Genomic DNA, 64,726 nt, shown 5'->3' with positions numbered 1-64,726 from the left:
TAGGATTCATGTTTAGGCTCCGGGTATAAATACCAAGCTCCGGCTATTGTAAAAAGACATCAATCAATCAAATACAAGTCAATTATTTTTTTCGGCTCCGGCCACCCCTTAGGTGTAGGAGTATAGTAGATCTCGGCGAGTTCTTCGGCAAGTACGGCTGCATCGATCCGGTCGACCTCCACTACTTGTTGTAAGTACCGTCATGGTTTATACCTCTGTTCGTATGGCTGCATCGATCCGGTCGACCCCCACTGCGGCTCTGGTATAAGCTAGTTATCGACTCTTGCCTAATTCAACTATGGCCTGTGTGATTCTGCCTCACACCCCACTGCTTGAATTAGATCAAGGTCAAGTTATTGGCTCTATCTTAGAGTGACAGTCTTTGGTAGATTCATTAAGTTACCGATATTGCTTATTGCTTTCATTGTTTATCTAATTACAACAATATCACTCTGCCCGATTGAGATTGATCTGGATCGGCCTTATATCTTGTTTAACTCATCGTTTGCTAATCTATCCTCCACCGAATTGACCGCAGGAGGTGATCGACATCGAACCATAGCCAGGGCCGATTCTGCGAGGGATAGACACTCAATGAGACTCTGGCCATGTCGATCAATGGAGGCAAGCAGATCGTCATTATCAATCCACCTCATCTGATGGCAAGGGGGCTGGCAGCAAGCCGTCGATGAGGAAGGCCCTAAAGGCCGAACGGAGTCAGCCCGGTTCCCCGAGGCAGCGGAGGCATCACGGGATATACCCTCCTAACGACGAAGGCGCTGACGTGATGATGCAGATCCGATGAAGACCTTCTCAGGAAACCTCTTGCTATTCTCCATGATCTCTGACCTACGAAAAAGCAGGAACTATGCTAAGGGTGCAGAAGGTTTGAGGCAAAGTGAGTTATCCTTAGATCAACTGCCGAGGCCCGTTTATATAGCCTAGGAAGGCGAGAAGATAGATTTCACCAGGGGTGTGAGTTTGTAATAAAAAACGGAAGCGGAACGGCACTCCAGAAGTTTAGGAGACGGATAACAAAGAAATAACAGATTCAGACTTATTGCTTCCTCAAATTACAAAAGATCTGAAAAAGATTCGGAGATTTTACCAGAGATCAGCCTATCCAGTTTATTTTGGATTGAAGGGAGTCCGGGCCCCAACAAGGCCAAAGTCCATCGCGAGGCGAGTTGGCGTTGGCCCATTGCTAACATTATGCCCAAGGAGAGAGGAAATCGCCCGCCTAAACATAAATTCAACCGATTTTTCGATAAATCAGAAAACTATGGGGAAGAAGCCTGTGGCTTTCCTAGTGGGCATTCAGTGGAATAAACAAGGGGAAGGTGTCCACATATTTTAGCCCTTGCAAACACTAGGACAACTTTGCGAGCATGGAGAGAAGACTCAGGTGATATCACAAGAATTCTCCTAATTGCAATAGCTGATCCTCTTGCTCGACTGGACGCTAGAATGAGCGACACAATCACCCTATGCACAAGAATTCTCCTAACCACTCAAGATCTGCATAGCAAAAGGATAAACCACAGAGGATCCAGCGGCATCGGAAACACCCGAGGAGGCAGATAGAAGTGGAACATGGCTGAATCATTGAGTTTGCTCTCACCAAGGTCGGATAGCCATTTTTATAGCCGGCTTGGAAGGATAAATCCAAAACGCCCGTGAAGCAATAATGCTCTGAAAACGTTTTGAAGCATGGGCTCATGAGTTGATATGGACGGCGACGAATAGTAGACCCCAGATCAAGATTCCTTGCCCGTGGCTACGGGCCTATCGGGAGCACGGACATGGTAATTTTAGAACAAAATTTCTTTGTCCCAAAATTGGGGGGCATGTGTTTACACCAAAATTTGGAAGGAGAGTCACAGGGACCAAAAAGCTCCCAGGATCATATCATCAAGGGATCAGTTACGGGCGGATCAGAAACAACTGATTCAGATGCAAAATCTAGGAATTGGCTTTCTTCGGACAGTACCAGCAGATAACGACAGAGGCTATGCTCGACGCCAAGATGAAAACGTGTTGGACTCTACAAAAAGGGAAAGATTAGAGTCCAAGTTATCTTAAATTAGGAATGTTTTTATTTTCTGCCAAAGGTTGTAACAAATCGTGCTCGAGTAGGATTCATGTTTAGGCTCCGGGTATAAATACCAAGCTCCGGCTATTGTAAAAAGACATCAATCAATCAAATACAAGTTAATTACTTTTTTTGGCTCTTGCCACCCCTTAGGAGTAGGAGTAGAGTAGATCTCGGTGAGTTCTTCGGCAAGTATGGCTGCATCGATCCGGTCGACCTCCACTGCTTGTTGTAAGTACTGTTATGGTTTATACCTCTGTTCGTATGGCTGCATCGATTCGGTCGACCCCTACTACGGCTCTGGTATAAGCTAGTTATCACTCTTGCCTAATTCAACTATGGCCCGTGTGATTCTGCCTCACACTCCACTGCTTGAATTAGATCAAGGTCAAGTTATTGGCTCTATCTTAGAGTGTCAGTCTTTGGTAGATTCATTAAGTTACCGATATTGCTTATTGCTTTCATTGTTTATCTAATTACAGCAATATCACTCTGCCCGATTGAGATTGATATGGATCGGCCTTATATCTTGTTTAACTCATCGTTTGCTAATCTAAAACTAATTTAATCCACATCTTAAGCGATGAGTTATGTTTTTATCGGCTGTTTTGCGTCAATCTTAATCGTGCATAGCGTGCGGTTAAGGCATGTTCGATCTTGAGTAAATCTATCGGTTAGCGAGAACGTTTCATGGCCCGTCATCACGGCCTGTGGGATTCTGCCTCTCACCCCACTGTTGGCACCGTGGAGTGGGGATCGTTGGTTGGTAGACCCGTTCCTGAGAAGACATGACCTTAACTGTGCGCTATGCCTGAATCGGTTGTTTAGCCGATATCGAATGCTTTCACGAACAGTTCACATCATGAGATCGTTCAAGTAGAGATAAGTTGAAAGATGTGTTAGCCCCATGATCTTGTTATTGTATTACGGCCTGCATGATTCTGCCTCATGCCCCACTGATATTAGTAATGAGTTAGGGTCGTCGAGTCTATTGTTGTTTCTACGGCCTGCATGATTCTGCCTCATGCCCCACTGGTCATGACGATAGATGAGATCTAACATGTTCATTAGATTTATCTTTATTAAATGGTTAAGTGATGTTGAATTGTTTCTTTATATAAAAAGGAGTTCGGTTACTCGTAATCATTGGCTCAGTATGGACCGATCATCGTTGATATCTTATTGCCATTGATTAATATTTGTTTAAATGATGTTTATCCTAAATGATAATCGATTCTCTTCACACGACCCCATGAGCTCTAACTGAATCATTCTCATGAATATACTGGAATCGGCTATTTAGCCGATTTCCTTTCATATCGGCTCTCACAGCCGTACATTCTGGACTGTCTGGCAACACCGGCAAGTTCTGCCCTTAATTACTGATGAACTTTCTCTCCTTGTCAATTGCAGGGTCAAATTGACTGACATGCCTCGGGAGGATTGCGCAGGATCGACCACCCCTGCGCTGAAGCTAAGCGGATGTGCTCCATCGAGCGGACCCTTCCGGCTTGCTGCGTGTGTCCTCGGCACGGGATGAAATTCTGTGTCGACAGCTTTTAAGTATCTGCGTGTAGTGAGTTATCTTGGGTTGTTTAGTTAACTGCTGAGTAACAAATGTTCAAGCAAACATTAATTTCTCAATTAGTTGATTCTCTCTGTTTTTTTTATAAAAAAAATGTCTATGTTTCTGCAGCACTAGGATGTGCCTCCAGGGGTGAGAAACCTAGGGCTGGTTCAGCAAATGCATCGAAGACTCAAGTTGTGGGCACACGGTCTTCAAAATTGAAATCAAATCTTGGAGTGACTATGATTCCCCTTGCCTGAAATTACTGGTGCTCAAGAAAGTGAGCATATTGAATTGCCGTAATTTTCATATATGTCATTTTACGGTTGATATACTCCGATAGTTTGGTTAAGTTCTGTGGCTGAAAATGACTGTATTACTGCTAAACTTATTTACTGAATCAATACAATACTGCATTGTTGATTTTTATATTTTGTTGTTCTTTTACCATGGAAAATTTGTATCCATAGTGGAAAGAAAGTCCATAGAAATATGGTTCTTGCCAGCTCTAGTCAATGTGTCATATGACTTGAGTATATCGCCACTTAGGTTATCAGATTGATTCTACAACTCTGTTAACTAATTGATGAGTTAACTAGTTGATTCTACAACTTTGTTAAGTAGTTATATGATTCATATAATAAGATTTCACGATTCTAGTAGTTATCATTCTAGTTTTGATGCGATTTCAAGTAACAACTTTGTTTGGTTTGAGGTCATTGTTGCCGAAGACACCAATAACAAATTGCCAGCTCATGATCCATGTTGGTTTGATCCAATGATCTGCAAGATGATGTTAAACGTGAAGTCCAAGCTGGAAAACTATTTTCACCATTGTACACCTCTGTCCTGCTTTTGAAACCAGAAAATTCCCGAATTTCATGCGGAGACGTGCTCTCATGCTCTGAAAAACAGAAAATGCCGATATTCACACGCATGCAACCGCACAAACATGAATCCAAGGATCTGGCTCATCGATGCGATGAAACACAAACACCCATACACTACTTACGCCACAGAACTGATTATTACAGTAGCGTTGCTGATAACATAGCAGATGCTATGCCGCTGCTCGCTGGTGGTTACATCGAGGCCATAACAAGCTGTGCGAGGCTTACAACTCCAAGTAGAAACGTAACTGTCGCAGCTCAGGATACGGGAATGGTCATTAGCCCATTACATCAGGAAGAACGGCGAGGCATAACGAGAGGCCAAGTTGCTTCGGTGCGTGTTGAAGCCCCGGAGGCGCTCCAGATTCATCACGTCAGAGTGGTCGACAAAGAGATTTACCTACATAAGCCCGACACTTGTCAAAACTTTGGGATCAAATGAACCACGAGAAACAATGGTATCAGCATTGCTCAGCTTGAGTTTATTCAGGGGGGAGAGGAGTCAGTACCCTTGGGCCATATCGTCTGACAAACCACTCTGAGGTGTTGGGGTTGGAAGCTTCAAACATGGTTTTATCAAGCCCGAGCTGGCCTACAATCTTGGCGACGATGTCTGTCCTCAGAGATTCAGCACGCTGGCAAACATCATCGGCGTCGATCATGATCATATCTGCGCCTGCTTCCAAGCATCTCTCTGCCCTCCTAATCAGCAGGTCAACATCTTCAACTCTTTCTGCAAGAGTGGACACCAAACACACATGTTCTGAGTAAAAAAAAGGAATTTGATTTTGCCATACTATAGCTTAGAAAAAATGGCGTAGCATAGTGTGCAAGGCTGTGAACTGTGATAACAAAAGACAATGGTGGCAAAAACGGCTAAATTATGAATGTTGAATGAAAAAACGCAACACATTCAAGCAGTTAGTTAAACGAACCGTCTAACTGACCATTGTTCAGTATAAGAACTGTTGCTTTGTGCAAACATTATTCAGTACTCAGTATGATAGGAGGTAACTAGGGTCATACCAATCACAGTGTGTATAATAAATGTTGAAAAGACACCCCTGTTTGGTTTACCTGAGGTCTTCTCCTTGACCGGAGCTATGTACGCCCCAAAGGCCCTATCACGAGATGCTGGAAACAAGATTGATTGTGAAATGTGAAGGGATGGCGGCGGCCCTGCTGCGCCAATCCTCCGACGCTGCATGGCGTGGCAGGAACTTGTCTAGTCAACATGCCTCGCCAACATGTTAGATTTGCCCAACAAATGTGGTGTGGCAACGTTGTTTGTCGCACCATGTGGGCTACACAGGCAAAAGGGTTAGATATGGGAATGCTTTTTTAGGGTAGGTTAATTTTAATTTTTTTTAAAAAGGTTTAAAACTGAAAAATAATCTGCCAAATTTTAAGATTGACAAAGTCACCATATCTGATGACGGTCATGTCATTTACCACTAAAAAAGTGGGACTAAACGAAAAAAAAATATGAACACCCATACTAAGGAATTTGAACATAGGTTGACAAAATTTACCACCAAAAAAACCTATTAATTAATAACCATTCCTATGTGATATTATTTTGATCACATTTGAAAGCTGCCTTCATGCTTGCCTAGTTTCCTGTGTGATCGATCAATCCTATAACTAAAAGAAAAACACACTATGCCTCTAAATGCATCGGCGTCACTGTATATTTCCTATTCCATGGTTAAACTCATTGGGAACCCCTAATAAGCATCCACTAAACAGATCACACCCTCTTGTTTGTGCATGTGTATAGCTTGAGTTAGTTTTCTATATATTGATAATGATAGAACTGAATTATTTACAAGCATATTGGAGTACTTGGGTAAGTTTTTTTTATAGTGGTAGACATTAGGTAACTCAGATGTAAATTTTGATATTTCTCTAGATTATTCTTAATAATGATGAAAATGGATAATTTACATGCAAATGGAGATTATTTTTACTTTAGACCATTTTCCATAATGGCACAAGAGTACGATTAGGGGGTTACTATAGATTATTTTCACAATAGCTGAGGTTGATTATTTAAAAATAAATTAATGTGGTTATTTTAGAATATTTTTATAACAGTAGAGGTGGATAATTTCTTAGAAAATAGAATAGAGCTAACTACAATTATTGATACAATACCGAACTAATAATAGCATATGGCATAATGTTTCTATATTTTATGAGTTTTTAAGGATTTTTTCCTTGTAGTGTGCCTCGTAGGGATCCAGGGGGCTAAAGTTTAGCCCACTTCTTTTAGTCATCTTTCAGCCCTCATGGATCCAAATAGGAGGGCTAAAAGTGGGGGTTAAACTTTAGCCCACCCCTTTTCCATTAACCCCTCCGCTAAAGAGGGCTAAAAGTGGTTCTATGGGGCAAAAGACGCATATTACCCCACTCATCCCTATGCATGGTTGTGCATGTGTATTAATTAGGGGCAAATGGGTCATGGTATGGTACATGAGGCTAATCTTTAGCCCCTGGATCCAAACAGCCCCATGAGCTAAACTTTAGCCCAGGGCTAAAGTTTAGCTCCATGGATCCAAACAAGGCCTAAGGTCTCGAATCCTCCGGATTTTGAGAATCTAGATAGGAGAAATCTCACAATCCTAGCATCTCATCCAAACGGTCTAGATTTTAGAGGGATTTTAACTCATAGATTTTTAGAACATAGAAATCCAATAAAACTGTTAGGATTCTTTTTATCCGGATTCTCAGAATCTCTTGGGATTCAAACGACGGCTCTGCAAGGACCTCCTCTTAGTAAGAAGTGAGGGCATATTTGGCATAGCTTTATCTTCGAGATCCATTTTAGATGTAGTTTGTAGATTTAATTAGTGTGTGTATACGCGTACATTAGCAAACGTTCTTATGCGTTGCTTTGGGAACCCAATACGTATAGGAATCAGACTCTATATCATCACTAGACGCTAGTTGTTCTAACTCGTATGAGCATGGATCATAAGTCCGGGTCACATATAAGATAAGGAGAGCATGACCCAATATGTTTTAGAACCGAACTCTGTCTCGATCATCGCTAAACGCGAGTTGTTCTAATTTATATGATCAGGGGTCATGAATCCAAGTCACATACGAGACACAGATGACATGAGTGCAGTTTGAGGACTAAAAGAAGGGAGGGCGTGAGTGCAGTTTGAGGACTAAAAGAAGTGGGACGGAAGAAACTTTACACCATCCGAATAGTTAGGGGAAGATGGACAAAAAAAATAGGGATGAAATTTTGGCTCTTTAATATTACTAGCAAAAATATCCGTGTGTTGCAACGAGAGAAAAGAAAGGTATAACGTTATCTAAAGCCTTGACTCTATGTGTTTTTTTGTCTTGAAAGCTATATTTTTTATATTTATTTACATCATTATATTTTTATGGCAATCGACATTGTGCTAAAATATACCTAAATAATTTTAAGTCAATTTATTTTCTTCTACTTAAGTAATCAATTGCATTTATGACATAGCGCAGAGACTCTCTTACGAACACGGAGGTCAGGGGCACACGTCACTCTCAATTATAGCATCAAAGAATCAACAAATGCATTTGAGCATACCGCATACCAGGAATTTACATAGGGTATAAACACTTCATCATACAACTTTTGTTAAAAAAGCCAAGACCAATAGCACACAATTAATTAATGAAGAATATCACCAGTGAAGCAGTTTTTTTTAACTTCAACTCTACAAGCAGCTCCAGTGATGGAGATGAAGCTGTTTTGGTAAAACATTTGGTCAAACAACTCCTTATGGTAGGTAAAAACTGTAAAATGTTCATAATACCCTTTCTTTTCCTTTCTTTCTTTTTTATCTACTTTTTCTTTTTTTCTCTTCTTTCCTATCATTATCTGCTAGCTCGGAGTCATGAGGCGACATCTACTTGCTCCCAAGGCCTCCAACTTCGTTCGCCTGAAGCCTTGCCAAGGCGTCCACAGAGCCTTGACGGGATGATGGTCATAGCACCCCGGCGGCCACGGAGCCTCCAACTTCCACGTGACGGTGCCCCCACAGCTTGACAACTCCATGCGACGGAGCCTCGATGGCCGCACGCCCTAACGTCTCAGCAACCTCATCCGCATCCCCGTCTCTCCGCCCCGCGTCATCGCCGTCATCCTCGCCTCGGTCTTGCTCACGTTGCCGTCTCGTCAGGTAGCGCCGCCGTTGCCTAACCTCGTCGTCATCTCCGTGCCTTGCGCCACCGTTGTTCCGACCTCAGCATCTTTTCGCGCTGCCTCGCCTGCAGATATGATGCCTTGTGTATATGGGTTAATTGGTGTCTAGTTTAACCCAATTTGTATTAATTCATTGAGTCGTTGTACTGTATTTGTCCTATTAAATTGGTATCAGAGTCCATCACGTTGGAGGTGGGGCCCTTGGTATATCATCACTAACAGAACTAGAAAAAAAGACGAACTTAGAAAAGAGAAATCTAAAAAAGAAGACATCCAAACAGGCTCTAAGTGAAATTAAAAAAAAACAGAAATAAAAAAGAAATCAAAACATGAAAAGGATTCTAACCAGTACTAAAAACAGAAATCGACAAAATACATTGAAAAAGAAAAGGCCTGATGCCCTCTCGTTCGTGACAGAGAAGGTCTCCACGGCAGAAATCAGAAATGTCCGAACGTTTTTGGAAAAAAACAGTACTAAAAAACAGAAATCAACAAAATACATTGAAAAAGAAAAGGGCCTGACGTCCTCTCGTTCTGTGACAGAGAAGGTCTCCACGGCAGAAATCAGAAAAGTCCCAACGTTTTTGAAAAAAAATAGGAAAGATAATAAAGATTTAGGTAAAGATAGAAGGGGAGAGAAATAGAGATATCCTTTCCTATTTGGATAAGGAGATAAAAAATCTCGCATGATCGAAGGAGTCTATTTCGATTAGGATTCCTATTTAGGTTCATATCGGTCTAGATGTGAGTTATTCTAACTCGTATGAGCACGAGTTATATATATGTCCAGATGGATGAAACTCTCCATTGTCCGGTAGTTAGAGAGAAATGGACTAAAAAATGGATGACGAAAAAATAAGCTGAAATTTTGCCTCGTTATTATTAGGTATATATATATATATATATATATATATATATATATATATATATATATATATATATATATATGTGTGTGTGTGTGTGTGTAACTGTGTATCTTATTCATTCACAGGCAATGCATTTAGTTGATTTAGGCCTTCTCCATCAAAATAGAGACATTGGAATCACGGAGCTATGTCTTTCAAACCTTCATCTCGTGAAGAAAGCCAATGAAGTTGACCCTGGAGAGTTGTGCAGATATGACCAGCTCCGCAGGTTGAATTTGAGATGGTCCGGCGGACGACCTAATAAGGCTAATACTAGTGACGATTCTGCTGTTCTCCAAAGACTCCAGCCTCATGCGAACCTTTCAGCGCTCGAGATAAGGGGTTATCAGGGTGCCACATTTTGTGCATGGATGAGGAATGCCAATCTCTCCGTTCCAAATCTTGTGAAGATTGAGCTGGTTGATATGCCAAGATGTGAATGTCTACCGTCACTAGGTCAGCTAGCAAATCTGGAAGAACTGCACATTTCAGATATGCCTAATATCCGAGAAGTGGATACTAGTTTTTATGGAGGCAAGCACCCATTCAGGAAGTTAAGGAAACTTCATGTTCATGGGATGGGAAATTTGAAGGTGTGGTCCACGAACTTGGAGCTGTCTGAGGGAGAGAATTCTTGGAATGACGGTGAACAGCAGTTGCAACGAGACGAAATATTTCCTTCCCTTAAACACCTCATCATAAAGGGATGCCCAAGGTTGTTGCTTGACTCATCAGGTTTTCGAGGACCCATAAAGCGTATAATTGAATCATGCAGTAAGCTATCAGTATCATTTGAAGAAATTACTGCATATTCACAGGATATTGCCATACTTCAAGTGGAATAAAAAATCCAAGGCATCTCCGAAGAACTTCTCCAATACCTGATAGTTGAGGGTGCCACATTTGGTGCACAGATGAGCATTGCCAATCTCTATCTTCCAAATCTTGTGAAGATTGAGCTGGTTGACATTCCAACATGTGAACGTCTCCCTTCACTAGGGCAGCTAGCAAATCTAGAAGAACTGCACATTTCAGATATGCCTAATATCCAAAAAGTGGATACTGGTTTTTATGGAGGCAAGCACCCATTCAGGAAACTAAGGGAACTTCAATTTGATTGGATGGAAAATTTGGAGATGTGGTCCACGAACTTGGAGCCGTCTGCTGGACAGATGCCTCAGAATGGAGATATTTGGTGAGAGACCATTATGGGAAGTGGGCTTCGACGGAATGCCATCCCGCAACGGGGCTTCGCCAGGATGCCATTATCAAGTGCGACACAACCGCTAGGATGCCATCCGAGGGAATTTAGAGCCTTTTATTCCCCTTCTACCCCTCCCTTCTCTCTTTTCCTTTCACGGTCGCGATTGGGACGGACAGAACGGGAGCCACGAACGGATCGAGCTCTTGGGCTCTTCTCCTCCGTCGCCGAGGTACCCCACGGCCGCCCGCTTGATCCGCCTTCCCACGCCCGGCCAACCCCCCGCAACCGCGCGCCGCAACCGCGCGCTCCCCCACGCCCGCCCGTGCTCCGCGAGCTCCCCCACGCCCGCCTGGCCAAGCTTCGCCTGCGCGGCCTGCACGCCATGGCCGGCTCCAGCTCTCCTTGGTGCGGCAGCAGCGCCTCCATGCCGGCCATGGACCACACCACGGCAACGACGCCCACAAGGACGAACAAGTACACAATACCGCGAAGCCGAAGGATTTCAAACAATGAAATCCCTCTTATTCATTGCCCAGACTGTATGTGTCGGTTTCTGAAGGTCTGTACATCGAAGACAGAGAAGAACTACGATCGCCAGTTCTATGTTTGTCCAACTCGAACGGTGAGAATGGTTAGCTGCAAATTCTTTATGTAGTCCTTGCTGTGTGATTTGATGACTGAATCAATTTGATTGATTTCCATTCATGTGGCGACAGAGAGAAGGTGCTGGCTGTCCATTTTGGGAGTGGGAAGAGGGATATGAGCAATACTTGGTTGACCAAAAATTGGTGCCTCCAGATTATCAACCTGTTTTCGAGTCTACTAAGTTGCGGCCAATTGTCGAAGACAAGCCAAATTCTGGAGAATCAAACTATGATGAACAAGTAAAGCAGCTTAGGGAGATAGCAATGTTGCTGAAGTATTTGATTCTTGTCTGTGGACTAGTGTTAGTTAGCAATTTGTATGCAATTGTGAGGAGTGGATGAATCTTGTGTACTTAGTACCAAAATGTATCAGCTGTGCCAATGAATCAATGAAATGTTATGTTCTCAAGTGACAAATTATTTTCTCTGTTGCTGCAATGTTATGTATAGCCAGCCTAATCTCTGTATAGAGGTTGGCCAGGGCTGTGGAGTTGTATTTGGACTCCAAGTTTGGGTCTCTAGTTGTTTGGGTTGTATTAGGCAAGGATCTTGTGTATTTTGTAGCAACTGATAATCTATTGAAAACAGTTAAAGGTGGTAACCTCCTTTTGAAGACTTCATCAAAATATATCCTACATTGATGGACAGAGGGAGTAGTGTGTAGTGACATGGAAATATAGTTCCTGTCTTACTTGGAGTCCACCAAGGAGAAATAATTTACAGTAATGCAGGTTTTACAGCATGTTGCAAGCAGAACAATCCATGTCCAAGCAACATACAATGGCACCTTAAGATGGAAAAATGTAAGACTGAAAAATTGAAAGTGAAGGTGACAATTTGCAACATACAATGGCACCAACTCGAAGGGAATGTGGTGGTGGAAGCTGCTGATCATCAATCAGCAGCCATGCAGTGTTATCCAGCTCGACCATCAGACCCTGCGAATAAATTCCAGTGATAACCCCAGCATACTTCTCAGGGAAGCTATCCAATGGCAGACTTGGTACCAAAATGTATCAGCTGTGCCAATGGCACTGGGTTCATAAGAAAGCATTCAACATATAATTAAGTTTCACAAACACACAAGTCTAGTAGCACATATGTTTTAAAATGGAAAAGGTTCACAAACCACACTAACTCATACAATTAAGTTCATACAGGACACAGGTTCATCAAACATATGTTTTGAAAATGACACATGTTCTCAGATATTTTTCATTCTCCTTGGGACCAACTTCTTGGCTGTCGTTTTCTTCTTTCTTGGTGTTCCTTGAGTGGTGCTGGGCGACCCATCGGTATCAGTAGGCTGGACTTCTGTGCCTTCTCTATGTTCTGTGCCTTCTCCCATCAAGAATGCCAATCGGCTGAAAAAAAGGAATAAATCAATTTAGTAACTGAACATTGTAATTCTCAGGAAGAATAGATGGATGTCATCACTATAGTTTACCCTCTTGTTAGTCTAATTGGGCTCTCTTGCAAGATTGTTTTCTTGGTTGGTCTGATGGGGCTAGTGAATACTATTGAAGTTTCCTGAACAAATGGCACTATAGCTGTTGCCTGAACAAATGGCACTATAGCTGTATCATTTTCAGCTTGCACAGATGCATTTTCATCTTGCACAGTTGCATGGTCAGATTGTACAGTAGGATTTTCAGGCTCCTTATCTTGCCTCTTTGTCCTTTTTGTTGGGATTTTAGCATTTGGACCCATATTTAGTAGTATTTTTCCTGGGCTTCCTTTTCCTGTAGAGGAAAATAATAAACAAATATTTAAAATAGCATGGTGCAATCAGTCAATAAATAAAATGAAGAACAAAAGATGCTACCTTTTCTTTGTCCCATTAAGTTTGCACTTGTAGCTAGTTTCTCCATGACCCAACTCACCGCACCCCTTGCACTTCCTTTTTCCCATAATCAGTTGCCTCTTTCCCATAGCAGCTTCCTGGGCTTCCAATTCTGCATCTTTATCGGCCTGATTGGCAGCATCCTTTGCATCTTTTTTGCTCATTCCACCTTTTCCCCCTTCCAAACATCCTTTGATTCGCAATTTTCTGGGCTTTCCAGCAGGTCTTTTAGCTAATGGTGCGTTAACAGCAAAGTCAAGCTCAACATCAGGCCACTGGGTCTTATCTGGAAGAGGCTCTATCAGTCTCTTATAAGCATTCTTGAACCTCTCCAGAGAGTAATAATCATGAACGAAGTCTTCCATCCTGACATCAATACTTTGTTGTGCTGTTATGAGGCACAAGGCATGCTCACAAGGTTTTCCAGTGTGCTGCCACTGAAGACATGTACATTCATGCAAATGTGACTTCACAACATGCCTATTATGTGTGCTGGTTGTGTCATGTATCTCTGCAGCAAAAGGACCTGCCTTCACAACTGTTAGGTGTCCTAAACCCCTAGTCCTTGCTCTCAATTGTCGAAGTACTGCTGGTAGGATCCTACCATGAAGCCTCTCTGAAATTGCACGTCTCTTGTGAAACAGTGTCATTATCATCTCTCTAATCTTGTCAGCAAGCTCAACTATAGGTAGGTCTTTCCAATCTCTGATCCAATTATTGAAGCTCTCTGCAAGGTTGTTGGTAACATAATCACACTTGATTTCAGGGTTGAAGGCACTTCTCATCCATAACAATTTGTGATGGTTTTCAAGCCATTCCAATATTTGAGGGTTAGCTGAAACAACTTGGTTGAAAAAATATTTGAAAACTCTAGGTCTATATGTTCTTGCTGCAGGATACATCTTTGAATATGTATCTCCCCCAAATCTTTTAATAAAATTCTGCATTAGATGCCTAAAGCATTCTCTATGTTCAGCTTGAGGGAACACATCTTTAACGGCTTTTTCTAGCCCTTTGCATGCATCAGTGCAGATAGCAAGTACTGGTAGGTGTCCTATGGCCTTATGCAGCTGAGTCATAAACCAAGTCCAGTTATCTATTGTCTCACCATCTATGAAACCAAAAGCAAGTGGATACATCCAATTATGACCATCTATAGCAGTAGCCGCAGCCATATGCCCATTCCATCTACCATTAAGTGCTGTTGAGTCTATGCTAACATAAGGCCTACAACCCTCTAAAAAACCCTCAATGCAAGGACTTAATGCACAAAAAAATCTGTGGAAGTACAATTCCCCATCTACCTGTTTTACGCCAATTTCAATGATACTTCCAGGTGATCGCTGCAGTACCTCTACCCTCCAATTGAACAACATTTGGAAGCTTTGTTTCCAGGTGCCAAACAACTCGTCACAGGCCATTTGTCTTCCCTTCCATACGGTGTCATAGGTAATCTTACATTTGTGCTCTTTTTCTAGTATTGCCCTCATTTGTTTGGCGCCTATGGTGGGATCGTCCTTTAGGTGCTGAATGGCCTTTGATTTCACCCAGATACTTGTTGGAGTGGTGGTATACCGCCTTGAGCTAGCAGTACAGTCGTGTTTCACAATCAAAGCTGTAACCTGCAACAAGCAAATAGCAAAAATATAAGATATATACAAACAAAAAATGGTGACATATAGTTAGGAAATAGTAAATAGTTATACACCTTCACGGTTGAAAGGTCCTAATGGCTAGAGGGGGGGGGGTGAATAGCCTAATAAAAATTTCTACAACAACACTTAACCAAATGGTTAGATAATTATAAGGCGAGGCGAGTGTTGCGCTAGCCTACTCAAAATGCAAGCCACCTACCACAATTCTAGTTTAGATAGTGTCAATTCACACAAGAGCAATGACACTACCCTATGTTAGTGTGCTCTCAAAGGCTAACTAAAGAGCCACACCAACCAAGCATGCAAGCTCCCACAACTAGCTACACTAAAGAGCTTGTCAACTAGTTTGCGGTAAAGTAAAGAGAGTGATCAAGAGGGTTATACCGCCGTGTAGATGAATGAACCAATCAATCACGAAGATGAATAACAATGATGACCAATCACCTCGGAATCAATGATGAACACAATGATTTTTTACCAAGGTTCACTTGCTTGCCGGCAAGCTAGTCCTCGTTGTGACGATTCACTCACTTGGAGGTTCACGCGCTAATTGGCTTCACACGCCAAACCCTCAATAGGGTGCCGCACAACCAACACAAGATGAGGATCGCACAAGCTACGAGCAATCCACTAGAGTACCTTTTGGCGCTCCACTGGGGAAAGGTCAAGAACCCCTCACAATCACCACGATCGAAGCCGGAGACAATCACCACCTCTGCTCGACGATCCTCGCTACTCCAAGCCATTTAGGTGGTGGCAACCACCAAGAGTAACAAGCGAAATCCGCAGCGAAACACGAACACCAAGTGCCTCTAGATGTAATCACTCAAGCAATGCACTTGGATCACTCCCAATCTCACTATGATGATGAATCAATGATATAGATGAGTGGGAGGGCTTTGGCTTAGCTCACAAGGTTGCTATGTCAATAAAAATGGCCAAAGATGTGAGCCACAGCCGGCCATGGGGCTTAAATAGAAGCCTCCACGAAATAGAGCCGTTGTACCCCTTCACTGGGTACTCTGCGCTCTGACCGGACGCTCCGGTCCACTTGACCGGACCCTGGGCTCAGCGTCCGGTCCACAGATGGACGCCACGTGTCATCGCCTTCAAACGCTGTTCGTCAGATTCCAACGGCTATGACGCTGACCGGACGCAGCAGCTTCAACTGACCGGATGCTGAACCTCCAGCGTCATTTACAGTAAGGTACCGACCTCGACCGGACGTGTCCGGTTAAAACTGACCGGACGCTGGAACCTCAGCATCCGGTCGAGTACAGTAAGGGTCGAAACCTGGTTTTCCTCGACCGGACGCGTCCGGTCCACCTCGACCGGACACAGCCAGCGTCCGGTGGTAAACCCTAGCCACTGTACCGACAGTCAACGCGACCGGACACAGGCAGACAGCGTCCGGTGCTTCTAGATTCAGCGTCCGGTCACTGGACCGACGCTGGCATCAGCTCTGTTCTCACTTCTATCTTCTCCACCCTTGCTCCAATGTGCCAACCACCAAGAATTTGTATCCGGCGCAATAGAAAATAGGCATTCCATTTTCCTGAAAGCGCAATAGAAAAGAGGGACCCAAACCCATCTCAACCCTGCACACACCTTGTGCACATGTGTTAGCATATTTTCACAAATATTATCAAGGGTGTTAGCACTCCACTAGATCTTAAATGCATATGCAATGAGTTAGAGCATCTAGTGGCACTTTGATAACCGTATTCTGATACGGGTTTCACCCCTCTTAATAGTACGGCTATCAAACCTAAATGTGATCACACTCTCTAAGTGTCTTGATCACCAAAACAAAATAGCTCCTACAAGTTATACCTTTGCCTTGAGCTTTTTGTTTTTCTCTTTCTTCTCTTCAAGTTTAAGCCCTTGATCATCTCCATGCTATCACCATTGTCATGTTATGATCTTCATTTTCTTCTCTACTTGAAGTGTGCTACCTATGTCATGATCACTTGATAAACTAGGTTAACACTTAGGGTTTCATCAATTCACCAAAACCAAACTAGAGCTTTCAACGGTGGACCCATCGGGTTGTCTACGCCCATTAATATGCCATGAGCAAGCATCATCTATGCAATTGGCAATGTACCTCGTCGGATCTGTTTTAACTATGCGGTATTCAAACTCCTTATTTATTGCAAATTGTTTCATGGCCAGTCTAAACTCCTGCATGTTTGGATACACGGTGCCAATATCCATGGAAGGGTTGTTAGGATCATAAGCATAGAGTCCTTCCCCAGGCACATGATCATCAACTGGAATTGCAGCACCAGTTGTGTCAATATCAATGTCAGTAGTTCTATTTTCAGCTATACTGTCCCTCTCAGCTGCAGCTTGAGCATCAGCCTCACTAGGCTTATCATGCTCATCACCCTCGTCTCTCAAACCCAAAAGACGAAACAACTGATCCTCATCAATTATATCTAGCATACCCTCACCCTCTCTATCAAATGTGTTTTCAATCTGTAGTTCCTCCCAATTAACAGCTCCAGAATGCCCTGCAGCCCGTGAACTACCAAGAAAATCACATGCTTCCTGTGAATTGCCAACATCTGGAGTTTCATCTACAAGCTGAGGCGGATCATTGCTACCAATATCTGGAGTTTCTTCTACTGCATCTACACTATCGTCAGGCTCCGGATCGAGCCTGGACAAATTGTAAAAATTATACCGTGTTAGAAACCTATTGGACGAGGTGACTGTATTGGCTTCCCAAACTGAGTTAGAGAAATACAAGAGGAAAGAGGAATCTTATAGAACGAGGTTACTCCATCTGCATTCCATGGGGAAGGTCACTGGCACTGCATCAGAGCTTGGAGAAGCTTGGCCGGGCGGGCATGGGGAGCGGGCGGGCGTGGGGGAGCGCGCGGTTGCGGGGGGTTAGCCGGGCGTGGGAAGGCGGATCGAGCGGGCGGCCGTGGGGTACCTCGGCGACGGAGGAGAAGAGCCCAAGAGCTCGATCCGTTCGTGGCTCCCGTTCTGTCCGTCCCAATCGCGACCGTGAAAGGAAAAGAGAGAAGGGAGGGGTAGAAGGGGAATAAAAGGCTCTAAATTCCCTCGGATGGCATCCTAGCGGTTGTGTCGCACTTGATAATGGCATCCTAGCGAAGCCCCGTTGCGGGATGGCATTCCGTCGAAGCCCACTTCCCATAATGGTCTCTCACCAAATATCTCCTCAGAATGACGATGAAAAGAAGTTGCAAGGAGACGAAATATTTCCTTGCCTTAAAGACCTCAAAGTAAAGGAATGCCCAAGGTTGACGCTTGACTTAGGTTTTCAAGGATGCATAAGGCGTATAATTGGATCATGCAGTGAGGTAGAACTATCACCCGGAATATTTGTTGGGTCTTCACGGTTTTCTAGACTTGAAGCGGAAACAAATATCTTTGGCTTCTCTGGTGGTTTAGAGCTTCTCCGATACAGCAGCATCAACCTGAATAATTTGACTATTAAATCCAACAGCGATCTGATCACCTTGCCAGGGACCATAAAGAACTGCCGGACCCTTAGGAGCTTGCAGATATTGGACTGTTGGAATTTTTCTGTGCTTCCCGATTGGTTGGGGGATCTGACATCTCTCGAGGAGCTAGAAGTTCATGCTCCCAAACTGCAGTGCTTGCCTCATTCCATCAAGGGTCTGACTTCGTTGAAGACATTGACCCTTAAGAAATGCAATTATAAACTGCGTGAGCGATGCAGCATTTCAGGAGAGGACTACGACAAGATTGAACACATCAAATATCATGTACAGGTAATATGCCCTGTTTTTAGTTACCAGTTACCACTATTTCCTCAATCCATGCAATTGCATAATAAACCAGTAACTTAAATAAAGAGAGATAAACATTGGAAATTTTGTTATGAGAGACAGAAGTGATGAATGGGAGACAATAAAACTTGTTCGCAAGAACTTAGGCCTATACCACAATTACTACCCAACGTACATCTTTTCTAATTGTCAAAGTTGTCACACGTGTCAACTTGTCACATGTTTTATTCACTCCACTGAACCTAGCAGATTCAGTCCCCCGACAAAATGGAGTGAGCTTTGTTGACTGGTGGCGCACGATGATGAGCAGAGTTAGCAAGGAGCATAGGAAAGGAGTGAACACTTTAATTATTTTAGGGGCCTGGATTATTTGGAAGCATATGAATGCATGTGTTTTTTAGGAGGCTTCTCATTCACTTAACATGATTTGGAGTGAGGTGAAGAATGAACACAGCCTCTGGTGCATGGCTGGGGCGAGAAAATTCAGGGGTTAGGTCTTGCGCTTGCAGACTAGGTCTTTTTGAGCTAAGGTCGAGTCGTATTGTCCAATATGTGTCTAGACCATAAGGCTGTGTGATTGCCCCACTCATATTTGGTCCCCGTATGAGTGATGATCCTGTTAGGAACCCCTTTTGTCATCTCTATAATACAATGAAACGCAGTTCTCCTGAGTTTTCAAAAAAAAAAAACTTGTCACATGTTAACTGTATGTTGGAATAAAACATTTTGGAAGCAAAACACTTATTACTTGTCTGTATTTTGTACCATCGGCAAGTAAAACTCATGTCACGCGCAGGGCTTCGATGAGGTAACACACGAGACACTGTCGTTTATACTGGTTTGGGCAACCGAGCGCTATGAGAAGGGAGAGTCCTGTATTACTGCATCCCAGAGTGTTGAGAATTCAAACAGGGGATGTGTTACAAAGAGTTGGCAGTGGTGACAGCGAGGTTGGTAGCGATGTTGTCATGCTAAGTAAGGTCTTGTTTGACTAGTCACGGTTGGATTCGAGGGGACGGTGATGATGTCCCAGCTATACGAGCATGTGGGAATAGCGCCCTCCCTTGCCGGCTAGGTGGAATCACGTCAGCAGACGTGCTGATGTGTTGCCCACTTCGTGTCGTCTGGCGCTGTGCTGCACAAAGCTGGGAGTAGGCAGCACCCACCCTCCAGTTTGACCTCTAGACTCTCTAGAGAACTGGTCGTTGAGCCTGCACAACATGGGACATGATTCGTTTTCTCAGTCGGACTGCCATCAGACGGCCACTCGGGAGCCGGCCACCTGGGGAGCCCCTGGTGAGGGTCTTTGCCTGGGCCCTGGGCCAGCGATCATCTAGGTCAGAGTCGTCCCTAGCCGGTCTGGCCCATTCTGCGCTTAGGTGATTCTTTGGGCCAGTTTGGTACAGGTCCCCTTCGCAATTCTTGAGATGGAGTGTGGGATAGCTTTGGGCCAGTTTGGTACAGGTCCCCTTCGCAATTCTTGAGATGGAGTGTGGGATAGCAGGTGAGAATCAATTATTAAGTGATTCTAGTGAGGATTGAACGGGGAGTACTAGAAAGCGGTGGAGAGCAATATTTTTTTCTAACTCTTAGCTGCTCGTAGTGTAAATAGAGAAGTGATTTTCGTTATCTCACCAGAATTCAGTTGTACTTTAAGCATTCGGTAGAGATGCTCCAAAGTGGAGCTCTGCTAAACTAGTCCTTAGTGCCTTTGCTAACTATAACTGGATACCCGTGGTACAACTACTCGTCACTAGTGTTGCTTATTGTATTAATTAAATAGACCAAAATACTAGATATATGCAAGCTTGCAGAATAGATAAGTTGCATCATATTGTACCGAGAGAACTGATCTGAATCTCAAAAGACCAATACTGAACCACAGAGCTGCAACAGGACTACTGCTAACCAGTGGCCAAACAACCAAAGCTAAAAAGGAATTAAACTAATAATTAATAAAAGAAGCTGTCAACCATGGAATAAATAAGTACTAGATGCATGCAAACAACAATTACTTAAGGGGAATTTTGCTCACGGACATTGCACAAACGTCTAATATGCTGTTGGACACCGTCAACGTCGAAATTTGCTGGCGGACATTACAAATTTCTGGTTCTTTGTCCAAAGACACTGTACCGATTATTTTATACATTTTCAGTTTTGGAGAGAGAGAATGTGGGGGAAATGTCTAAACTGTCCTCGTCTTCAACCTCTGGCACCTCCTTCCCCGAGCTCTTCATCACGCCGTCCCGAGTCTGACTGTGCGCCGCCGCCACCATGTCCAATGCCGCGCCGCGCCCTCATCCCCGGTGAGGCCGCGTGCCCCTGGCCAGGTCCCTGTCCCCCGGTCGCGCCCTTGCGCCCCTGTCCCCACCGTCCGCCATGGTCGCACCCCGTCCCCGGCGGCCGCATACCCCCGACCATGTCCCCGTCCCTGTCCGCGCCCCCATCCCCCTCAAGAAGAGAAGACCGGTCGCCGCCGGAGTCACGCTGTCCCTGCAGGAGAAGGCGGGCCTGGGTCTCTGACCGACGAGGACCGCGTCGAGCTTTTCCGAGCTCCGACGTTGGCCGCGGCGAGCGCACGACTGATGCCGTCCGAAAGAGCCCCACCGCATCCACCTACGCCTGCACCGCCGGATCTGTAGGAGACGGACGAGGACGAGCTTGTCTGGGCTCCGGCGAGCCCGCCCTCGGCGAGGCCCTGCCCGCCCCCGGCACGACGTCGGCAAGGCCAAGGATCAGAGGGAGCAGGCCACGGGCGGGCGGCTTGCAGTTCCACAGGCTAGCGAGTGCCTGGCCGGAGCGCCTCCCACCCCCACCCCCACCCCCACCCCCCACCCAAACGTGCACAGCATTGAGCCATGGCAGACAGACAGAGGTGGAAGATGACTAGTAGGGGCAATTTCGTCTATTCAGCGCCCTTTCTCTCTCAAACCATGAAAAATGAATATTTTAATGAGTGCGGTGTCCAGCAGCCAAGAATCACGATTTCATAATGGTACTGGGCATATTTTAGATTTGGCGGTATCCAACAGCATATTAGACCTTTTTGCAATGTCCCTGAGCAAAATTCCCCATTACTTAATGATTAGCTACTGTAGCTAGACAGGGAAATAACACAGTTCCGAGAGAATAAATTGCCCGAGATGCAGCACTTACTCTGAAGCTAATGTCGACCTGCTTACCTGCTATTTGTGAGACAGTTGCAGTTGTCGCATAGGACTAAAATTACATAACAGAAATCTGAAAGTAGAGCAAAGAAATAGAGCAGCAGAACAAGGTCTTACACAATGCAGAGTTGCCGAGAAACTGAAAGAACAAACAAAAGTTCAGGCTACAGACCCTGCAGAAACCAAAGAACAAACTGCAATCTGCACTGAGCTGAGGCTTCTGTTTAAATTGGCAAGGCAAATAATAGCCCGATGAAACACAGCTGAGTAAACTGCAGATCTGAAGAAACGTTTTGTTGTTGCCACTTTCTGAATTTCATTTCAGAAATGATACAGGACATATACTACAAACCTAAAGAGCTATACAAGACTGACTCAAACTGAATTATTATTTTGTCGCATGTAATTTTCCATCCTAATTTATAGTAGTCCACTTTGCATCGCATGCACCATCTGTGCACATATGTTTAGTTGTGTTTATATTCTAATACAATACCAACAAAGGCTTTAGTCACCTATTATCTTTATTCCTTACATGATGTTAAACCGGTTTCATGTGCTACTAGCCCAGCATCAATTGCCCGATGGTTTACATCATCAAAGCTGCATTTGCACCTAGAGATGGGCATGTTATGCACCCCAGCTTGACAATTGCAGCATGTTTCACTTATTTTTGGCTTTGTTTAACTGAAACAGGAGGGCCTAGAGATTTCCATTGATTCCGATTCATCAAGTGATGTCGACCTTTTAGAAAAAACTACGAGTCACCAGCTTATTGAACTAAACATTAAGGATCTTCAACATCTATCAAGCTCAGAAGCAGAGAAAATCAATTTGGTGTGCAAAGAGGACCTACAGTTGTTAAGGCTGGAGTGGAGTTTAAAACGTGGTGTGGTCGATAATGTTGCGCTAGAAAAGCTCCAGCCTCATCAAAACCTTAGAAGGCTTGCCATAAAGAACTACCCCACCCATGCTGGTTTTCCTCATTGGATGCAGTCGCTCCCAAATCTTGTGAGCATGGAGCTTTCTAACGTTCAAAATGGACATCTCCATCTAGATCATTTACAAAATCTTGAAGATCTGCATGTTTCGTCATTCTCTTCTTGTGTAGAGCTTCTTGAATCACCATTCAATACTTTGGACGGGCGTATTATAAGTCAGGGATTCGACTATGCCAGATCGTTGTTACGCATCTCTAGCACGCAAGTGCATAAAAAACTCAGAAGAGCGACCATGGCAAGGGTAGGGAGGTTAGTGTGGGGATTTTTTAAAAAAATTTTAACACTTTTTGTGAACTAATTTTAAATCTAACACTATTTTTTTTCTTCAAAACTAACATTTTTTGCCGCGCCTATTTCGATGGCGCGGCGAAAAGTCTGTGCCGCGCCATGCATGGTGGCGCGGTGGGTGGCTGACATGGCGACGACCGGAAAGGCTGACCGATGATGTGGCACGGTCTGCGGCGCCACCGATCTTGGCGCGGCAGTGCCGCGCCATGATCCGTGGCACGGCAGAGCCGAATAAAAGCCCCGCGGCTAGTCCCGCCTGCCCGAGCAGCAAGCTCGCCTGGCCGCGCCCGCCCGAGCCTGGCCGCCGCGCCCGCATCCGCCCACGCCAGCCCGTCGCCGAGCACGCCGGCCCTGCCCACCGCCGAGCACGAACGCCGGCACGCCACGGCCACCGGCCACCCGGTGCGGCCGTCGCGCCTGCACTCCGGCGCGCCACCCCCTCCGGCCCGGTCTAGCGCGCCACAGCCGTGAGGACGAGCGTCACTGTCACGAGGTACTCTCCTAGTGTATTTGTTGATTGAATCGACATTGTTAGTATAGTAAGTTAGTAAAATAAATAATGTTAGTATAATTAGTAAAGTATAGTTAGTATAGTTAGTAAAATTAGTTAGTATAGGTAATATAGTAAGTTAGTATAGATAGTAAAGTTAGATAGTTTAGTTAGTACAGTTAGTGAGTTTAGTTATACATTGGATTTAGTCTAATTAGTTGTTGTAGTTAGTCTTGTATAGATGTTAATATTAGATTAGTTAGTATAGTTATCGTTAGAATATGTATTAATATTACTATGGACATTACGTACGACGATTTCGACGACTTGATGAAGTTTCTTGAAATGCTTTTACAGATGGATTGTTGTGTTAGAGTTTTATACGGAGGAAGTGTTAGGAGAGAAGATGGTATGTTTGAGGACATGGAAGAAGAATTGGAATGGTTTGATGAACCTCCTAGCTTCAATGACCTTTGTGTCCGTTTGAATGCAAAGTTTGACGGTGATTTCACACTGAAGGAGAGGTTTGATACTGGAAAGACTAGGGCACACTATGTCCTCATGTCCTTGCGTGACCCTGCTCACTGGTCCCGCTACACTAGGGTGCTCCAAGGTTCCAATATGCCCATGATTGAGGTGGTGGTGGAGAATGGGTACATGATGCAGAGTGTTCAGGACGGCCCGTCCATTGATGGTTTTGAAGGCAATGAACAAGAATTAAGGGTCGAAGGGGAAGCAACTCAGGATAATATGGATTTGGACGGTTAGTTGATGCAGGAGCAGTTTCATTCAACTGCAGTAGACTGTATAAGCAATGACTTCGATGTGAATGAGTTCAAACGGGAAGAGGAGGAGCAGGAGGAGGAGGACATGATCGGTGATGTAGTTAGCAGTGATTCAGACGATTCTAATGATGACCAAGGAGGTATAGATGCTATGTCAACATCGGTTGATGCCATGTCAGTACCGGTTCATACTATGCCATTACCAGTATTAACTGAGGTTTTGCATGGTATCCAGGCTTAGGGTAGACTAGTCACAGATTTAGCAACAGATGATACCCCTATGATTCATGGGCCAGAATTAGAGAAGCGCAGCAGTATGTTCCACCACCACCTTACACAGCGACTGAGCTTGAGCAACTAAGGTCGATGAACATACCTTTCAGGGGCGTTCTGAACTATAGGGATGTCAGCATGACGGATATGGCAGTTTGTGACACCGGTCTCCAGATGTGTAGGAAATCGTTGTATGACCATGAGAAAGAAACCCTTAGGAAGGGGATGATATTCAATACAATGTCAGAGATGAAGCTCTTCCTTCAGAATTATGATGTGTATCACCATAGGCCATACACAGTCACTCATTCGGACCAGGAGTTGAGGTACCACGTGATATGCAAAAACGGTTGTATGTGGAGGTTAAATGCACGAAAGAGACAGAGTGATGACAAGTGGAGGATAAGTAAAGTTGTCGAGCCCCACACTTGCCTATCAAATAGGGGAAAGGAAAATCATCAACTCACTGCACGTTACCTTGCCCGTCGTATATTGGGGCTTGTTGATGACAATAACGACATTTCGATGTCTTCTTTACAATAGTCCATATCTAGATTCGTTAAGTACGATGTGAAGTACGAAAAAGCTTGACGTGCTAAGCAAATTGCCCTGGTGATTCGATGGGGTAGTTGGGAGGAAGTGTACAACAGGGTGCCCCACATCTTATGTGCAATGCATTACTACAACCCTGGCTTGAAATAGTTTGTGGACACCGGAGGGATGTGTTTTCGGGACCCATTGAGGCATGTCCTCTATCATGTGTTCTGGTCATTCGCGCAAACGGAACATGCATTCCAGTTTTATCGGCAAGTCGTACTTGTTGATGGCACTTTCCTAACAGGAAAATGTAGGGGCACCTTGATGATGGCTGCTGCTATTGATCCTGAGGACCAGATAGTACCCATGGCTTTTGCTTTGGTAGAGGGAGAGAACAATGAATCATGGTCATGGTTCATGCGGCTTCAACATGTACAAATGCTTGGCCCATCTCGCACTATATGTTTGATCTCAGACCGTCACCTAGGGCTTCTTAATGCTGCAGCTAAGCATATAGATGGGTTCCTGCCTCTAGTGCATAGATGGTGCATGAGACACTTTGCCACTAATTTCTAGCGGCGTCAGCAGAAGAAGGGGGTATGTGACAAGTTAAAGGCTCTATGTTGTGTACGTACAGAGCACCAGTTCAAGGAGATAAAGAGAGAACTAGACAAGATGGTAAATGAAGCCAGAAAGGTCTAGTTAGAGGCGCAGATGGAACAGAAGACTCAGTGGGTGTTAGCATATGACGAGAGGGGTTTCAGGTATGGCATCATGACCACTAACTCCTCGGAGTCCTTCAACCATGTATTCACCAGAGTTCGATCGTTGCCTATGTCTAGAATTGTTGAGTTCTCCTTTCATAAGTGCAACAAATATTTTGTAAAGAGGTGGGAACTTGCGCAGAGGAATATAGCTAAGTAGGGGCATTTTGGAAAGACCGGAGCTGAACATTTGAAGGAGGCCGAGGAATTGGCCAAGCAACACACCGCCGAGCCATATGGACCCCACCGCCATATCTTTAGTGTACGGGGCAAGGGTGGCACAAGCTTGGGCGGCGAACGTTATGGTGGACGAAACTACCGAGTTGATCTTGAAAAGGTAGAGTACAGTTGCAACGTCCCTCAGATCATGCATGCCCCTTGCTCTCATATGATCATGGCCTACAGGGTTCACGGGTATAGCTATGAGGATCTACCATATATGTCACCCTTGTATCTTCGTTCGAACACCGTTAGTATTTGGGAGATGAGCTTCGAGCCATACCTTGACCTGACACAGTGGCCACCTTATAATGGTTATGACTACGTGCCGTATCCAGATCTAATAAAGGTAGGGAAGGGTAGGAGGAAGAAGAAGCAACTCAAGGGGGACATCGACGCTATGAGAGGGTACGACGAAGACATGTACGGCGGGGGAGACTTCAACGAGACCTGTGACAGGAATCTTTGCTCTGTTTGCAAAGAATCTGGTCACAAGGCTTGCAGGCATAGAAGACAAGGGCAGCAGGTGCTTTCATATTATGTTCGTACTGCATAACAAGTAGTTCAAATTTTGCAATGCTACATAATGTTAATTTGAATATTGTTAATTTGAATACTCTAACCCTTTGTTTATCAATTTGTAACAGGATGGCCCCTCCCACGCCGCACCAGATGTACCCCCTTCTTGAGGTAGAGTACGACGATCCCCTTCTTCCACCAGACGATGAGGTTTCCAAGAGGCGTTCGAGGGGTCCTTACATTCCTGAGACTTAGTTCGTTACGTCGAACGAATATTATCGTCCGAAACTTGCAGACTCATGAACCAATGCAAATGATATGTGGCAACTTGTCGTCCATTTATTTGCTTCATATTCATTTCAACTTGCGCACGGTCGCGGCAGCACTTGTAGTTGTTTACAGCACCGACAACAGCTCAATTGAGGCTGGTCGATTTTTGTCCGCGTCACTGCCACTCCATGGGATATGGCACGTCACTGCGGCGCCATGGACCATGGCGCGGCAGAACCTGGGCTATGGCGCGGCAGAACCAGTGGGCTATGGCACTGTACTCAAAATAATTTCACTCGATTATGTTTGTTTTAGAAATTCTCAACACATGATACAAACAGATGGGATCACTAAAGATCGACCATGGGTAATCTGAGTACATGATACATGGATATAATACATCAATAGTTCAAATGGAATATAAGACAACACAATGGAATTTCTAGTACATAGCTACATTGATAATTAATAAAGCATGGAACTAATAGATGATGCAATCAAAAACCCTCAATCAGAAACATAATGAGTAAGCAACTCGTCGTCCGAGTACCAATCCTCAACCACAACCCTGTTGCCATGGCTAGGCTCACCTGCATTGCCCTGATCTACCTTTCACCTATAGTAAGCGGCCTCTGCTTCATCTACGGCCTCTGCGGCCTGAGTGAAGAACGCATCGTCATCCTCCTCCGCCTGCAAGCCCGCCTCTGCTAGAGCGATGAGCTCGCTCAGTCTGCTAGTGTCGTCCTCAGCCTCCTCCACCTGTAAGCCCACCTCTGCTAGAGCGATGAGCTTGCTGAGTCTGGCAGTGTCGTCCTCATCCTTGTCCCCCTCAGCAGACAACACAATCGGTGATTCAACAGTGCGACTAACTCGCTTTTTGTGCTCATCTAACTTGTTTTCCTCGTACCTTGCACGAGCCACCTCTACAACATGTTCCTCGCTGCATCCAATCCCTTTATGTATAAAATGCAATCAGTTAGCAACGTGATTATATTACATTTAAAATTAGGCAACAAAAAAAGGCTTTCAAGCACTCACTGGCACATAATGCAACAACATGCTCGTTCAAGACCTGCATCTGTACTCTTGTCTCCTCCTTTGCCTCCTTCCTTGCCCTCTCCTCCTCTAATGTCATCCATCTCTCCAATCCCCATTTGTCAAGCCCAACATCGACCGGGTTACAAATACCGCGTTGTCTAGTAAACTCACGCATCTTGTCTTTATGATGTTTAACGAAAAGGTTGACATAGTCAGGTCCTTATCCCCTCTTTCGTGCAATTACTTGCTTCCCCTTCAGTTCATCCAAGAACTTAGCTTGACCATCGTAATATTTCCACCTGCATTTCCTAGTGCTCAGTTCAAACAAAAAATTATATCATATATGTCTTAGCAAAAGAAACAAAATACGATTTCATGGTTACCACAAAAATAACCAACCTTATTATAGTCAACCATATGGCCGCAATAATGGTCTATTCCAAGCTCCGAAGGGACTAGACCGTAGTTGGATTTAACACCACATTCGCACATGACTGGAGGTGCTTTGTAAATTAACCTTTCTTTCTTCTTTTGCTTTGCCTTTGGAGGTTCTTTTGGCCATTGGTTCTTAGGACCATACAACCACTCCTTGAAACGACACTTCGCCATTGAATACACCTAAATAAAGTGATATTAGTACATGAACACATATAGCTCAACATTTCAACACATATACTTTACACTTACTTCATGCTTGTTTGGACACACAAACTCCAACGTATTCTCAGGGTTTATCACAGCTCGATCTCCGCAATCGCACAAAGGAGGTTCCTTAAGTCGTCTAACTATGGCTAAGTGCTTCTTCTTAGCCGTCATTGGATGGGGGTTAGGGGGAGGTGGAACCCACCGCTCGAAGTGCTCTCGTGGATGTCGTCCTCTCCATCAATCGTCGAAAAGGAGGTACCTAGGGTCAAACTTGTCTGCACCGTCGATCCACTGAAAGAAAAAAACACCTCTCATGGGCCTACACAATAAAATTCCAACAAAATATTAGTAACCTAGTAATACAAATGAAGGAAAAAAACATACATAAACAATTACTTACATTAAAACGACTGCATGTGTGAAGCAACGAGCCGCTGTATCCGGATGTCTCGATTGAAATACGTCGGCAATCTATTTGCTGGACTTGAATATTTGGAGATAGACTGTTGTTTGGACGTGAAATTCGAGCCATCAATTCCCAGGAGCGCCAGATATATAAATAATATCAGGAAGTGAACATTGCCCATGGGTATTTAGGTGTCCATCATTCAAGCAAGTAATGGGACTATCAACTTCTGCTTCATCATCCAAGATGGAAATTAAGTACAGTGAAGAACTATCTGAAAAATTATTATCTTCTGGACTATTGGATTCTCTTCGACATCTTGACAGTGAAGAATTGACTGTTGACACCTGCACTGATCCTGTCCCGCTACCAGAGAGCATCCGGGGCTGGAAGTCCCTCCGAAAGAACTGCCAGAATGGTTAGAAGACATGGCCTCTCTCCGTGAGCTCAAAGTAGAGACCTACTGGATGAGAGAACTTTGCCCCCGTGCATCGAGAGGCTTACTTCTTTGCAGACCTTGACACTATTGAAATGCACAAAGAGGTTTAAGCAAAGATGTAGTAAGGAAGGAGATGATTGGAGCAAGATCAAGCCCATTAAGGATCCAATCATAGAAGAGATGTACCCATGAAAATTATTGGCATTGCTGCGCTCTAAGATTGTTGAGGAAGTCCAGAGGCTTAATCAAAGATGTAGCGAGGCAGGATATGATTGGAGGAAGATGAAGCACATTGAGAATCTAGACATAAAAGAGATGAAACCATGAAAATTATCAGCTTCGCTGTGTTCTAAGATTGTCGAGGAAGTCTACAGGCAATTTAACCCCATCATTGGGGATTTTTTAACACTTTTTTTTAACTAATTTTAAATCTAACATTGTTTTTTTTTCTTCAAAACTAACATTTTTTGCCACGCCTATTGCCATGGCGCGGCGAAACGCCTGTGCCGCACCATGCATGGTGGCGCGGCAGGAGGCTGACGTGGCAGGGTCTGCCGCGCCACCGATCTTGGCGCGGCACTGACGTGCCACGGTGCATGGCGCGGCAGTACCTGGGCGGTTTAATCGGAACTTTCCGCGTCGATCCTTTTTTATTACGTCTTGTTTTTACTCCTATATTGGGAGTTACTCTACGCATTGCTTGATGTAAAATCAATAGTAGATTTGTTTGTCTTTTGTTGAATTTTTTTCACGGCTCGATAGAGAATTTGATAAGCCAATGATTTTTTTCGTCTTTCATAATACGGTTAACCACCATGTTAACTAATCGATTACGAAAAATTGGATTGGATTTTGCGGTTCTTTTTTCTGCAGTACCTCGACGTGACATGAGCGTGAAAGAGGTTCAAGAATCCGTTTTACTTTTATAAGGGCTAAAAACAAATCACTTATTTTTTTTTGGCTTTTTGGCCCCATATTGTAGGATCGACAGTGACGCGACCATGGACCCCCGGCTTCCTCGACCCCTCGCGCAGCACGGTCGACTACTATGCGTCTAACCAGCGTCTAACCAGGGTGCCTTCTTCGGCGATTTCGTGGCGACGATGACCAAGCTCGAGAGGATCGGGGTCAAGACGCCGGCCACTGGCGTCAAGATATGCCGGGAGTGCCGGTTCCCGAACTAGTTGCTACTTAATCTCGCCGGCAGTGCTGCCGCGACGCATTGAAACGAAGTCCGTGCGCAAGTTGACAAGCTGCCACGTAACATTTTCATTGGTTTGACATAAGTTCGACATAACATAACCAACTAAGCCTGCAAGTTTCGGACACCAATATTCGTTCGACCTAACAAACTAAGACCCGGGAGTGTAAGGATCCATCGGATGCCTCTATCTCTTCGGATTTGTTGGCAACACATTGGGAGTGTAGCCAACGTCGGTGTAGCCGCGTCGCTGGTGCGTACGGCTCGTACTCTGCAAGTATATGATATGCACGATTACTTGTAATCTTTATGATCGTTAGTTCATGGACCCTACATATTTAAAGAAACTACCTTTGTTAGTACCTGAGAGGCTCCTTAGGTACCAAGCGGGGCACCACCTAGCTAAGATATGTCAATCTCGTCCTGCGGCCAATCGTCCCACTGGTCGTGCTGTCTGCGGAAGCCCGAAGGGTCATCATCGTCATCGTCGTCCTCGCTTGCATGGTCCTTCCCAGCGCTACGATGTGGTGGTGTACGCACTGCGGAAGTGGCACCTGTCACCGACTGAGAAGAGCCGGCTGGTGTCCTCAAAGAGGCTGAAGACGTGCCACCCGACCACGCCGGGGGTGGCGGTTTCACCCAAGGAGTGTACATGCATCTCAGCTTCTGAGCTAGCTTCCTGCAGCTCTTCTTCACCTTCTGCATAAATAGACGTTAAAGTTAATGCATTTCCCAAACGCATATACACTAAAGAAACATTTTCGGAACGGACAAGTTTATGTTTACCTCCACAAAAGTCTTGAGAATGCCTGACCTCTACCCTCTAGACTCGTGAAGCCGGAACGCTGCTTCGTTGGACACCCTTGACAATTGTGTCGCCTGGGTACGGAAACGTAATTGGACAGTTTTAGTACACATACTTAATATCAAATGGATAACAAATTATACCATTCAAGTATCTTACCACGTATCTTTGAAGCGGGGCTCTTTGTAGCTGTGTGTCCTCCCTAGTGGCAACGTCGTACACATCTTCCTCTGAGTCCTCGTCAATCGCCTCCTCAATATACGGGGGCTTGATATGTGTCCTCGTAGACATGTGAAGCCACCGTAGGTACTTGTCGAAGGTGTGCTGGTCATGTGGAGGACCCGCATGGACTGGCTGTTGTTCCCTATTATGCCACAAGTGGATGTGCGAGTTGTGTGTCACACGCCAATCCTTGGTCTTGTACCTCTTCCTGCTGTCATACCTGCAACAAAACGATGTTAGTTGTACCACACACACACCTCTAAATTGTAGCTTTGTTATTAATAGATAATGTACCCGTGCAATTCTTAGTTGGTGGAGTAAAGCGGTGGTGGACAGCCTGTCATTCTTCCAAACTGTCTGCAGACCCTGATGGGCAAGTGAATCTCGACTACATGGAAGAAAATAAGAGGGACGTTGCAGCGATACTCGTCCGACTCGTCCCTAGTGACAGGACTGAGATAGTACTGGAGCTCTAGAGCATCCCAAGGACACCAATGCATCTGAACATTTTGTAATTGAGTTAGGTTGTGATATAGTGTACATCGAACAAGACACATGTATGATAGTAAAGAGAGCGTAACCTGGTGCTGTGTTAGGACATCGAGACCATCCTGTACTCCCTGTACTTGCGCCTCGCATTTCCTCTAACTAAGTCTACTTCCATCCAGATATACAGAGCTGTAGGGAGTGTATCCTGCCCGTTCCATTGCTGCATTGAACACGATAATAAATTAGCCATTAATAATCTCATCATATGTAACTGCCTCGAAGAATATAGTGAACCGAAGTACTTACCGGTAAACCAGTATTAAGGGGCCTCCCAACAGGCCATCGTTCCTAACACCAAACCTGGAGTAGGTAGGAGCAACCCCCAAGGTTCGCATACCTTGAGGTGCGACGGCAGGCAACGCATAGCTGTCGATACGTCCATGCCAGGACTACATTGCCCCAGCTGTACGCCGCTATGTTCTCCCACGACTGGTGTAGTATGTCAAGGAAGATCCAGCTGATGATGTTGCCCGAGGCGTCTAGGAAGAGGAAAGCACCAAAGAAGTGCCAGAGCCACACTCTAGCGAACCTATCGATCTAAGCCTCTTCATCCTGTTGGTCTAAGTAATCAAAGCGCTCTGTGATCCAGGACGACGAAACACCGGAACTTTTCCTGAAATTTACCAAAGAAAATGAGACCCGATGGCTGCAGGAAAGCAATGCAAGTATTAAATAGGCTTGAATTGCTCACTTATTTTTCTTTGAAACCTCGTTGTCCGGTGGAAGAAAGCCAGTGAACCGAGCCAACAGCTCCCTCCATTGATCGTTGTCAACTATACTCGTCACTGGAAGTCCTCCCAACCGAAGGCCAAAGATAGCCTTCACGTCCTGCGTGGTCAAGGTCATGTCGCCGTAAGGTAGGTGGAACGTGTGGGTCTCAAGCCTCCACCTATTATAAGAATAGAACAACTATTAGTTGACTCAAATTTGTTATAAGAATGTTTACGTACTAAGAAGGCACTCGCACCTGTCTATAGCTGCAGTAAGTAGTGCTGAGTCAAGGGACAGAAGACCGTAGTTGACAACACGGATAAGCTCGAGGAAGCCGACATGACGTATATACGGCGCGTAACACTCGTCCCACTGGTGCGCCCGGGTGTGTGTGCGGGGCCTCAAAGGAGGCAAGGCCACCTCTGCGTCGGTGTCACTCAAGATGTGTGCTCGGTGTTGGTCGTCGTACTCCACCCCAAGAATCGGATATAACGGGTGCTGCGTGGGAGGAGCCATCCTATTATAAATTGATAAACAAAGGGTTAGCATATTTAAATTAACAATATTCAAATTAACATCATGTAGCATTACAAAATTTGAACTACTTGTTATGCAATACGAACACAATATAAAAGCACATGTATATAATCAAAGTAACATTAACAGACATATTAAACAACTTCACTAGGAAAATAAGCATTTGACGAAACTTCATCAAGTCATCCAAATCGACGTATCACGCACTACTAAGTACCGACACTTGAAAACTAGTATCTATACCCAAAATCCCTAACTAACTAACTGACTATAAACTAAATAATAAATACATAATCAATCCCTAAACCTAAAATCCTAACTAACAGTAACCTAAACCCTAACTACCTAACCAAACCTTAACTATACTACAACACACAACCTCAAACCTAAAAACTACCTACCTAAATCACAAACAAATTCACTAACCTAACTATCCTAAATCACTAACCCAAACTATCCTAAATCACTAACTATCCTAAATCAATAATAATCATAAAACCCTAACTATCCTAAATCACTAACCTAACTATCCTAAATCACTAACTATCCTAAATCAATAACAAGCATAATAACATGAAATTGAGAGGGAGGTACCTTGAGTGGGCGGCCGTGACGCGCCGGTGTTCGTGGCACAGCCGGTGCGGGCGCTGCGCGGCGGGAGTGGGCGGGCGCGGCCGGAGCGGGCGGGCGGCCGTCCGGGCGGGTGCGGGCGCTGGCGGCGGGGCGCTGCGTGGCAGCAGGCGGGCATGCGTGCGGGCGGGCGGGCTCGCTCGCGATATTTATCTGGTCCTGCCACGACATGCACCATGGCGCGTCAGTGCCACGCCAAGATTGGTGGCGCAGCAGACCCTGCGATGCCACCGGTTAGCAGCGCCGGTCGTCGCCACGTCAGTCTTCTGCCGTGCCATCATGCATGGCGCGACATAGGCGTTTCGCCGCGCCATGACAATAGGCACAGCCAAAAGTGTTAGTTTTGAAGAAAAAAACAAACAGTGTTAGATTTAAAATTAGTTTACAAAAAAGTGTTAAAAAATCTCACTGGGAGGACACCGCCAAGCGTGACTATGTGACGTGGGTCAAAATCTCCACTGATCAGGGAGAGGATTGTTAGCTTCATTCAGTCAATTCAGTCCAGGTTTAGTGGTTCAGTTAGCTAGTTTGTTTTATCCTTGGTCAATAAAAGGAACCCGTCGTGGGTGCGTCATGTACGCTGGAATCGCGCTCTGTTCGCGGTGAGGCAAGTCACGTAGGTGTGTTCTCCGTTGTTTTTGTCGAGTCTTAGCTGAAGCTTCGCACTCCACTTGTTCGGTCGTGGGATGGCGCGGCCAAGTAGGAAGAAGTGGCGTGCATGGCGTTGAGTACTGAGTGGCCACGAGCTGCTTGCTGCATGGCGTCTACGTCGATGATTTGATCATTACTGGAGCAAAGGAAGGCGGAGTCGACGCTTTCAAGGCTGAGATGCAGCGGCTGTTCAGGATGAGCGACCTTGGGTTGCTGTCCTACTACCTGGGGATAGAGGTGAGACAGAGCAAGGCTGCATATGCTCGCAAGCTGCTTCAGAGGGCGAACATGGCAGGGTGCAACCCGTGTCATGCTCCGATGGAGGCAAGATTGAAGTTATCCAAGGATGAGACAACAGCGAAGGTTGACGCCACGGAGTATCGCAGCTTGGTGGGAAGCCTGCGCTACTTGGTCCACAATCGCCCGGACATCTCGTTCGCGGTGGGGATGGTGAGCCGTTTTATGGAGAAGCCCAGGCAGGAGCACATGGCTGCAGTGAAACATCTGCTTCGTTACATTGCTGGGACAGTGGAGTTCGGGCTGGTCTACCCCAAGCTTTCAGGCGTCGACAACAGCCTTACTGGCTACAGTGACAGTGATTTGGGGGGAGACAGTGATGACAGGAAAAGCACAACAGGCATCATCTTCTTCCTGGGAACAAAGGCAGTGGCCTGGCAATCTCAGAAATAGAAGGTCGTGGCGCTCTCCTCCTGCGAGGCGGAGTACATCGCTGGTGCTGGTGCAGCGTGCCAGGCGGTGTGGCTTACGAGGTTGCTGAAGGAGGTCACAGGCAACGAGCCTCCGGCGCCTCATCTCAAGATGGACAACATGTCGGCCATCGCACTCAGCAAGAACCCTGTGCTACATGATCGAAGTAAGCACATTGATACTAAATTTCATTTCATTCGTGAATGTGTCGACAAGGGAATTATCTTGCTGGAGTATGCGAGCACTCAAGATCAGCTCGCCGATCTGATGACGAAGGCGCTTGGGCGATCAAGGTTCTGTGAACTTCGTGAGAAGATCGGTGTTATCAACCTGGGCTAAAATTGCTTCTTTCAGGGGGAGATTGTTAGCTTCATTCAGTCAATTCAGTCCAGGTTTAGTGGTTCAGTTAGCTAGTTTGTTTTATCCTTGGTCAATAAAAGGAACCCGTCGTGGGTGCGTCATGTGCGCTGGAATCGCGCTCTGTTCGCGGTGAGGCAAGTCACGTAGGTGTGTTCTCCGTTGTTTTCGTCGAGTCTTAGCTGAAGCTTCGCACTCCACTTGTTCGGTCGTGGGATGGCGCGGCCAAGTAGGAAGAAGTGGCGTGCATGGCGTTGAGTACTGAGTGGCCACGAGCTGCTTGTTGCATGTATATATATATATATATATATATATATATATATATATATATATATATATATATATATATATATATATATATATCAATCAATAGAGTCTGAAAAAGCCGAGTAGTTGTGCGGCACCAATTCTCTGTGTTCCTCTGTGATCGTGTGTGTTTGTAGTTGAGTTTCCACCAAGCAGTGTTCATCTTCCTCGTATCCGGCGTCGAGGGACAGCCGGTGGGAGACTACATTTGGTACCAGAGATAGGTTCCGTCGGTGGACACGCGACCGTGTGATCGCTGCTGCTCTCGGTATGGATCGACGGAGGAACCGTTCCTCCTTGCCGCGACGGGGTTCCGGCGGGGGCGGTTCGAGCAACGGCGGCATGAGTCAACGCGGCCTGGTGATTCACCGGACCGTGCATGAGGAGGGCAGGAAACACAAGTACCCCCCTCCTCACCAAGTCCAACTACTACTCATGGGCGGTGCTCATGAAACTGAAGCTCCAGGCGCGGAGCTTGTGGGAGACGGTGCAAGTCGGCGCCATCGACTACATCGACGATCGGAACGCCTTGGAGGCCATCGCTCTGGGCGTTCCCGAGGAGATGCACAGAAGCATCGCCAGGAAGGCCACTGCCAAGGAGGCGTGGGACTCCCTGAAGAAGATGCATCTCAGGGTGGATCGTGTGCGCCAGGTGAAGGCGAACACGCTGCGTCGGGAGTTCGACGCGCTGCGCTTCAAGGATGGGGAGTCGGTGGATGACTTCGCCATCCGGATCACCGACGTGGCGAGCCAGCTGGAGGTACTCGATGCTGGGTACACGGAGCCGGAGGTCGTGAGGAAGTTCCTGCAGGCCACGCCACCGAGGTATGAGCAGATCATAATGGCAATCGAGACTCTCCTTGATCTCAATGACATGTCAGTGGATGAGCTCATGGGGAGACTCAAGGTAGCCAAGGAACGCTACGGCCTCAGTGGCAATGGTGTTTCCTCTGCGGCGTGGCTCAACCTCACCGAAGAAGAACTGGTGGATCGGGTGGTCTCTCGGCTACAAATCTCGGGCGGCGGCTCTAGAGGCGGGCACCCTCCGGCCTCGACCCAGAGGAGAGGACACGGCGGCGGCTCGTCCCAAGGTGGGGGAGGCAGCAGCGCCCAGCCCTAGGGCGGTGGGAGCAATGACGGCTCCAAACCTTCGGCCGGCGGCAATGACAAGAAGAAGAAGAAACTCGCCAGCGACGAGTGCGCCTACTGTGGCAAGACGGGCCACTGGGCGCGTGAGTGCCGCAAGAAGAAGCAGGACGAGCAGGCGCACGCCACCGAGGCGGAGGCGGAGCAGGCGCTGATGATGGCGACCATCACGGTCTCCCTCGATCCGGTGTCTCAGGTGGCAGCGCCGGAGGAGCCTGAACGTGTGGAGGACGTGGTGGGCGTCCATGTCACCGACGGGAGCGTAGTGGCGCGCTGGGTCTTTTCCGATGAGGCCGCAGACACGGAGTCCACGACGGCCTGCGTGGCGCTGACGACACCGTCGCGTTCCGCGGCGGGCGAGGAGGTGCACATCCGAGAGGACAAGCTCTTCGTCCAGCTTAGGGAGAAGTGTGGCGAAGGGCGCACGCGCTGGATCCTCGACACGGGGGCGATGAACCACATGACCGCCGTCCGGTCGTTCTTCTCCGAACTCGACACGGGTGTGCACGGCACCGTCAGGTTCGGCGATGGGTCCGTGGTCGACATCCACGGCCGTGACACTGTCCTCCTCAGCCGCAGGAATGGTGAGCACCAGAGACTTGGCGGTGTGTACTACATCCCCAAGCTCACGGCCAACATCATCAGTCTCGGGCAACTTGATGAGGACAAGTACAAGGTTCTGATCGAGGAGGGCGTTCTGCGCATCTGGGACCAGCGACGTCGCCTCCTCGCCAAGGTTCCACAGTCGGAGAACCGGCTGTACATCCTCAACGTCAACATTAGCTCCCCGGTGTGCCTTGCGGCGCATGCTGACGCCGCCGCCTGGAGGTGGCACACGAGGTATGGGCACCTCGGCTTCCATGGCTTGAAGCTGCTGTCCAGGAAGGAGATGGTGCGCGGGCTCCCTGTGATCGATCATGTGGAGCAGGTGTGCGAGAGCTGCCTCGCCGGGAAACAACGTCGCCAACCGTTCCCAGCGGCGAGTAAGTTCCGTGCATCTCGATCCCTGGAGCTGGTGCATGCGGACCTGTGCGGTTCGATCACGCCGGCTACCCCGGGTGGGAAGAAGCTGTTCTTGCTTGTTGTTGATGACAGGAGCAGGTACATGTGGTTGGTCCTCTTGGCTTCAAAGGACCAAACAGCGGTGGCCATAATCCAGTTGCAGGCGCGGCTGGAGAAGGAGGCTGGCGAGAAGCTGGGCACGCTGCGCACGGACCGTGGAGGAGAGTTCACGGCGCGCGTGTTCGAGGAGCATTGTGCGGGTGAAGGCGTGCAGCGCCACCTCACTGCGCCGTACACGCCCCAGCAAAACGGCGTGGTGGAGAGGCGCAATCAAACCATGCTGGGCATGTCGCGTAGCATGATGAAGGGGATGAACGTTCTGGGTTGGCTTTGGGGTGAGGCGGTGTCCACCGCCGTCTTCATCCTGAACCGATCACCGACATGGAGTGTGGAAGGAAAGACGCCCTACGAGGTCTGGTATGGTTCTAAGCCGGCCGTGCACTTCTTTCGCACTTTTGGTTGTACTGCATATGTGAAGGTCGCCAGCGGTCACCAACACAAACTCGACGACCGAAGCACTCCCATGGCGTTCATCGGCTACGAGCCAGGGACGAAGGCCTACCGCTTCTACAACCCGAGCACGGAGCATGTACACATATCGCGGGATGCGGTATTCGATGAAGGGAAGGCATGGAGATGGGAGGATGCGGAGGTGGCTGCATCAGGCGTGGCTCAGGGGGAGCCGTTCATGGTGGAGTACGTGACGCTGTCTGCCCTAGGCGACGGACAGGCGCCACACATACCAGCGCCGTCGCCACCAGCGTCACCGGGACCCTCGACATCGACGCAGGGTACTGCTGCTCCTCCCTTAACCCCCGGTGCAGGAGCCCGCACCGGCCAATTCTCCGGCACCGGGAACACCACATGGAGGGGTGGAGTTTGTCTCACCACCTCTGGGGGAGCTTCAGCTGGACGCCGACGCCGACGACGCGCCGCTAAGGTTCAGGTCGCTGGACAATGTCCTCGGCGACGCTGACAACCCAGGGAGCCGGTCCGAGGGCTGGGCACCGAGCTGCTGCTGTCGGTTGATGGAGAACCAACGTCGTACGATGAGGCGCGCGGCGAGGAAGAATGGCAGAAGGCCATGCTCGAGGAGCTTTCCTCGATCGAGCAGAACAACACCTGGACATTGGTCAATCTCCCGCAAGGGCACCGGGCAATCGGGCTCAAGTGGGTGTTCAAGATCAAGCGCGATGAACTGGAGGCGATCGTGAAGCACAAGGTGCGCTTGGTGGCCAAGGGCTACGTCTAGAAGTCCGGCATCGACTTTGATGAGGTGTTTGCGCCGGTGGCGAGAATGGAGTCGGTGAGGATGCTGCTTGCTGTTGCTGCTCAGGAGGGTTGGCTTGTGCATCATATGGATGTCAAGTCAATGTTCTTGAATGGGGATCTTGCCGAGGAGGTGTATGTGCAGCAGCCGCCAGGCTTCATCGCGGCTGGACACAGGAACAAGGTGTTGCGCCTGAAGAAGGCGTTGTACGGTCTACGTCAAGCTCCTAGGGCGTGGAACCACAAGCTGGACAATAGTCTGCATGATCTGGAGTTTACGCGCTGTCCGAGTGAACATGGAATGTACACCCGCGGAAAGGGGTCCTCACGGGTGATCGTCGGCGTCTACGTCGATGATTTGATCATTACTGGAGCAAAGGAAGGCGGAGTCGACGCTTTCAAGGCTGAGATGCAGCGGCTGTTCAGGATGAGCGACCTTGGGTTGCTGTCCTACTACCTGGGGATAGAGGTGAGACAGAGCAAGGCTGCAATCACACTTGGGCAGGCTGCATATGCTCGCAAGCTGCTTCAGAGGGCGAACATGGCAGGGTGCAACCCGTGTCATGCTCCGATGGAGGCAAGATTGAAGTTATCCAAGGATGAGACAACAGCGAAGGTTGACGCCACGGAGTATCGCAGCTTGGTGGGAAGCCTGCGCTACTTGGTCCACAATCGCCCGGACATCTCGTTCGCGGTGGGGATGGTGAGCCGTTTTATGGAGAAGCCCAGGCAGGAGCACATGGCTGCAGTGAAACATCTGCTTCGTTACATTGCTGGGACAGTGGAGTTCGGGCTGGTCTACCCCAAGCTTTCAGGCGTCGACAACAGCCTTACTGGCTACAGTGACAGTGATTTGGGGGGAGACAGTGATGACAGGAAAAGCACAACAGGCATCATCTTCTTCCTGGGAACAAAGGCAGTGGCCTGGCAATCTCAGAAACAGAAGGTCGTGGCGCTCTCCTCCTGCGAGGCGGAGTACATCGCTGGTGCTGGTGCAGCGTGCCAGGCGGTGTGGCTTACGAGGTTGCTGAAGGAGGTCACAGGCAACGAGCCTCCGGCGCCTCATCTCAAGATGGACAACATGTCGGCCATCGCACTCAGCAAGAACCCTGTGCTACATGATCGAAGTAAGCACATTGATACTAAATTTCATTTCATTCGTGAATGTGTCGACAAGGGAATTATCTTGCTGGAGTATGCGAGCACTCAAGATCAGCTCGCCGATCTGATGACGAAGGCGCTTGGGCGATCAAGGTTCTGTGAACTTCGTGAGAAGATCGGTGTTATCAACCTGGGCTGAAATTGCTTCTTTCAGGGGGAGATTGTTAGCTTCATTCAGTCAATTCAGTCCAGGTTTAGTGGTTCAGTTAGCTAGTTTGTTTTATCCTTGGTCAATAAAAGGAACCCGTCGTGGGTGCGTCATGTGCGCTGGAATCGCGCTCTGTTCGCGGTGAGGCAAGTCACGTAGGTGTGTTCTCCGTTGTTTTCGTCGAGTCTTAGCTGAAGCTTCGCACTCCACTTGTTCGGTCGTGGGATGGCGCGGCCAAGTAGGAAGAAGTGGCGTGCATGGCGTTGAGTACTGAGTGGCCACGAGCTGCTTGCTGCATGTATATATATATATATATCAATCAATAGAGTCTGAAAAAGCCGAGTAGTTGTGCGGCACCAATTCTCTGTGTTCCTCTGTGATCGTGTGTGTTTGCAGTTGAGTTTCCACCAAGCAGTGTTCATCTTCCTCGTATCCGGCGTCGAGGGACGGCCGGTGGGAGACTACAAGGATATGCCCTGCCCTGTTGGTCTTGTGATGCTCAGACGGTCAGACCTCTTATTGTCAGATCTTGTTTGGTTCTTGCGTTGACCGTTGAGCTCTCTCTGGAGTTCTTCCTGGTGCAGTGCTGCTCTAGTTTCTATTCTTCGGGTCCGTACATTCTATTTCCCGTTACAAATCATAGTAAATTCTTGATATGTTTTCATTTCTAATTATGTCTTTTATGTTCAGATTGCCATCTCTGCATCCAAAACTGGAGGTGCCTGGAACAACGTGAGAAACACATTTGAGGTAAACTCTTCTGAAGACAGTAGCTGCTGATTCCTCTTAAATAAATTAAACCTGACAGTTAAGAGTTCTATCTGTAACGTTTATGTAAGAAAAAGTTTTAGCATCTAGTATATCTTATAGAGAAGTATCACTTGACCAATTATGTGCCCTCCTTTGTTCTCAGTTTGTTACTGCAATGCTGTTGTGCTTATAAGCATCATGCTATCACCTAGCCTCCGAGACATTTTTGTGGTAGCCTAAGCGGAATAGATATCATGCTATTCTACAGGCTTGAAGTTTGGACAAGGGTTGTTCTACATCAGTTGCCAATTCTTGATGATATGATCTGTCATCTTCACTCCTTTGCATGCAAGGATCGGAGATGTTGCTTACCCCCAGGCCGATCCATCCAGATGAACTAATGTCTCCTGCTTGCACTATTGATTGTACCTACGTATAGAGCAAGTTAATGAACTATAGCATATGCTGCAACACCAGCATGCCTTTCAAGGTCACCGCTGACCGGTCTGTACAATACAACCCACCGCTTATTCGATCAGGATAATTCTATTGTTTGCGCAAATGTTAACGAATTGTAACGATGACTAAACTGTCAAAATATATTGACGGTCAGATTTGATTTATACTCCTACTGCACTGTAGTAGTACTAGCAGTATGGGGGCACTGTGAATGTCCTGTGGAGTCAACTGGCATAACCAACCCATACTCCCAAAGTTCTGCATTTGGTATTTTGATTACGGAAGTTTTTCAGGACATGTCCTTCCAAACAAATGTCGCACCTATCAGCTTCCTTTCAGTTTCAGCAAGTGACGGATTTTGAGTCTACCTAAACTCTAAACGGCGCTGGGCTGTTGTCGCAGCAAATGGGAGAGCATGGACGATGATGAGGCTGCCACCCACCCCGTGAATTCAGTCCAGACGACGACGTGCAACTGTGGGATTGGATGCTGGGACAGGTCAAACCCGCTTGGTGGTATTCCATCTTTGTCCCGGAAATCTTCCCGTCGGACCGGCGTACAGTGCCGACCACTATTCCCTACGCGCATTAGAGAAATATATCAGATTCTATACTGCCCGTTTATCTGTGCCCGACTAGACCTAAAGCACGACTAAAAGTTGATCGTGTCAACCTTTGTCTTCGGCCAAGCGCGAAGCGATGAAGGAGCTACACTGTATCAGGCTCTCGTTTAGTTGGGTCGATTCGGCGGCGGCGGATTTACTGTAGCTACACTGTAGATACAATGTCGTTTTGTTTTGTTTTTATTTGGTAATAATTGTCCGATCGTTGACTAATTATGCTCAAAACGTTCGTCTCGTAAAGTACAACCAAACTGTGCAATTAGTTTTTGATTTCGTCAACATTTAGTACTCAATACATGTACCGCAAGTTTGAAGTGACGGGGAATCTTCTTTTTGCATAGTGTCAAAGTTGAAAATTTGGTGGAACTAAACACACCCCAGATTCTATACTGCCCGTTTATTTGTGCCCGACTAGACCTAAAGCACGACTAAAAGTTGATCGTGTCAACCTTTGTCTTCGGCCAAGCGCGAAGCGATGAAGGGGCTATTCCTCTCCAAGCGTCGGGGCCGTCCACGGGCTAGTCCTGAAGCGCCCAAGCGCGCCTAAGTCGCAGGCCACTGCCTCCTAGTGGAAGCGCAAGGTCTTCGGTCGTACAATTAGTTTCTTCGTTAATCATAACGACTTTTCATCGTTTAGCGGTGCCTTTTATTAGTATTCTACCCATCACTAATGACACCTTGTTATGATGTGATGTTAGGCGTGTATGTTTTCTTACTTCTTAATGAAACACATGCTAAGCGTGCTGAAAAAAAAAAGTTGATCGTGTCACACGAATGTGGCTCCGTCACCCTGTCTGGTTGGACTCGGATGGGTCGAGTTGACCATCCTTTTGTCCGTTATTTCTTTTCTTTTTTCTTTTTCTTTTCTTTTCTTTTCTTTTTACCTACTCTTTTATTTTTATTTGATTTTCTTTCCTATTTACATTATTTTTATTACATTTTTATTTTTTCCTTCTTATTTCTTCTTGTTTCTATTTTTACCTTTTCTTTTTCTTTCTTTTTTCTCAATCTTTTCTTCTCTTTTGTTTCATTCCCTTTTATATTTGAATTATTTTATTCACCTTTTAGTTTTACTAATAGTTTGTTCTATTTTTATTCTCTATTTAAATCGTCGTTTACCTTTCATTTTTTTCCTTTACTCTTTTTTTTCTAGTTTTACCTTTTTACTTATTGTTTTCTTGCTCTCTTCGATATTGCAAGTCCCTCTCTCTCAAAAAATGATGTATCGAACTATTTATTCTATAATATACAAGATTCTTCTTATAGTATTTATGATGTGTATTTTGAATTATATGATATTAATTATTTTTATGAGATTATGCATTGTCCTCATAATATTTGTAAAGTGTTTCATGATGTAATATGATTTTTTTCAAAGTATTCATGTTTCATACATGTGGTATTTTGTCATGTTGGTATAGTAATGGTGAGATGTTCTATGGTATATTTTTTGTTGTTCATATAGTATCAATGGGAATGCAGGATGCTCAGATAGTATAAACGGGATGTTCTACAATTATCTTAGAGTATACAAGTGATATTCATGTAATATATATGTAATGTTCGCGTAGTATATACATGTGATGTTTTATGGTGTATTTTTGGATGTTCAGTTGTTGTTTTCTTTGTTTTTTATTTTTTATTTTTGTAAAAACTATATTCATGAAATGATCCACATATATTTGTTTATTGTTCATGTAGTATTCATATTATGTGATATGTTCTATAATATATTTCTAGTTGTTCAAATAGTATCATGTAAAGTTCTTTTAAACTTTTCTCTAAATTTTTTAATTTTTTTCTTCATTGTTTTACTTTAATTAAGTATTTTATTTTTATTTTCATTTGTTACTTTTAATATAATTTTCCTATGTTTCAAGAGATATATGTGATGTTCACGTAGTATACATGTGATGTTCTATGATATATTTTATGAAATTCACTTTTTTGCGAATTACACGAGTACAGAAGTAGACGCTCAACACGCACGCACACTCATCCATATGAACACACGTACATAATGTTTTTAGGATGTTCAGATAGTAGAAATGGGATGTTCTACAATCATCTTTGAGTATACATGTGATGTTCGCGTAGCATACATGTGATGTTTTATGTGTTTTTGGATGTTGAGTTATTATTTTCCATATTTTATTTTTCTATAAAACTTGTATTCATGAGATGTTCCATGTATATTTGTTTATTGTCTATGTAGTATTCATATGATGTGATATTTCTATAGTATAGTTTAGGTTGTTCAAATAGTATCATGTGATGTTCTTTTCAACTTTTCTCTAGATTTTTTTTCTTCTTAATTATTTTACTTTAATTAAGTAGTTTGCTTTTTATTTTAATTTTTTTAAGTTCTATGAGATATATGTGATGTTCACATAGTATACATATGATATTCTATGATGTATTTTGTCATGTTTATATGGAAAAGGCGTTCTATCTTTATGAGATAAATGTTCATTAATAAAAATTTGTATAAACATATCTATGTGGTGTCCTATTTTGAAGAATGTATTGCAAGAAAAATGATGGTATGATTAAAATTTTACATAAACATATCTATGTGTTGGCCGAGCGAGCAGAAGGAAAAAGAAGGATGGGAGGCTGCCAGACGGGTCCCATGTGTCAGTATCTCATCCCACTACTACGAGTTCTTCGAACCAAACAAACAAATTGGAATGGACCCAACCTTATAACCAAACATGAGTTGGGTCCAACCCAACCCAAAAAACTAAGACAGATCCAACCGAACCCACATCATCCCAAAACCAAACACATGCTTAGCTATATGGTTTCGCCCCACCTAGGGCCAACACCTCGTTATCCATGTGGTGCGGGAGCTTGTCACCACTGGCGTCACTACTGTCGAGATGCGCAGAGAAGAGCACGACAACACGTTGTTCGCAGGCCATTAGACAACAAAAAGAAGGAAGACAAGCAGACATAGTAGCGAGGCGAAGGGAGGCACGGTGTCCACCGGGCTGGCTCGGCATGGGAGAAGAGGGAAGTAAGAATCCATTCGTGGGAGAATAGCGAAGGAGAAATGTTAAATGCAAAAAAAAAAAAAAAAAACATGCCACATTGGCATGGCACATCAACATGGAACTCCCATGTGGCTAGCATGTACCTCCAATACACCATTTAACAAGTTTAGGGACTTAGAAATGTATTTTTAAAGTTTGATGCACCCATACAAATTTGATGGCCGCGGATGAATTTAACTCATTTATTTACCAGTATTGCCATTCATGAACCCTCCCTCCATTTAGTGAAATTGAATAAATTTTATTTGCTGGCATTCTGACATTTCACATTTATCGCTCGGATCTGAAATTTCGTTATCGAAAAGCTCCAATAACAACGTCCCTGGCTTGGGCCACAAGGCTAACGCGGAACGCGGGCAGCTAGCAGACACGATCGGGCTGATTGGAGATCGGGTTAAAGGGAGACCATGAGTGGGAGACCGGCACAGCAAGGGAGGATGCGCGACAGCGCGAGAGAGCCTGGTTCTTACTGAGATTACAAGAGTTGCATGCTAGTCTGTATTCTTATCATGATTTGTATTTGTATAAATTCTAAATTTAATCCTACACACGTTTTCTAATTTTTTGATAGCACTGAGTCTCATTTTATTCGTGTTGAACAATCACGTGCTCGACATTATTTCAACATCATTTACATGGTTGACACAACTTAGCAAATATAGCAACGATTTATGTCTGCTGGACACAGCGTATGGTCATCATCAACTATGACAGGACCTTATGTATCAACACCGGTCCTAGCAAGGGCGTTTTACCATCGTAGTCCACCAGCCCTGCTGGCGCGGTAGTAGGGCCGTCCGCCACCGCCTCTTCTGACGGGACGTCGAAGGTGACGTACGCCGTGGGCGAAGAGGCCACGACCACCGGCAGGTTCACGTCCTCCTCGGTCTTCAAGGCGCGAGTGCCATGCGCGGACGGGACGGATGCCACGGCCACAGCGATCAGGAGGACAACGACCATGAAGGTGGTGAGCTTGGCCGCCATTGTTGTTTCTCCAGAACAGTGTCAGTGAGGGTGTTCTAAGAGTTCTTGGCGTAGAATTGTGTTGGAGCTTGAGTCATGGCTGGGTAGGTTTTATATGAGAAAGTGTAGTTGATTCCTGTTCAGTAACTGCAATGGAATAGTTAATGGTGTTTAACTCTACTAGTGGCATGAGTTGTAGTTCAATCTTCTATGTCTTATAAATTAATCCATGAGTTGATGATGAAGTTACGTACGTTGGTACACGGTGTAACTTAAATATTTTACTATTGTTACTGCATTTTTATTTCCATGGAAACAAGAGGAAACTATGACTGTTAGTAGCAGACATAATACAGTACATATGAATTTCTGTTTCGTATACTAAAAAAACAACAAGAAAGATAAGAACCAAAGAAGTAGCGCGCTGTATTTCACATGCTCAGCCCAGGTGGACAAGGGCCGAAGAAAAACTGGAAAGGGCTCGCGCGGCGCCATCAGCCCAGTCTGGACCACGCAAGGCTGCTGACACTGCCCCCTGGCAGCTGCTCTTCAGTGAACCACTGTCGGTCTACTGGATCCCACCGCGATGACGACTGAGATTTTTTTTATTTTCTTTTGCAAAAAAAAAAATTTGTTGAAATAAAAAAAATGTAAAATTGCACTACTGCCACAGATTGAACTGGTGGGAAGTAATTACCTCTGGTTGAATTGGCGAAATTTCCTTATTTCTGTTAGCTCATCTTTAAAAAATCATAACTTTTATATATGAACTGACGTAAAGAGAAAATAAAATTTATATAAAACTTGTAGAAAAAATTTGCAACTTTATAGTTAGCTGTTTTTTTATTTATAAGGTCATTTTGATACCTAATTAACACAATGTTCACATCTATATTTGTAGATCTAACATTGTATCGATGATTTTGATACCAAAAATGTCAGTATTGTGAAGCTATCTTGGTACCAAAATGGCTTCACAATTTTGACGATATTTTGTCAAAAAACCAGAAATATCACCTTTTTTACTAGAGTTTTTTTTTGTTTCAGCTGAATTCATTTTTTTCGTCCCAAAATCACACTAAACCAACCTAAAATTGCTCTCCCTTCCTATACCCACTCCAAAGTCCACAATTTCTCCAAAATTATTCATCCCCCACTTCCACACTCCACACCCACAAGTGACGGCCGGACACTCGCCATCGATCTGCAGCATCACCATTGCTTTTCCAAATATACCGTGCTATTTCTTTGGTGTTATATGCAATTATGGTGCAATATCATGTATTACAAATAGTTTCTGTTGAAATTATGCTGATTATTTTAGAAAAAGATTGAATGTGTTTGAATTGATCATATATTTTCTAAAATATCATGTTTATCGCTACGGTAATGCTTTCCTGTAGGGCGTCGTCTGTCTGGACGGACGGACCGCCCCGCCCGCGCTACGCACCCGTGCAGATTCGTGCCTCCACCATGTCTCTCGCCCGGGCCCGCACCTCCTGTCGCGGCCGCGCTCCATCCGCCTTCCGCAGCCACTGCGAGGTTCGTGTCGTCGATGAGCTCCGCACCTGCGACCTCCGTGCCACTCCGTGACATTGAGCTCTGCGCCGGCGCCGAGCTGTCCATCAACGAGCCTCCATTGCCCAAGCAGCAGGTAGATGAGCACATGTTGCACACCATATGTTTCATGCGTTTCAGATGTATGTTGCATATGTTTCATCTGGATGTTGTATGTGTTTCATCTGGACGTTGCAAAGTAGACTTTGGTTTTGCATTTGTTGCAATGGCTATACATGTATGTTGCATGTGTGTTGGTATTTTTAATGCATACAGAAATAATCCGCAAGCGCACGGAATTACAGTTTGTAGCATTTCATCGGGACAGTATTTATGGTATCGTATTTCCCGAGGAACGGAAGTGTAAGAGTTTCTTAAGCTAGTTTAGCTAAGATAATAAGAAGAAAGATAGCTCGGGGTTAGCGAGGTTTTCTAGGGATAGAGATCCTAAGTTAAGATAGCTTTGCCACTATAGACTTACTTCGGGCCATCGGCTTATACTTGGTCTGCCAAGTACCTCCGGCTTCACAGCTCTACACCAAACCCGAATGTGGGGGATTACAGGGACGGATAGGGCTGTCATCACTTGCTGCCAATCCCTCAACCGTGGGGGAATGAGGCAAACGAAGGTAGCCTAGACACCACGTCTACGCTATCGACTATTACTCTAGTATCGATCAGGGTTATCCATCTTTATCAGGGCCCTTTACTAGAGTATCCACTATGAGAGCGGACGATGAACCCGCAAGTAAATAATGAACAAGACTAACTTAAAGTAGAACCTCACCATCGAAGATAAACACAAACCTTATTACTCCAAGTAGTATTCGGTTCGCAAAGGTACAAGTGGAGAGGAGCCAATGATTCCGGCATTCTATCGACATGAAAATGTGTTGACACACGGTAAGCCAGAAGGATCTGCTCGATGGAGCCAGAGATCCGCTTGGCTTCAACGCAGGGATAACTGATCCTACGTATTCCTCCCAAGATGTGTCAGTCAATTTAACCCTACAATTAATAAGAAGAGAAAGTTTATCAGTAATTTAAGGTAGAACATGCCGGTCTATGCCCAGACAGTTCCAAGTATGCCGCTTCGGGAGCAGCCAGACGGGAAAAACAACTAAATAGTCGATACGCACAGAAATCGACTATTATAGACTGTAAAGCTCGTGGGTAGCGATTGATTTTATGTTGACAGGTACAGTACACATAGATGTAAATGAGATCATCAGCTAGGTAGATATTACTAGTATGAATCATTGAGCCGATGAATCTAATCATGAAAGGATATAACATGCAAACAAATCGACTATCTAATACAAACAGACATACAAACGTTCTGAATCTAATCTGTTACCATTAACAGTGAGGTTTGATCGGATCAATGGCAGCTATGATAATAATAACAAACTAAAACCGACGAATTTGTAAAACCATTTATACTTTGACAGGCTTTCCAAAAGACATGCTATACGTGAAGGCTCAGATGAATCGGCTGAAATAGCCGATTCAGGTGAAAAGGGCCTACAACGTGTGAACAATTGACTATTTCACATGAACAAACCTATGGGCTCTTTGGACTTAACCTACTATCTCTAACAGTGGGGTTTGACCGGATCGATGCAGACGTGATAAAGACAACAAATCAAAACCTTAAAGTATACAGATCTATTCACGCTTAACAGAATCATGAACACACACTGTAGACGTTAAAAGCATAGGTGATCGGCTATTTAGCCGATGCAGGCATAGCAAACAGTTAAGGTCATGCCTAATCGAGAACAAATCTACTAACTAGCATCCTCCAAAACTACAGTGCCATCAGTGGGGATCTTCCGGATCGTTACAGCCATAATAGCGAACTATAGACCAGATTTAACTAATCAGCAAACCTCTTCAAGATCATACACGTCTTAACTGCGTACTATGCACGATCAAGATCGAAATAGAATAGCCGATGAAACATAACTCATCGCTTAGAGTAAGAAACATCATATTGTGACAAGCAAACGATGGACTAAAAGGATATGAGGCCGATCTAGATCGATCTCGACCGGGTAAATTGATGTTGCTGCAAACTAATATCAATAAGAACATCAGCAATATCGGTAACTTAATGAATCTACCCGAAGGACGTCACCCTTAGGTAGAGCCGATAACTTGACCTTAATCTAATTCGAGCAGTGGAGGTTGAGCGGATCGATGCAACCGTACTTGAACTAGACAAGAGTTGATAACTAGCTTATCCTAGAGCTCATAGTAGAGGTCGACCGGATCGATGCAGCCGTACAAACCAAAGTATAAGCCATGATGGTACTTACAAACAAGCCGGAGGTCGACCGGACCGATGCAGCCCTGCTTGCTGAAGAACTCACCGAGATCTACTCTACTCCTACTCCTAAGGGTTGGCCGGAGCCGAAAAAGGTAAATTGTATTTGATTGATTGGATGTCCCTTTTACAATAGCCGGGGTCTAATATTTATATCCGGAACCTAAGCATAAATCCTTCTTAAGTACGATTTATTACAATTTCTAGCATAAGATAAAACATTCCTAATTTAAGATAACTTGGACCATAATCTTTCCCTTTTTTGTAGAGTCCAACATGTTTTCTCCGACGCTAACCGTAGCTTTTCTATCGTTATCTGCTGGCGTCATCTGAAGAGAGCTGATTCTAGTGCTGCATCTGAATCAGCTGATATCGATCCTTATGCAATCGATTTCTTGAGACATGATCTTGGAAGCTTCGAGTTCCCATATTCTTCTTCCCAAATTTTGGTGTAAACACATTCCTTCTGCTAAAGTACAAGGGGCCCCGAGTACACAAGTGGAGGTAGCCGACAACTCCGGTACTTCTCCACTCTTACTCTCTCACTCCCTACACTTGAACTAGCTATAAGCTAAGATATGAGTGTGGCTCTTCTTCTCTTCTTGCTACATTGTGCTCTCTCTTGTGTTATGTCTTCCTTCATTGATGAAATGTGAGAGGGTGGCCTCCTCCTTTTATAGCTCACCAAGGACGGTTTGCTGAGGTATTTTAGGAAAGCCCCACCGCAACTGACCTCAGGGACATTGAATGCACCGCCCTGCTGAAGGTGGGCCAGAGAGGCGCTAGTGGTGGTGCGGCCGTACCCTGGCTAGGCCGCCTCGGTACCGCCTTCGCCAGGTGGGTTGCTTGATGGGTCTAGAGCGTAGCCACGTGGGTGTTCGGCCCAAGTTTGCAAGGTAAGTGGGCCTTCCTTCTATTTGTTTGTGTAGAGTCCGCGTTTATGTTTTCCTGGTTGCGCACTTTAACTCTTTTTTCCATGTAGTACAAGTATGTGTCCTGTAAATGATCAACTCACCAAAACTTATGGAATTCGTTAATATAAACCCTATTTACTAAGTTTTGGTGTATGTTTGTATGGATTTTATGTAAAGTTGGCGGGTGAAAATATGAGTTAAGGACCGCCAACGGTGTGTATGTTCTTAATGTCTCGTTTGTTTCAAACCCATGTTGCAAGTGTTTATTATCTAGATGTTGCATATGTTGCATTGGCTATACACATATGTTGCAAGCCTGTTTTAAATGTTTTATTTGTTTCAGACGTATGTTGCAACAAGTGCTTCATTTTACAAGTGTTTCATGAGCAGGCGCGGGAAGCGAGCGCAGGCAGAGGCGGTCCCCCATGTGTGTGCGGGAAGCGAAGCGGCCACGGGTAGTCCCCACGTGCATGCCCGCGGGAAATAGAGCAGCGCAGGCGGGCAGCAGCAGGTGCAAACGGGCGGGCGGGCGTGCAGGCGCAACAGGCGCGGGCAGGCGCAACAGCATGTGTACAGGAAGCACTGCAGCAGGCGCGGGTGACCGGACGTCCGGACGCTAGCCACGCCGTTATCGCTAGGGTCTGATAAATTTTGTTTACCAGTATAGTGAACCCTCTATATGGAAAATTGAATAGTTTTTCTTCCGGTATGAGATTTCATATTTATTTCTAGGATTTGAATTTTCAAAATTTTGTAATAGGAGGCTCCAATACCAAACGCACAAAAACTCACAAACATAACATTAACCTAAGCCGGCCGGTGCTTTTCCCAAAAAAAAAAAAACTTAAGCCGGCCGGTGCCTGTCACTAATCTTATCTCATGATTTATATCTGTAAATTAAACTATTTAATCCTACAGAGTCGTCTAATTATTTTCAGACAGTATTCATTTTGTCGCTGCTGAATGATCACATATGCTCGACATTATTTGAACGCCATTGATATGGTTGACGCAACTTAACAAATACAGCACCAATTCATATATGCTGGACACCCGTATGCATGGTCGTTGTCAAAACTATAGATGACAGGAGCGTGCTACCTACAGCGGTCCTGTTATGGGTGTTTTATCATCATAGCAGTCCACCGTATCAGGCCCTGGCGCAGCAGCCTCCTCTTCTGATGGCACGTTGAAGACGATCTCCGTCGTCGTAGGTGAAGAGGCGACGACCGCCGGTAGGTTCACGTGCTCCACAGTCTCCAGGTCCAGGGTGCGAGCGGCCGAGCGCTGTGCGCGGACGGGATGGACGCCACGTGCGGCCACGGCGATCAGGAGGACAACGATGAAGGTGGCGAGCTTGGCCATTGTTTCTACAAAACAGTGGTGGTGTGTTTGAGCTGCTTGGCGTAGAATTGGTTGGAGCTTGAGTCATGGATGGGTTTTATATGAAAAAAGTGTAGTTGATTCCTGCTCAGTAACTGTAACTGAGCTATATAGTTAATGGTGTTTAATTTAGTTCTAGTGGCATGCGTTCTATAATTCAATCTTGCATGTCTCATAAATTAATACATGAGTTGATGAAGTTACGTGCATTAGTATGGTGTAACTTACATATATATTTTTATTATTATTACTAGCAACCATGTTGGTACGTTGCAGCAGTAGGAAAAAAAGTTATCAAACGTTAATAAAAACGACGTTAGGAATTGTTATATACTCTCTGCGTCCTAAAATAAGTGATGTCTTAGGGTTATCCTAAGTCAAACAATTTTAAATAGAGACGCATCTTTAAAACCAGCTAGAGGGCTAAATTTATCCTACTTCTGTAGCTCAATGGTTAAAGGCATTCTTTTTAACTTGGTTGTCCAAATCATACTCCGAGGATATTCCGTGCTCAAAATTAGGGGTTTGTTTGGATCGCAGGAATGCAAAACAAAGGAATAGAAAAAAACGCAGCAATAGAATAGATTGAAAAGTAGAAAACTACATGATTTGAAAACACAGGAATAGAAACTTATGGAGTGTTTGGATTGCAGGAAAACAAAAATGTCACATGTGCCCAAGAAGCAATGTTCCATGCTTCAGAACTTGAGAAAACATTATAGGAATTTTTTCATTAGGTTTTCTTGGATGCTTTTTTCCTATGTTTTTGAAGCAAGGTTAACCTTTCCCTCGGAAAGGAATGCAGTTTTCCTTTGTTTGAAACACCAAGTTGAGATAACTTTTCTATAAAATTCATTTACTTGCTTTTTCTTTGGAAATCCTCCATTCGTCCCAGACTTCTTGCTTTGAAGAGATATGGAGTCACTCCAAATGGGACCAGCCAAAATACCAATAAAATCCCCTGCTTATATTTTTTTTCAAAGGCAATGAACTTATCGCTAGTATATTTGAGTATAGAAAATGTCAATATCAGAGAACTGTCCTAGTGAGAAATCAGCTTTCATTTGCTACCTCACAAGTGGTCCATGGTGGGGCAACACTTTTTGTCTGTTGGGATAAAATAGTCAAAGCTGCACTTGACTACTTCAGTCTGAGTGAGGTGCTCCTTCCTTCCAGCCACTCATAATTGGAGCACCAAGCCGCCATGGAAATGGCGGCGCTTCCAGTCCACCACCTCCTCCTCCTCCCCCTCCTGGCCGTCGTCTCCTTCCTGTGGCTCAGTCGTGGAGCTTTGTGCCGTCGAGGCGGTGGCCCGCGGCTGCCCCCGTCGCAGTGGGCGCTTCCGGTGATCGGGCACCTGCACCACCTCGCGGGCGCGCTCCCCCACCACGCCATGCGTGACCTGGCGGCGCGCCACGGGCCGGTCATGCTTCTTCGCCTCGGCGGGCTCCCCGTCGTGGTCGCCTCCTCCGCGGACGCCGCGCGCGAGGGACATCGAATTCGCAAGGCGCCCCGTGACGCGGATGGTCCGGCTGGCCATACCCGAGGGCGCCGAGGGGATCATCTTCGCGCCCTACGGCGACGGGTGGAGGCAGACCCGCAAGATCTGCACCGTCGAGCTGCTCAGCTCCCGGCGCGTCCAGTCCTTCCGGCCCGTCCGCGAGGACGAGGCCGGGCGGCTCCTCCGCGCCGTGGCGTCGGCGGCTTCGGTGGTGAACCTGAGCGAGCTGCTGGCCGTGTACGCCGCCGACTCCTCGGTGCGCGCCATAATCGGGAGCCGGTTCAAGGACCGGGACACGTTCCTGGCCATGCTGGAGCGCGGGCTCAAGCTGCTCGCCAACATGAGCTTGCCGGACCTGTACCCGTCGTCACGCCTCGCCTTGCTCGTCAGCCGGATGCCCGTCCGGATGAAGCAGCACCGGCAGGAAGTGGTCGCGTTCTTGGACGCCATGGTCCGGGAGCACGGGGAGAGCAGAGCACCTGACGACGACAAGGAGGACCTGCTCGACGTGCTGCTGAGGATTCAGAGGGAAGGTGACCTGCAGTTTCCGCTCACCACCGACAACATCAAGTCCGTGGTCGGAGTAAGCACTGCGCACCCAATTCCAGATCGAGAAAAGAATCAAATGTCAATGCCATGGTGTTTCTGACTTTTTGTTCTCTGACAAAAGAATCAAAGATGGTAGCAAAGCTGCACTTTGACGTTCACGACAAGGTTAGTATGTAGTACAAAGTATTACCCAAATAAATGATCTTCTTCTCAGTGCAATGCCGTAGGGGCGGTTCTTCCTACCGGTCCAGTTTTTTTTTTATATATTTTTCTAGCAACGACTGAAGTACACTAGTAAAAAACACAGGAAAACAAACAATTTATCTCAGTGGAGTATCATGCTTTACAAGAGAAACAATTCTGCTCTGGAGTTCAATTCGTTTGCAAAGGAAAATGGAATCCACGAAGACGATGGGTGGGTCATTACGTACGTCCATGATGAGGGAACAAACATCTCTCAGGTAATTTATTAATATTAGTTGTGATCTTCAAAAGCACGCTACTTGATTATTTTCGTTCCCATACATGTCCTTAATTACTGAAAAACAACGTGTCCACAGGTGTACATTATCGACGCAAAAAGATTTTCAGACGAGCCAATAGCAAAAATTACTTTGCCCCAAAGGGTTTCATACGGTTTCCACGGAAATTATTTCTACAAGAAGTAAAGTGCAGAGTGAACTTTAATATGCCACTACATGTGCCATGGTAATTTACGATAATTTGAATAGGGACATGTTGGACCAATGCTTGCAAACTATAGAATTACCATAATTCTTATTGCTCGGACTACAATTTGAGTAGGAAGTTACCACAATTTTATGCCCTGATTATTTGATTACTATAATAATAAAACAAATATGCCATGATAAATTTACGATAATTCAGGATTGAGGTTGCCGCAATTTATGGTCCTGAGTATGTTTCTGGTAACCATTTGCAGTAATATCAAGGCTAATAATTTACAAAAACACAAACAATAATCTGAATTGATCAGGATGATGATAATTAGATTGGGAAATTAACAAAAATTGGTGCCATGTGTTCAGATCCACATCCGGTTACTATAATAGTATAATGTCAAGACCACCATGAACTAATTGTCATTGTTGACTGCATTCATGGGACAATGCTAGAAGAAAAATCGAAATACGTATACAGTGATGCCATACTCAGATATATATAATATATTCTAAAGGAATAATCTGTGCTAATCCGATGGGAGTGGCCTCCAGGTTGAACGAGTACGATAATAGTTACCAGAACTTGTATAGTTGGTTACGATAATTAGAGAATGCCTTCAGTAATTACGAGAAACTATTTACGATAACCAAATCCGTGCCCAGGTCGTACATCCGCCATGGTGGCCGTCAACACCACGACGGGATGCTCCGGACTGGCCGCCCCCTCCATGGGTTCGTCGTGGAACAGCCCTTGCTCCGATCTGCCATGGGAAGAGGGCTGGTGGTGGTACCGTAGGGAGAGCGCGTCGCAGGGCCGCCGGCGAGGTCGACGCGGTGGAGGTCCCCGTCGGTCACGCGGTGGAGGTCGACGCCGCAGGGAGCACGCTGGAGTAGCGCGCCACTATCGGTCACTGCTGGCGGCGAACGCGAGCAGGGCCGGCCATGGCCAAGCTAGCGGCTTGGTGGTCTCTGCTGGGCTGCGTGTCTGCGCCGGGCCGCCGTGTGCCGAGCCTCCGCTGCGACGACGGAGAAGGAAGGCCGCGGCGGGGATGCGAGCTCGTGGGATCGTTGATCAATTGCTCCCTTAATTGGAAGGGTGCCGGGGCGGAGAACCAAGCAGAGATCCTAAGTCCAGAGTTACGATTGACGCCTGCAAGCTACTAATCTCCCACGAGCAACAAACCAACCTGCACAGCCAGGTCCCATCAATGAAAGCAAGCCCATCCATCTCTTGTCATCGGCAAGAAGAAATCCTAATGAAATAACAAACCAGTGGAACTCCGATTGCTCAATCTTGTTGTCTCCAATACGCACTAAGCAGCGAGGGGAAAAGCTAATCTGGTAATAGTAAAATCATATTGCGACAAAATCTTACCATGAGATTTTTATTTAGCACGTCCAACACCTGGTGTGTGCGCAGGCGCTACGACTGAGATCCATCCCAAAGGCATCAACTCCAAGGCTACGACATACGAATTCCCAATTACTTGCTGACTAGACCAAAAGGAACCTGCTCTTAATCCAAAAGCAATCTGCTCGAGATTGGATGAGTCATGCAGATTTTTACAGCGGCTTACCTGGAGATCCTATCTCTGCTCACATCGATGGGGAGTGCTCACCTGAAGATCCTCTCCCCGCTGGCATGGATGGCCAGGTCCGATTTGAAGCTGCGATGTGGCCGAGACGGACCTTCTCCGGCGGCGCGTCTGGTGGCAAACGAAGGACACGATTATGATTTGGAGTTTGTGATGTCATGGCCTCACGAGTCGTAGAGAACTTTGCGGCGCTCCCCTGTGGCTCGAGAGCGTGGATGACGGAGCCGAGCCGGGTGACGGAGCTGTTGTGCGTGAGTAGGCTGGGTGGGAGCCGATCCAGCAGGACTGGCTATTGGCCTGTTATGTGGTGCCTGGTTGCGCCATGGCACGCGCGGGTTGGACCCGGCTATAGGTTATTTTGTAGCTGCCTATATATATATATATATATATATATATTGGAGACACGTTCTCATTTATCTTAGAATCGAACTCTGTAAAACTCTTGACCGTGTCTAGACACACTACTCTAACTTGTACAGATACGGAGGAGAGAGTGGATGATCACAAAAACAAGTGTTACTTTAATGTTACTATATACTATTATCTTTTTAAAAAAACAAACAAACTATGGTTCGTACTTGAAAATGTATGCAGACACCTCCTTTCCGTAAGTACAGAACAAATAAATAAAACTTTAACCTTTCGCGTGTACATCTCTTCCACATGTCCTCGACGAAGATAGCATGACACATATAGCGTCCATTCGGCTCGCTGAATCTTAGCTAAAACTGGCTGAAAAATACTGTTCTGGCTGAATTGTTGTTTGAGAAAAACATTGTTCCGGCTGAAAAAACAAGCCGAACAAGCTGGATATGGGGTAAGCCGAACGGGGCTTATACTCCCTCCGTCCACAAAAGAATATAACAATGAAAATTATGCCAATCAAACTAGTTTAAGTTTTATCAGATTTATAATGAATAGCATTAATATTTGTGTCTCCAATAAAGTTGATTAAAAATATATATTCCATAATTACCCTAATGGTACTTATTTCATACCATGAATGTTAATACATTTTTTTATATAACTCAGTCAAAGTTCCAACGGTTTGACTTCTAAAAAAAAAGAGTATAACATTATTAACTTAGATTCCACAATCTATCTATCCAAAGCGAGGCCGAAGTTGTGCAGGCGCAGAGCAGATATCCTTGATCCCCATGAATTTCACCAAAAAGTCATAGAGTTTACTCTTATTGCCATTGAAAACAACAATAATAATAGTGTAATCAAATACATATGTAAGTTACAGCGTGCCAGGCTACCAGCAATGCAAGTAACTTCATCAACTCATTGGTTAATTTATTAGACATAGAAGATTGAATTATAACTCATGACAGTAGAATTAAACACCATTTTAACTATAGCTCCGTTACAGATACTGAGCCGAAATCAACTACACTTTCTCATATAAAACCCATCCAGGACTCAAGCTCCAACACAATTCTACGCCAAGCAACTCAAAACACCACCACTGTTTTGGATAAACAATGGCCAAGCTCGCCACCTTCATTGTTGTCCGACCTCCTGATCGCTGTGGCAGTGGCGTCCATGCATCCCGCCCGCGCACGGCGCTCGCACCCTGGAGACCGTGGCACACGTGAACCTACCGGCGGTCGTCGCTTCTTCGCCCACAACGGCGATCACCTTGGACATCACATCAGAAGAGGAGGCGGAGGGTCCTACTGCGCCGGGGCCTGATACGGTGGACTACTATGATGATAAAACACCCATAACAGGACCGTTGTAGATCGCTTCTGTTCTGTCATATAGTTTTGACGACGACCATACTGGCCGGTGTCCAGCATATATTTGTTAAGTTGCGTCAACCATGTAAATGGCGTTCAAGTAATGTCGAGCACGATGATAATCAATTTGCTCTAGGGTAGGTTTTCCGGAGCTGAAGCGGAGCTGCTGAGCCCCGTTCCACCCCGCGCCGGCGGCCATCCTGGCCCCGACGCCCACCACAGCCCTCGCCGCCGACCCTCCACCGGCAGACTCCCTAGCTCTGGCGCCGTCCGTTGGCCTTGACGCTGTGCCTTGGCCCTGGCTGGACGACGGAGCCTCCTTGCCCGGCCGCCGGGCGTTCTCGTCGTATGGGCGTCTAGTTGGGAGGCCGTCCTCCTTGCTTGGTCATCAATCGGGATGATGGCCTAGCGGTGCCTTGGCTATCGCCGTCAATCCCTTCTCCAAGGATGAGGATCTTGGCCGGGATCTAGCAAGTTCTGGTGAGTCCTGCACCCTCTTCCTGCTCTGCCCCCTGTTTGTTGTCCGTGGCGGCGTCTCTGCCGCCATTGCCGGTTGAGCTCCCGGGGCTATCCTTTGAGCCGGGGCGTAAAGTTCAGTCTGATGTTTGGAGTCGTCTGCAAAGGCCTATCTCCTGGCCAGATTTAGGCTCTGATTCGTTTGCGCTTGTGGTCTCCTTAGGCCGATGCAAGTTCAAGCTCTGTCCTGTTTCTGTCGGCCTCATTCTTTAGGCCACCGTTGGCGGCTCTGCCCCCCATTTCAAGGTTTCGTGCCTCAGTGATCGTACCTTCAAGTTCTCTGTTTCTTCCAAGCCTGTGGCTCCACCGCTTGTGCCGGCCCCATCAATTCCTTTGAGTTTCATTCTTGCGAACGTACTCCCCAGGCGACATACTTAACACGTTAGCTACAGCACTGCACGGATTGAGTCGCACGGCTTTTTCCCGTGATCTTTTCTCCCTGTTCTTTCACCTCTGGGGCAATGGCGGTCCGAACTGTAAGATGGAGTTTCGTTTGTTCCAAGAAGAAGAGCGGGTTTCCTGGACGGATGTCCAAAGCCCCATGACTAGAAAAAATATTTTGCTGATGTGGTTAAATCTCCCCCTCTGTCTGGCACCAATCTTGAGCCCATTGAGAAGCCAAAAATTTCAAAACAGCTGAGGGACCGCCTTCTCTTTCCTCGGCGCTCGGCCTTTGTGCGCCTCACTGCCATTAACTCTGGCCCATTTAATCAACCGCATGCCGGCTTCCCTCGGTTGGCCGTGGCCTGCTTGAGCTGCCTCGCGGCGGGTCACCCTAGAGTCAAATGCCGCCAACCAATCCGATGTCGTGCGTGTATGGGTTGGGGACACATCGCTGCGTATTGTCGTGCCCCCCCCTCTAATTGACCAGCGACAGCAATCTGATAGGCAGCGACAGCAATCTACTGCATTCAAGGCCAAGGCCAAAGCTGTCGTCCATAATAACGCTGGGCTCTTCAATTCTCTTTGTGCTGATAGGCCCTCGGCCTCCAACCGCCGGTGTTTAACTCATTTTGGAAGCTTTTCAAGGCCTTTCCGCTGAATCCGGCAGGGGCTAGTGTGAATTTGGGGCCACCTGTTACTGTTCCTTGGACCAGTGAGCCCACCTCCTTGGCTCGGCAGTGGACCATTCCTGCTTCTACTTCTACCTTTTTGGCTGCTGACCCTGCTTCTTGGACACTTGCCTCTTCGTCTTCCTGCCGTACCTCACCAAGCGCGGCAACAGTGCCACCTGAAAACCCTCTTCCACCTCCTTGCCCTGCGCCTCCGCTTGCTTCCGCTCCAACCGCTTTCGCTGAAGACATGGCGTTTCAGCGCGTCGATCCTGCTCCATTTGTCCCTGAAGGAATGCAACATGAAGAAATCCCCAATCGGGTGTTCATGGTGCGTGCGGTTGCTCCGGTAAGACCGCCAGCGAGGAACAAGGATCTTGCCATCGTCACCTTCAACCCGCTGCCAGCCAACGCGATGCAGTTCGCTGTGGTAAGGGCCGTTCTCAGAGATTTTCTATGATTTGAGCGTCCTACTGCTTTCCTTGATATTTAGCCCACGCATTTGGGGCAAGCTCTGGTTCGCTTCAATCACACGTATGATCGTGACACCCTTGTTACGGAAAGCCCTCATATTTTGGGGGATGTCACGGTCTCCTTCTGCAAGCATAACCAAGGACGCAACTGGCGTAGAGCTATGTTCAACCATGAGTGTTGGCTGCTTCTGTTGGGGTTGCCAAATGACTACTGGACTGAGAAGCACATCCACAGTGTAGTTGGAGAGTTTGCAAAGGTCTTGCTCTGGGAAGCTGATGATTGCTTCCGCTGCCTGTCTGCTCATAAGGGCGAGAGTCACTTATCTAGAAAGGGTGCCTCAGTTTGTTGTGTACCCGGACCTGACACAATTGATGGGGAGTCCTGGACACTGCAGTGTGAGGTCCTTCAGCATCGCCCACAGCAGCAGGGCCCCCAGATGAAGACCCGATTCCGGAAGATGTGGACATGGAGGCAGGAGTACCTTTTGATTTCTTTGGCCTTGGGCAGCTTGTGAATATGCTCAATGATCAGGAAGAGCAGAATGACAATCAGCAGCAAGATGCCTGGGATTCATGGCCAGCTGAGATTCAGGCCCAGGAACAGCCCATGCAAGATGCTCCTTTTGTGGTTTAGGATTTGAATGAAGCTCTCAATTTGCCTGCTCTAGTTCAGGATATTAACCAGGATTTGCATCCAGTTATCTTCAACCCAGTAGTGCCAGGAGAAGATGGGGATTTTCTGGAGATAAATGACCTCCAGAATAATATGCATGAACAACATTTGCTGCAACCACAGGGAGAGGTCTACATTCTGGACCCACTTGAAGAAGAGCCTATGCAGATAGCTAATGAAGAAATGCAGCTAGAGGTCCCAATCCAAGTTGGACCACCAGCTTCACCAGTCAACCTTTTTTATGAAGAGATACCATTAGACCAACTGATGGGACCTGGGGATGAGGGCTTTCCTGACCAACCTGAGCAGCCAGAGCAGATAGTTGGAGACATTGAGATCATTGATGACCAGCAGCCACAGGGCCCTAAGGAATAGATGAATGAGGATCAGCGGTCTGAAGGCTTTGAAAACATGAACAATGGTCTTAATCAGGCTCAGGATCAGCAAGTTCTAGCAGAACCAGATGAGCAAAACATTATGGTTGGAATGGCATTGATGCCAACCTTGCAGCAAGACACTGCTTCCAGAGTTTGGGAGGAAGCCAGAACAAAGGAGGCAACAAAGCTATGGGATAAATTCTTCTCCAAAGGTAATCCTGGTGATTTCATTGTAAAGATCCCTACCAACTGGTCCTACTTTTTTACCTCAATGTTATTGTCTCTAGAAACTTTTGACTGGGCCACTAAGTTCCTGTCCTCGACTGCAATTGCTCAGATCTCCAATAGTCAGGGTAACATCTCATTCTCAATACCCAAACAATGTCCTGTTATTAAGAAAATCTGCATTCTTAGCTCTGAAAATGTGTCCACAGAAGCTGGAAGCTCCATGGGACAGGACAGTGGAAAGAACAAGGGTGTGCTGATCCAAGAAATTGAAGAAATAGCCAAATAGGAACACCATACAAGAAGAGAAGGGCCACAAGAGGCTGACACCTATAGTGGAAAGTCAGGTACGTAGAAGTGAAAGGGTCAAGAAAAATAATAATGGTTTCAAACCATCAGGGTGTTCAAGCAAGAAATGCATTTGTTGTACTCCCTCACCACCAACTCTTTCAGTAAAAGTAATCAAAAATCTTGGTGTGCAGTTTTGTGGGATGGATGCTGAGGAGGTCACTGATGAGACCCTGATGTACAAGAAAAAGAAGACTGAACCAGTGGAAAGGAAGCTGAACCAGAAGCAGCAAGACAGTGAAGGCGTAGCTAGGCCTATAGGGAGACAGGCAGAACAAGAAAACAATGACGAAAATGAACTTTGAAAGAAGAAAGCTTTGGAGCCTGAGAGGCTGCTTCTTTTGGGGACTCTGCCACTTTTGTGAAAGTTTAGCGAGTCTGAAAACTTGTGTCTGTAATGCTAAGTTAATCATGACTTGTAAAAGTACTTTGGATCCCGAACTTATAGTAGTCTAGGAGCTATTGGTACAAGTTGAACAGTTAGTGCATGTCAAACCGTTGATGTATGTTAAGCATGCATCTTTGAGACTATTTTTCTATCATCTTTTTAAATGAATCAAATCTTAACCAAAAGCTGGAATATCCTGACTTGGAATGTAAGAGGTATTAATTCTACTTGGAAATGGGACCCTGTCAAGAATAAGATTACTGATGCCTTCTGTGATATTGTTTGCCTCCAAGACAAAAAAAAAGGAAAATATTGATGCATCTTTTCCGAGGAAAATTTTGTCCCCATGTTATTGATAGCTTTGATTTCCTCCCCTCAGTTGGGGCGTCTGGAGGAATCTTAATTGCATGAAGAAGCATGGTCTTTGATGGTCAGAAAAAAATTTCCAATTATTTTGCCATTTCTATTCAGTTCTGTTCAAAGTATGATAACTCTAGTTGGATCCTCACATCTGTCTATGGACCCTGTACACCTGATGGGAAAATATCCTTCCTTAATTGGCTGAAATAGATTGAAATGCCAGAGAATATTGAGTGGATAATTTTATGAGACTTTAACTTGATCAGAAAACCTGAGGACAGAAACAAACCTGGCAGAAATGTTCAGATTCAACTCTGTAATCAGCATAGTGGGATTAAATGAAATCAAGTTGCAAGGAAGAAAATTTACCTGGTCAAATATGCAGCCATCACCACTTCTTGAGAAGCTTGACTAGGTTTTCACATCCAACAACTGGACCACCTCCTACCCCAACACTTCAGCTAAAGCCCTGGATGTGGTTCCCTTTGATCACTGTCCTTGCTTAGTTTCTGTCTCAACAGTGATACAAAAAAACTAAATATTTCGATTTGAAATTTTTTGGTTAAAGCATGCAGAATTTTAGGATATCCTGGTAAATACTTGCAACCAAATAGCTGGTCCTAGTGACAGTGCAAAGAACATCACTGCCAAGCTCAAAGTTCTTCGAAAAAAACTAAGGGAGTGGCAGACATCTATGACAAACTTAAAAACCTTGATCACAAAAGTCAGATTGACCATCCTTTTTCATGAAGTACTTGAGGACTTCAGAGACCTGAGCCAGCTGACGAGATCCTAACACATGGGTATGTTAAGCCTCAGGATCAAAGGTTCCCGATCGAGAGACCCCACGACCGACCCTTCCAGGGTTGCCCAGGGGCTTGGGGGCTATACGCATCGGATAATGTCGGTGTTTTGAGTAAACACCAACGAATAAATTTGTATTATTGCGTGTCTGGTCCGGATGGTGTGCTGACAAGACACAAGGTTTATACTGGTTCGGGCAGAATGTCCCTACGTCCAGTTCGTGGTTGCTGCTCGTGTTACTAGCACTGAAAGTTCGTAGTAGGGGTTACAAACGGTCGAGAGAGAGAGATGGGTCCCAAGTCTCTAGT

The 64,726-nt window shown here is 45.8% G+C and overlaps 4 protein-coding genes, 1 long non-coding RNA gene and 1 pseudogene across 5 annotated transcripts; 4 read left to right on the top strand and 2 right to left on the bottom strand.

Moving 5' to 3' along the window:
* Nucleotides 1-4,662: 4,662 nt before the first annotated feature.
* LOC136524326 (protein HEAT-STRESS-ASSOCIATED 32-like) lies at nucleotides 4,663-5,756 on the bottom strand. The gene is made up of 3 exons (XM_066517742.1): nucleotides 5,627-5,756; nucleotides 5,059-5,282; nucleotides 4,663-4,949 (listed from the first exon to the last, which is right to left on the bottom strand). Exons 1-3 carry the CDS (start codon nucleotides 5,754-5,756, stop codon nucleotides 4,836-4,838), a joined length of 468 nt encoding a protein of 155 aa, XP_066373839.1. The 3' UTR covers nucleotides 4,663-4,835.
* A 7,568-nt stretch (nucleotides 5,757-13,324) lies between these two features.
* Nucleotides 13,325-14,964, bottom strand: LOC136524325 (protein FAR1-RELATED SEQUENCE 6-like). The gene has a single exon (XM_066517741.1). The coding sequence runs from the start codon at nucleotides 14,834-14,836 to the stop codon at nucleotides 13,325-13,327; it is 1,512 nt and encodes a 503-aa protein (XP_066373838.1). The 5' UTR covers nucleotides 14,837-14,964.
* A 20,152-nt stretch (nucleotides 14,965-35,116) lies between these two features.
* LOC136524324 (uncharacterized mitochondrial protein AtMg00810-like) lies at nucleotides 35,117-35,629 on the top strand. Its single transcript, XM_066517740.1, has one exon. It carries the CDS (start codon nucleotides 35,117-35,119, stop codon nucleotides 35,627-35,629), a length of 513 nt encoding a protein of 170 aa, XP_066373837.1.
* Nucleotides 35,630-41,456: 5,827 nt separating this feature from the next.
* On the top strand, nucleotides 41,457-42,699 carry LOC136519496 (uncharacterized). The gene is made up of 3 exons (XR_010774938.1): nucleotides 41,457-41,705; nucleotides 41,787-41,846; nucleotides 42,115-42,699. It is a non-coding gene; the product is annotated as an uncharacterized lncRNA (long non-coding RNA).
* An 11,601-nt stretch (nucleotides 42,700-54,300) lies between these two features.
* Nucleotides 54,301-55,345, top strand: LOC136520572 (desmethyl-deoxy-podophyllotoxin synthase-like; annotated as a pseudogene).
* A 6,106-nt stretch (nucleotides 55,346-61,451) lies between these two features.
* LOC136519583 (uncharacterized) lies at nucleotides 61,452-63,350 on the top strand. Its single transcript, XM_066512967.1, has 4 exons — nucleotides 61,452-62,505; nucleotides 62,581-62,646; nucleotides 62,728-62,865; nucleotides 63,001-63,350. Exons 1-3 carry the CDS (start codon nucleotides 62,292-62,294, stop codon nucleotides 62,805-62,807), a joined length of 360 nt encoding a protein of 119 aa, XP_066369064.1. The 5' UTR covers nucleotides 61,452-62,291; the 3' UTR covers nucleotides 62,808-62,865; nucleotides 63,001-63,350.
* The last annotated feature ends 1,376 nt before the right edge of the window (nucleotides 63,351-64,726 follow it).

This window comes from Miscanthus floridulus, chromosome 18 (genome assembly GCF_019320115.1).
Source record: "Miscanthus floridulus cultivar M001 chromosome 18, ASM1932011v1, whole genome shotgun sequence".
Classification (NCBI taxonomy): domain Eukaryota; kingdom Viridiplantae; phylum Streptophyta; class Magnoliopsida; order Poales; family Poaceae; genus Miscanthus; species Miscanthus floridulus.
This window is presented reverse-complemented; position numbering and strand designations above follow the sequence as displayed.

Bases quoted from the DNA above. Each gene is read 5' to 3' on its own strand.
- LOC136524326 (XM_066517742.1), bottom strand. From the start codon at position 5,756: ATGCAGCGTCGGAGGATTGGCGCAGCAGGGCCGCCGCCATCCCTTCAC. The intron at 5,283-5,626 runs GTAAACCAAACA...CCACTCTTGCAG, and splicing joins GGTCAAGGAGAAGACCTCAG to AAAGAGTTGAAGATGTTGAC. The intron at 4,950-5,058 runs GTACTGACTCCT...GGGCTTATGTAG, and splicing joins TCAGACGATATGGCCCAAGG to GTAAATCTCTTTGTCGACCA.
- LOC136524325 (XM_066517741.1), bottom strand. From the start codon at position 14,836: ATGAGGGCAATACTAGAAAAAGAGCACAAATGTAAGATTACCTATGAC.
- LOC136524324 (XM_066517740.1), top strand. From the start codon at position 35,117: ATGCAGCGGCTGTTCAGGATGAGCGACCTTGGGTTGCTGTCCTACTAC.
- LOC136519583 (XM_066512967.1), top strand. From the start codon at position 62,292: ATGAATGAGGATCAGCGGTCTGAAGGCTTTGAAAACATGAACAATGGT. The intron at 62,506-62,580 runs GTAATCCTGGTG...TATTGTCTCTAG, and splicing joins GGATAAATTCTTCTCCAAAG to AAACTTTTGACTGGGCCACT. The intron at 62,647-62,727 runs GTAACATCTCAT...ATGTGTCCACAG, and splicing joins TCAGATCTCCAATAGTCAGG to AAGCTGGAAGCTCCATGGGA.